Here is a 60,948-nt window from a genome sequence, read left to right as displayed (position 1 = left end):
GAAGATGAGATGGAGAGTGAAAATGATGTACTATAGCTAATTAACTCAATTAAAATGATCAGAATTTTAGTCCTGCCTGAGTAAGGGACGTCATATGATATTGAAAATGAAGGCTTCTAGTAAAACATCATCATCATTACTATGTGCCTATATGTATGACTGAGTATATGTGACCGTCCACCACGAATGAGCCGTAAATGTCCTCAATTGTATTCTGAATTACAGTGTAAAATGGGCATGAAGGTCATATTCATAGGTATTTCAATTTGGTGCTACGTGTATCTCATTAAATGAGGTACACGTAGCACCAAATTGAGGTACCTATGAATACGACCTTCATGCCCATTTTACACTGTAACTCAGAATACAATTGAGGACATTTACGGCTCATTCGTGGTGGACGGTCACATATACAAAATATTGTATGAACTCTTTATGCCTACTATGTCTGAGTCTACATAATATTGTATGAACTCTCTATACCAATTATGTCCGAGTCTACATAATATTGTATGAACTCTTTTCCAAATTAGACTCTTTACAAGCCAATGGGATTACGCCTCTACCTAATTTTGACTAGCCAATTTATGACAGCCAATATTTGACCTGCCTATTGTGTCTCACCAATATTGACTTTTATATTATCATTGCTGAAATTGGGCAATCTATTTCAGATTAACTAGGAGACTTGTCTCAGTATGGTAGGGATATCAACCAACCAACCAACCAACCAACCATCGCACTGCATTTTTTTTCGACTCCATCAGTGCTGGCAACTTTGGCTGTTGTCTTTACCCACTGGGAAGTACTTGTAAGATAATATAAATACAGTTCAAGTCATTTTAAGGTTTTTCTCACTTTACCAACCAATCATAGTGAGACACGTCACTACCAACCTCAAACGACAGGTAATATATACAGTATAAAACAATTTTGGCGACCATATTGGATGCCAAATTTAATTTTTTGGTTGGACCTCCAAACATGGGTGTAGATACTAAAATGTCAACTTTCAATAGATCATTATTGTGTTAAAAACTATCACCTAAATACTAGATTTCAGGCAGCCATTTTGGATTTATAGCTTATCTGATTAAAGCCTTAATGTACGATCTTTTTAAATTTTTAGATTTTTCTTTTTTTCTTCTAAAATGATAATATACAATCATTATGAAAGTTCCCAATACATTTGTACGCGAAAACATTGGGAATTTGCAAAGAAACAACATCATAATCTTCACCTCTATCACTCGAAACATCTCGCACTATTTGGATTAGGACAGCGAGTGCGGCTTCAGAGTTAGTCTCCTACGCGGCCAGTTTGGTTACGCTCCCTCCACATGTGGAGGGAGCGTAACCAAGCTAGTTTTGTACGAGACTACGGTTTGCGATCGTGGCCGACATAAAGTCATAATCTAAAAAATTATGACTTTATGTCGGACCAACAGAAAATCGTCCTGTTTTACTACAAATAGGACAAATTTGACAGCTTGCTCATAGATTTAAGTTAGAACATGTGTAAGTATTATAAAAATGCCAAAAAATCGGTTTTGAAAAAAATAAAGGTAAATTCTGAAAAAAGATCGTACATTATGACTTTAATCTGAAATATTTTTGTTAGTCAAAGAGGAATCATTGACCCCAAAACATGGGTGTAGACACCAAAATTGCAACTCATGGGTGACAAATAAGTAAATTATAAGGTTGGTTTTTTTTTTTTTTTTTTTGGACGTCATCTTGGATTTCTAGGTTATCTGGTCACTCTGCAATATTGGATGATCTTAGCATAGGGGCTGGTGAAATATGGCTATTGGTGACAGGTTATATTTCATTGCCAAACTGCAAAGGAACTCCAATGCCCTGGCTCCAATGTGGAAAGAATACAGGTCTTATCCCCTGAATACATATGTCTATCATAGGCAAAAAACACAACCAAATACATACCCGGGTGCTCGTTTCCTCTATGGATAGTGTGCATCATTCCTGACCAATTAGGAGTTGCTTGTTTGAAGTTGATTGAGAGCTCCCATAAGATATCAATATCCTTATTGATGGAAATATATTGAATAAATCATTTATTAATAAAATTAATGATTCCATTTTATTTGTTTTGTATTATTTTTTTAATTGTTTAATAAAACAGTTTTATAAAACATTAAAAATATAATGTATAGCTTCTGTTATTTTCAAAAACTTGCAATTTTGGCAAAATATATCAGAAATGGCAGCCATTTTGAAATTCAAGATGGATGCTTTAAAGTTTTAATGGTCTCAATGGATTTGTTGAACTCACAAACATAGGGATAGACACTAAAATTATAGCTCTATGACAAGAAATAAGTGATTTATAGCAATTTTAAGGGTATCGGCGGCCATTTTGGACGCCATCTTGGATTTCTAGGTTATCTGATTACTCTGCAATATTTTTTGTTGATCATAATAAAATCATTGACCCCCAAAACATAAGTTTAGACACCAAAATTCTAACTCTGTGGTGAAAAATAAATGAATTATAGTAAGTTTAAGATTTTTTGGCGGCCATTTTGGACGCCATTTTGGAAAACCACTTTCCGGTAGCCCGATTTTTTAGGACTTTTTTTCTGTTATTCCTGAGGTCCCATAATACCAAAATCAGTTAAAAAACCTTTTGTTGCAATTTTTTTGACGTAACCCCCCTTGTTTTCATATATTCCCCCGTCTACTTTGATGCCAATTTCATTTGCCAACAGGCTATTTGTTTCGAACAAAGAGGTTTATAAAGGAGGCTTTAGCTGTCGATGTACACTTCTTTATCACCATAACTTAGTAGATATCCTATGTTTTTTTGCTATTTGATGAGTGAAAAAATAAATGAATGAATGAATGAATGAATGAATGGGGTCAAAGGTCATTAAGGGGTCATTTCCGGTATAAAACGAAATACTTTTAAAATGCATCTTCTCCCACAAATTACGTAGGACAGTGACGCCACTTCCATTGTTATTACCCAGTGTCAATGTGGTGTACACAGATTTGGGGTCAAAGGGCATTAAGGGGTCACTTCCGGTATAAATCGAAATTTCTTCAAATTTTGTTATAAGCTAAGAAAAACAAACAAGAGTAACGGTATGTTCGCATATGAGTTGCAGTTACCCAATGTATATGTGGTATTTTTTTTATTTGGGGTCATTATGTACAAAGGTTTATAGCAAATATTAACTATTTTACAAGCAACCGTATAATACATGCTACTATTCTATAAAATATAAAAATGTAAAACAATAACAAACCAATGTTTCATCCCATTCAATTTGCGTTGCCAAAGGGTTGTAATCTTTTACACATTTTCTTAGAAATCTAAGTGGCAGCATGAATTGTTTCAAGTCGGCATATTATTATTATTATTATTATTATTATTAGTAGTAGTAGTAGTAGTATTATTATTATTATTATTATTATTATTATTATTAGTATTATTATTACTATTATTACTATTATTATTATTATTATTATTATTATTAGTATTATTATTATTATTATTATTATTATTATTATTATTAAAACATTTCTAAGGCGCTCTGCAAAGCACAAAGCGTCTTACAAGAAAACATAATACAAAATCAATCGCTCAAATATATACAGAGCAACAAATAAAGCAAAACCAAGCAGCAACACTAAGCTGGATATAGACGAGTCTTGACGATGCACTTGAACCCAGACACCGACTCTCTGACCTCAGTACTGAGCTCCTTCAATAGCTTGGGAGTACCCATGACCATGACAAATGAAGCATGAGTAGGAGATGAGGAACGAGGCCGAGATCTGAAACAAAACTCAACACAACTATCCAGCCGCTTAATTAAATCAATCAGGTAATCTGTAGCTAGGGGCATTTTTGCATTTGAAAATATACAAACTAATTTGGACTGATCCCGTTCATATCTGTAGAGCACCTCGCTCAGCTTTTAAATCTGGAGGCGCTGCAAGCGCATAAGATCTTTTGCACGTGTAACCATGGTAACAAGTAAACGAGAATTGGACATACTGCAGTTACTGTCCGTTTTCCTATACACAATAAGCTACAATACACAGTGCTCTCACCATTAACGCGTGACCTCTACAAATGATGTATGTTGGAAGAATGGACACTTGCCTAGTTAACATCACTGTGTGAAAAATAACCAGCCAATATTTTATTTATTCTCCAAAACTTCTAGCAAATATATTTCTCTAACATGACCTAAAATTACAGCTAGGTTAGATGTTCAGAAATGGTCGCACTTTTGTAAAATATGAGTGAGGGCAAGGCATAGCTAGCCAACTCCCCGTGTTATATGAAGATTTGACCGAAAATATTGGTATCGGACCGCTCACTTCTGAAGGATGCCACAAAAAAACGGTAAAAGCTACATTAAAACTATTCTACATAGGTTCTAGAAAATATAGTTTTGTAACATGTCCTAAATTTTTAGCTAATTTAGATGTTTGGAGAGGGTCGCATTTTTGTGTTTTAGGAAGGATATGTAAACGACAGATAACACCAAAAATATGAAGAAATTATTTCCAAACCGCTGGTTAACAAAAAGCAGGTCTTTGTCTCATTTCGTGAACAAAGATACACATACCATTGTTTCCTTTCGTTTCCTTTATAATCGGTTACCCAACTGAAGCTATAATACCAGCTTTATTGTGATGTCGCACATTGAAAACAGACACTTGTGCACAACCAGAGAAGATCTGATTTAATCAGTTGAGCTGCTTCAATTAGTGTTATCTTGGTTTAATAGCTTTTAATGGGGTTTAAGTCCTGCAAAGGTCGAGATGAATTCTACTGTAGACATGACTGCATCATGAGTAATTCAGACGAGATAGCACCAAACATTGGGATTGTGACAAGCCTCTTGTGATATAAAACGGCGAATACGTCATAGATTGCGTATGTGAAAATTAACGGCACTACATATTGAGTTTATGTGAACACATGTTTAGAAAAAAGTCAAGCATACTAACGAAATTTTTAACACCACCTTTTTTACAGATGATTTTGGATGAATTTCAACAGTAAAAGCGACACACTGAGGTTACCAATTCTTTTGATTTTATCTTATTACAACAGTACATAATTTCAACAGTACAGATGACAATGTTTTTAATGTTTAATTTCATCTTAACTCACCAAAACAACTAATGTTGATCATGTTCTATTTTATCATTAATGTATATACATGCTTACATGCAGGCAGTACAATGCGCTATGTGAAAGGGGGTCACAAATTATGAGTATATTGAGGAGGCCCTAAGCAAATATGCAATTATAAAATTTATATACATTTATTATACAATATTATGAATGTACAAAATATTAGTACATGGCTATTCGGGAGCAATAAAGAAAACAAAGGATAAGACGAATAAGAAAAAAGAAGAAAACCCCCATCCCTGCAGCCACTTTGTAGCTAGACATTTCTCCACCACTTCCTATGTTTAATATCGTAAAAATGATTTTATTTTAGTTCCTGAATATAATAGTTCCATTATCAGTGGCGTACCGTGGCCGCTCCTACCCCGGGGGGGCTGAAGAAATGTAAATTTTGCCGCCCCTTGCAGCAAAAGTCCGAAAAGGTTGACCCAATTTTTTTCCAGCCAGGACGGCTCTCGAAAAACTAAAAAGTTGGGTGGGTCGGGTGGTGGTTGGGGGGTGTAGGAGCTGAAATTTTTTTTAAACGTAAAATTTAACAGGTGTTACACCCCCCTAATTACCCAAACGGCGCCTTGCCGCCCACTAATTAAAGCAGCCGCCCTTTGCCGCCCATTAAGTCCCGCCCTTTTTTACTTTTGCTCATCTTTTTGCCGCCCCCTTTATCTTCCGCCGCCCCTTCTTTTTTGCCGCCCCCTGCTTTTACCCCGGGGGCTGGCGCCCCCAAAGCCCCCCAAAAAAAATACGCGCATGATTATAGCCATCTTAATTTGCAATATCTGCGTACAGTCCTTGGCAGACGACAAGTTTCAATTTTTTTTTTTAATTTAGAAAATTTCAGAAATGTAAATTTTTCTGACCATATTTGGAATCAGCATGAAAAACGCATTAAAATAAGTACAAACAAGCCTAATATTGGTTCAGTAGTTCTTAAGATAGCTCTTGATACTTTGAGGAAACACATAAACAGCTCCAAAATTTAAAACAAACATGAGACTTCCAAATAAAAATACGTTCGCAATTGGTGGCCTGGTCATTATCTGTTGCTGTGATTTGGGTTAGGGCGTGTCTTTCTCTCTATTTTTTAGTTTGTCCCTTACAGACCCCTTAGGGGTTAGTTAATAAATATTTTCATAATTAACAAAATAAGTTTAATTTGAATAGATTACAAAAAATATAATACATTCCATACCTTCTACTGTACATCACAATGGCTATTGCTACAGCGATTACAATGACTACAATTACAACTGCCACGACCACAATGATTGTTGAGAAAGATATATCTAAGAATAAAAATATAATCACAGATTTATACGAACATTAGGTTTATTACTTTGAAATGAAATGTTGAATTATTTATAGGTTATTTGCTGTGTATAACTTCTTGCGATTGAAATTATTTAAAAAATAATGCACACCTGAGATACTGAAATGTTGATGTATTTTAGACACATCAACACCTCAGTACAAGTTTACTAAAACTATCTAAAATACTAGTAAATATTAATGCATCTACATTCAAGGAAATTAATCTACCTTCGTGACGCGAACACGTTTAAAAACACTGTGGATAGCACGCGGATTGTGTGCGAATGCACTAATACACAGTCATTAAACTCACAGTATTTTTCTAACAGCTTGCTATTAAATTGGCTGGTATTTATAAGAGTGTATAAAACCTTAATGTACGACGGGTTAAGAAATGACACAGCTTTAAGACTGCCGCTAGCCGCTAATCTATAAAGGATAACATGCGAGTATTTAGGGGGGGGGGGCTTAAAGCTTGGGCGGCCAAAAAGAAGGGGCGGTGGAAGATAAAGGGGCGGCTTAAAGAATAACTAAAGAAAAAAGGGAGGGACTTAAGGGGAGGCAAAATTTACATTTTCTTTAGCCCCCCGGCATAGGAGCGGCCACGTACGGTACGCCACTGGATAAGGCCACTGAATGCCACTGAACATACTTGGCCAAATTATGCACACCGATAACAAGTTGGCTATATGCCATCATGACACATGAATTAGACTGCATGTTCCTGATTGAATTATTTCGTTTGTTAACTATTTAACTTAATTCAAATCACTACTCAATTCACCTTCTTGTTCAGAGGAGCATCTTGGATTTTCACCCAGCCACGATCCAGTATTTAAACAAACCAGTTGATCATCTCCGATATGGTGAAATCCTTTGCTACAATACACAGTGATGACATCCCCATATGCGTATAAATTCTTTGCAGGTGCAACGGTGCCCTCATCAGAATGGATGGTCATTATTGGAAGGCATCCTTCTAAAAATATTTTTTATAAAATGGTATGTATAATATTCCTAGCATAATTTAGTTTGAGCAATATCTATAATTAGCTACAAAATGCTATTTGTTTTTCCACAAACATAACAATCAATCAATCAATCAATCTTTATTTCATTCAAAATACAACAATACAATAACAGCAAAGCATACACATTTGAATGAGGAGATGCTCAGAAGGCCAAAAAGGCCTGAACAAAAAAAACCCTTATCCTAATAGCCTAAGTTTCATAATTTATCTAATAAAAAACAATTACATACATACAAACACCCCCACCACCCTCTTTCATACCATTCATATAGAACTAAGCAGAAAAATTATGAATAAAGAACATGCAGCATATAAGTGTAAGACAAATTAAGATTTCATAACAGATGCTCACGTATATCGCACAGAAAGCTGACAGTTTGTGAATATAGTATAAAGTGCTAAGAAATCAGTTAATTTTAAGCGAAGGGGAAAAATAAAAATAAGAAGTAAATCCAAACTAAGAGGTATCAAGTGTACATTTCCATAAGGTTTGTTTTAATTTTGGACCTAAAGAGTTTTACTGATGTAGCCGTTTTGGCGCAATTGTCAATCGAATGCCATTTTCTTGGCCCGGCAGTTCTTATTGCTTTGTTAGCAAACTCTGTTTTTGTTAGACAGATCTTGTAATCTTCAGCGTTTCTTGTGTGATACCTGTGGTGATTCCTCTGCTCAACAAAATAACTATTGAAGGCCTTTGGTAACTGATTGGTATTATACTTGTACATAAAAGTGCTTAATTCGCGATCATAAGTGTCATAAACATTAAGCAAATTGTAATTCTTGAAAATAACTTTATCGATATTCTTATTTGTCCTCACCTAAGCCGACTCCTGTATTTTAAGTATAAATCTAGGGAATGGTGTTGAATATGGCCGGTTTGTATGATAGTCATAAGTGTAATTTCTATGTAAAGCTGAAAATGTATTGGATTTGATTTATTTGTTTTATTTCAATTAATGCGATATTCACCCAGAGCTCCACCACTGCCTACTGCTTTCCCCCACATATAATGCATTCTAATGTATCAACCCCTGAAATAGGTAAGACAATTGGTTTTCGTGTCACGAGACACGTATTACATGTTGATAGCTCGTTAACCCTGGGGGGACACGGAAGTGCAAGGATGGAAGAAAGTTAATGTACGCTGTCCGATGGCGATATTATATAGACCAATGGACACTAACTCATAAACAGTGTGTTATTATACTTACCAATGTTATTTTTCGAAGTAATATCCATGTTTTCAGTCATATCCATGGTTGTTTGTATCAGTGGCTGTGTTGGAAGGAACCCTAAAAAATCAGAAAAATCCAAAATTTAATGTACGTAAAATGTAAATTAAATGAGTGCAAATCGTCTTCTTTCATCCTATTTCGCTCCACTGAAATCACATCTACGTACCCTCATTAAATGCAATTAGCATTATAGCATACAATAAATACCAAATAACAATAACTTTAACCTGTAGGTATGGCGCTAGTAGAAAACGCTGTTTTCTATGTTTAGACCCACGTTATACGCAGCTACATATCCATAGGATCCCCATTCAGAAAACCCGTAGACGATAACTAGGAAGGAAGCTGTAGGATGAGTCACTGAATGGAAACGAGTAGGGACGGCCATACGAAGAACGGTGACGTTTGTACGAAGAACGCAGAATGCACCATCAAATGTTTGTAGTACACTGATGTTGTCGATACTCAAAGGCAGGCCATCCAGGTAAAATGAATCAATGTTGTCGCATTCTGATGTTATTGAAATAAAGTTGAACTGCGGAAATCGCAGTAACCTTGCAACTGGAAATGTCACGTTATCATGGTTATGATAAAATGCTTGTATTGATGGAAGCACAACCATACATGAATCACCAACATTATCAGTTCCATACGCTTTAGCGTATTGACTAACCATTATAGGTTTGTCTGCCAGCACCGTTATCACTTCATCCGATCTCACTGAGTTACCTTCATAAAACTCTCCAGTTGACAAAGAAACGTTTACTCCCGATATAGTTACGTTGGTCACACCGGATGACGTGGCTATTACGCGGTATACAAATCCCGAAGTTCGTCCAAGGAATGAAGCGAGTATGTAGTGTTGTCCCAGTGTACTGATTGGAGGGATATTTTCCATTATATAATTAAAAGCAAGCTGAGAAGGATAATCGCTAGGTATTATGGCAGCCTGGTGCCCTGACATAACAGATACCGTCTTGTCAGCATTGATTAGCATACCAGTAACGTCCGTAATATTTGCTTGGTCAGCAACGAATTGATAGGATTCAAATTGTTTTAAACATATTTTGAATTCCGTCTGTTCCTTTAATGACACAATGGACACGGTTGTGTTGTCTTCAATTGCCGATACTGCAAATTCCGCATAGTGTATATTTAAAATATTTCCAGGATCCGGAGAATATCCCACTGCCACGTAGTTCTGTCCCAAGGCTGTTGTCGGAAGAACTAAAAAACCTCCAGCATTATAAAAAGCAGGCCATGCATCATAAAACCCGTGAATTGACACAAGTTCTTCTGCGTGTACAACAATAGTAATAGAATCCAAGTTAGAAAGTGTACCATTTACAAAAGTAGCTTGAGTACGATTAGAGAGATAACTTTTGAACCATCCAATACTGTATTTGCTAACTCCAAAATGTTTCAGTTTTGGAATCAGAATATTGTGATTTACAGTGTCAAATGCCTTTCTTAAGTCAATTAAAGCAATGCCAATTATATTACCATCATTAATAGCACCATACCAGTCTTCAGTTATGGAAGCAAGTGAAGTTGAGGTAGAATGTAGAGGTCAGTATATAAATTACAGATTCATGTAAAATGTCTTATTTTTGTCTTAAATACACGGCTTTTGGCTGAACCACTAGCAGGCTATGTTAGCACATCATATGCAAAGACAATTTACGATCGTCCGGATGAGCAAATAACTGAATGGGCCTTTAGCATGTTTAGAAGCTTATTATGGCAGGTTATCAAAGTTTTTCCCTGTCGGTGTGCCTAAAAACCAAACTAAATAAATAACTAATATCATTGGTCGTATACTTCGTATACAGTTTGTTAAGCGATGTTCAATGATTGGGAGCGATTGACCTACTATTAAGTGCAGTTGAACTAGGAATAAAGCAGCAATATAGTGCTCCCATGATGCATTGCATAAAATGGAGCTAAATCACGAATTAAGATAAGGATATTTCACTGCGAGAGCTAAATGTATACAATACATGCATAGTCGAGTGCGATTATTATCTTGACGAATGCACTTTAGCGAATTATCCGGCATTAAAATGTTTCGACTGCATCAGATATAACACATCTGGGGGGGGGGGGGGACACTCAACCTTACTTATTCGGGTAGGGGTGTGTGGTCCGGAGCGCCGAACGTTGGGAATTAAGAACTGATTTTGGGGCAAAATAGGGTTTGTTGAACTGAAATTTCAACATTTTTGTAGGCTATGGAGCTGAACAAATTCAATTTTTCCCAAATTGGAGCTCAAGAGCTAAAATTTGCAGAGGTCAATTCGATTGATCGCATTACATATGACGTTGAACCTACATTCAATGGGGTGTCATAATGTGCAAGATTAGATAGTGCGTCTATCATAAACTAAATTTACCCAAATATGTTTTAGTTTTAAAATTAGGATTTTTTTCCAAATGTAAGGATACTTTCTTGGCACAGTATATTATGCACTTGTTATTCCACTGCTTTGCAATTGGCAATGAGGGATCTATTTACATAGGTCATCTAGCTTTGTCAAACAGTATCGTCACGGTCTTTGAGTAAGACAGGTTCATAGATCCCATTATGTGTACAGGGATCTATGTACATAGGTCATCTAGCTTTGTCAAACAGTAGCGTCATGGTCTTTGAGTAAGACAGGTTCATAGATCCCATATATCTCTAAATATATATATATACTCTCTAAATGTAAAAGAGTGAAAACCCACTCAAAAAGGAGTGAAATTCCACTCTTTCAAGGAGTTAAACGCAGGACAACACATTTTAGAGTGAAAAAAAGAGTGGTCTCCAATTCACTCGAAAAAGAGTGAAACACCACTCTTTGCAAAGAGTGATAACGTTACCACTCTCTTGGAAAGAGTGGAACTTATTCACTCGTTTAAGAGTGGAATCATACACTCTTTCTAAAGAGTGGTTTTATTTGCAAACTACTCAAAACTAAAAATGACACTAACAAATCAATTAAAATGACACCAACAAATCAATTATTTCAAATTGCAGGCAATTTTATTTTACCAAATCCAATGTATTTACTTGTTTATTAAATGGTATATAAAAAAACGCAAACAGCGGAGCTGATGGCACTGGTTAACAATACAATAATCAATACACAATCAATATATACAAATTCATAGCAAACCATAGTATACCATCATCAGAATTGTATAACACCAATACATATTTTAAGGGGTAGGCCCCCAAAAAAAATTTAGCATGTTTTGTGCCTATCTCAAAATTTTCAAATGCATCCTGGAGCAAATTGTCTGAATATTGTCAAAAATGGCATTTAAATTTTAGTAGGCCAAGGGTTTCTTGCTTTATTGATGATAACTCAACAACCGGGTGGTCTACTGAAATTTAAATGCCATTTTTGAGTTTCTCAGACAATTTGCTTCTGCAGGATATATCACTTTTCAAAAAAGTGTTGATAATTTTATAATAGTGCACAAAACACGCAAAATTTTGGTTTGGGGTGGAGCTTCCTGCTTAATGAAATAGCTTACAGGACATTGTCTGCTCACAATTTCTGTCTGCTCACAATTTCTTACATTTCCCCATAATACACTATAATTCTTGCATCTATCAACAGTCCGCACACACTTATCCCAGTGTGACAATACCTTATCTATCACATATCTGGCAGTGATAATGTTTCAGGAGGAATGAAGTTACAGTTCTTACGAAAGTATTTGTTTTGCGGATCTATAGTTTTAAATCCTTCAAATGGATTTGAGACACTATCAAAATTCGACAAAACCCTGGACATCATCTGAATCTAAGTTTATATTATTAGGGTTATTGTTCTTCTGAAGTAAATCAGTGTATTCTCAATTACAATTCAATTACATTTTACTTCAGTGTTCGAATTAGCACACGTGTGCATGTAAATATTGGTTTGTGCATGTAACTTTCTACATTTTCTGGTATGTTTAAGCTTATTTCACAAAATTACTTACTGAAGTCCTGATACTGTAACACAAAAGTTAACTTGTACCATGTGTACGGCATGGACAATATTGACAGTTAATTCGACCCATTCCCCGCCCCAACATTACTACATATTTGGTTATTTGCCTAGCTATCACGGCTCATAAAAATGGTAAATTTCTTTGTGCAAAAGTATGTGCATGTGACATTTCTCTGGTGCATGTAGAGATTCTGAACTACATGCACAGGTGCATGCAAGATTTTTTTTCTAATTCGAACACTGTTTTACATGTACTAACTATACATAAAAAACATATATTCAACAATCATAAAAAATTCACACAAGTGGAGATTCATTAGTCATCAGCTTAACTTCTATAATTAATTTTTTAATTGTTCCATGGTCGAGGTACGCGCTGGTGATCGGCGATCGCGTAAAAGTGGTGAGGTCTCCTCCCCTTTTACACGCTGATGACCAATGGGTAAACCGTCTTGTTGTCAAGACCGTTGATCAGCCAATCAGCGTGATTGTTTATCACCTGTGTGTTTACACTCGTGTACGCGATACGCACAGCTCCGACCACGGAACAATTAAAAAATTAATTATAAGAATAGAAAAACACCAGTGTATTATTTAGAAGTTGAATTGAGGACCCTCAAATTGCACCTACCTCTCAAAAAATTCAATCTAGTCATATGATTTTCAGGTTGTCTGTAGCTTCTGCCCTCATCACTGCAACACTGCTTTGGGTTCATCCCCAAGTGGCATTGCTCGCAAAGTGAATTGAACTTGTAACTGTTTGCAATCTACCACTTTCAGAAAAACTACAGAGTACTTATTTTTTTAACCTAGTGTGTTGGGTGCCTCTGCAACGGTAGTAGCTAATGTGTATTTGCAGCTGCAATGAACCTAAAACCACCATTTGAGAGCCAAGGCATTACAAGACTCATGAAAGATCTTCAAATAACTAACAAATATTCCAAAACCATGCTACTTGCTTGAAAACATTTTCAGGCTTAAAATTCCAAACATTGATCACATTTTTTCCTTGCAAGGTACTAAATTGTGGTATGCATTTCAAAATCTACAGTATTTGCCAAGTTGTTCAGAGATTTGAGCCGCGTATCTCGCGTTAAGTCTGTAAACCAGGAAGTGAAAAACATTCGAGCTGATTGGTTGTGGCGTCCATGATAAAAGAAACCGTGTGTGAGCCAGCGTTGCGTAATGTAGGCTACGCTCTCGGTCGCCACACTGCGTGGCTGACCTCTGAACAATTTTGGCAAATACTTAACATTATTTTCAATAAGAAATTTTCAATAATATGGAGAATTCTCATGTAATTTTGACCTCACTCAAAAAATGGGAAAATTGTCCCATACTTCCCTTTCATGGGAAGGCAGTACAATACAAAACACATAGTAAACTTTGCACAGGCAATCAAAATACCTCGGCAGTCTTTCAACCGGGGATAAATGTACATCATGTGCTATCCACAATGAAGAACTCTGTAGAGATGTCATTTTCTATCAATTCTATCTATCTATTGAATTCTGTGTCAAATCGACCAAAACAGGTTACCTCTCAGATTTGGCTGCAATTGATTCATACATTATTTTGTTTATGGATGTAATGCACACATGCAAAGTATAACATTCCAAATCTTAGGTCGGTTCCTCAAATTTTGGGTACTCTCCATCTTTCAGCATGCACGATTTGTGTCATTGCATAATTTATCAAATGATCTGAACAGTATCTTATGAACAACCTATACAAAGCTGTAAATTGGTTCCCAGGGTGAGGTTTAGCCAAATACTCATGTATGAATTTTATAGAAATGAATTTCAGCCAAATCTGAGAAGTGACCCGTAAACCATCGGTTGATTTGATACAGAAGAAGCCACAATCAAGATACCTTGTAGAATCATAACAAGTACATCATCCCATGTCAAACAACCACAAAACCAGATCTAAGCTTCTTTTTGTTGAGGCTCTTGCATCATTTGGGAGTAGAGCTCCCTTACCGTAGGCCTAATGTTCTTGCTTACTCCGTAAACCAGCCCGTCAAAAAAATTGAAGAATGTGAGAACTGGTTTTGCAAAGTGCACGTTGAACACGTAATGTACTTTGTACAGGCGATCAAATGCCTCTACAGCATTTGTCCCTCCTGGAATTGATGTGTTGTCTACAATAATGAAATATTCAGTTGGGTTGCCATTTTCATCACCCAGTGCGAGAATGAAGGGCTGTGCATAGATCACATCTTTGGTTTTTGCAAAGGCTTCAACATCTGTCCCAGTCTGAAAAGATAAGATAAATACTTACATTAGGGCTTGAAAACAAGTAACAATCTGACCGCCATGGTCGGTTTGATATCATCATGTTATCAAGGTTCTCTTTATTTCACTTGAAGAGACAAGTTCCCCCAATTTTCTGTGACATTGTCCCATTAAACTTAACATACTTTTGTGGCTTAGGCCAAAAATTAAATGTCTCAGCCTCCGGCCGAATTAAAAAATTCAGCATTCCTTTTTTAGGTTTTTGAGTTTTAAAATCATTAAGAAAAATATTGTGAAAGTTGGCTGCGAAGCAGCCAGAATAAAAAGAGGCCTAATTCTACAATATAAAAAGAATTTCCGCAAAGTGCATAGCCTTTTTGGACTAAAATAAATACTTACAAAATTGCATAGCACTTAGGGTTTTGGACCCACGGAAGCTGAGACATATCTTTTTTTTTTTTTGGTTTTGGTTTTTTATTGCAAGAAAACAGCAACATGTCAGGGTTAAGATAATGAGTCCGCGTCAGCAGCTCCTTATTTGGTAAAATTCAGTTACTGCAATCAAAACTTACAAGCAAAGGAGTACTTTGTTAAGGGGGTACAACACCCCTGACCAATTTTGTGACTATTTATGCATTTTTCTCAAAATTTATAGCACCTTGATGACAAGTAAGATATGTATATTATAGGGGCCACGGCAAGGAATCCGATCTCTGCACTGGAAAATTAGTAACTCAAGACAAGTAGTTTTCTCGCATTTTGACTGCAACTCCACAACAGTTGTCTGTACTGAAATTTAATTGCAATTTTAGAGAACCTTGGAACATTTCTAATCAAATCCATATGACATTTTGTCCAAAGTTGCTTTGGCTTTTGAGAAAATGCAAAAGTCTTTAAAAATAAGGCCCAGGGGTGTCGTACCACCTTAAATGGCAAAAAATCAAACTCAAATCAGTTACACAAACTTACTTTCTCAAAAACGACATTTTCTTTTCAGGATTTTGATTTCCTGAGTGGCTAGAACCCTGAATCTCAAGATTACTTACTACTACCTGCCAGCAATGTGATGCTTGTCAACTCAGACTCAATAATGTCCATTTCATTTCCACAATGCCAGTACCGTGCTACATTTGAGACATCAATTTACCAGTTTTGCCCAGATTCACTCTCATTGCACTCAGTCTAATGCTCACGACTTTATTGTTCCTTGTGTCAAAGGCATTGCTTCTAACACCTTTTACAATGCCATCTGTGACTGGAACATATATCAATCAATTAATTGCATTCAAAGTATAGAGAGAGGTCTTCAAGAGAGCTGTTAAGAATTTTGCCATGAGAGAGAAACTGCCGCACACATTTGAACATGTGAAGACTTATTTCCATTGTTTTTCTTTGCTGCGCCATGCTCTGCAACCTTTTGTCAAAATGGACCCCATTGGAAATAAGTCTGAACATATATCTAGATTCAAGAGTAACTTACTTGTCTACGTTGCATTATGAATGAAAACACATCATATCCTTTGCTCTTAAACCCTTTGGCGGTCACTGTTGGAAGTTTCTTCAGGAGAAATTTAAACACATCCAGATCATCTGTAACAGCAAGATTTAGACCAATATTCAAGTCATTTTTTAGCCAAAATACTTTAAAGTTTGAAATATGAAATAAATTAATAATAATAATAAGGAATGATGCTCTTATACCTGCACACCTATCTTTCACCCTAACACTATTCCCAATGTAACAGTACTTTTGCATGAACTTTTTAAAAAAAAATTGTGTGAAAATTAATTACATTTTTTGCATACATTGTCAAGTTTGCTAGGGGGTCAAAAAAACAACAACAATACAATACATAAGAAGAGTAGGCTTCAATTTTGTCATATTTTTGACACTCAAATTGCCATAACTTTTGAGCCGCTACTCTGATCAAGCTCAGATTTCTGATTATTGTGGAGCTCAACAAGCTCTATAAAATATCTATATTTAAGCAAATTTATTAACTCTACAACGTTTGCTGTTAAAATGCATATGTTCAAATTTCATGTTTACTTACTGAACCTCGCAGCTTCCTCTGATAACTGTGTTAGCTTGGGTCTAAAGTAAGGGTTCCACTTCACCAACATTTTTGAACCACAACCGGGGTTCAACATGTCAAACTCAAAGTTAATCTGAAACATGAAAATTGAAAAGTGAATTAATTTAAAATACATCATGCTTATATTATCCGCTGATAAATTACTTTGGGCAAGAATAAACAAAGCAAAATCTCTGAAAATCAGGAAGTACCCTGAAAACTGGTACCTCTTTATCAATAATTTAAACCATAATACCTTAAGAACCTATGGAATGTATCAAGCCATGCTATGTATATGTCACATAGGAACATTTTTTTTTGGAAGGGGGGAACTTATGTTTGCACTCCTTCAGATGACGGTCATAACATGTTTAGGTTTAGAATCATGAACATGTAGTCCATCTAGATGGCCTGATTTTACTGCAAACCCGCCGGTCCTGACTGGTGAATTTCCAAACCTAATCCATGCCCAGTCTAACATCTGGGATTTTTCAGATCCCCAGATGGTCATATCATGAGTTTGTGCCTGGTTTCACATTACACTTGCCTTGATTTTTCAAGGCAAGGTTTGAGTGAAAGTCAATGGATTTCATGAGTCTATCTTGATGGACTATGAACAGGTAAACAGTATTTTGAATTCATAAAGTCGAATTCTAACCCTGCAGGAAAAAGCTTTAAAAAAACCCTACACACATGTTGATACTGTTTGTTTGTATTCATGAGACAGATCGGGATCTCCATTTAAATACTAACCAGGTCAGGACTGTCTCTGAATCTTGGCATTTCTGCAAGTTGGTTTGTGATAGAAGGTGCCTCCTTTACTAGTTTTGATCTGCGGTAGAAGAACGTGGCTTTCAAGTTCGCTTTAATTTGGGACGAATTCTCCCTCGTTGGAGGGTGGTATTTCAGCCACTCCATCTTGTGGAAGAAAAAAAAACACACATAAGATTACCTAACTTACAACATGAGAAATGCACACGACTTTATTTTTATCCACCTGTGTATTTTATCTGGATGTCCAAGGTGGATGGGCATTACAGTGGGTGATGCCACGCCCTTACATCTGTTATAATTACACAAAGCACTAAGCTCATGACTGCTATCTTATCTATGGGTAGCTGTGGTCACCTCTATACATTGATATCTAAATTAGTACCTGGTGCTTTGCTTCTTATGTCATCAAAGAATGTGTCCCTCTAAATGATAAATTTTTGATGTTTATGATTATAAAACTGACTTGGATATGCTGGAAAATAATGAAAGAAATGAAGTTTTTCTTCAAAAGATATCACAACACAAGAGCCAAGTTTGTGATCAAAAGTATGATATTGACTATGTTGAAGCTGAATAATTCAACCCCTTTTTAATTATTAACGTATGCTATGTTACATTTACAAGAGGTGCACTAAATCTTTTGAAGAGCTAAAATTGTCACAAAACTGTATAGCACCCACCTGCTCTAGTACCTCTGCTGAGCACTGTTCTGTTTCATTGTCATCTGTGTCATTTTTTGTTTTTTTCTTGAGTTGACTTGTATTGCTAGGACCTCCTGCACGTTTCGCACTCTGACGCATTGTTTTTAGTCTCCATTCTATAAAGCCTTCGCCCTCGCTAAAGAACAGCTCCTTCAAAGATAAGAAAATATCAGAAGTTGCAAATTTGTAAGATTTTTTATTTCTCTTGGTAAGTTCTGTGACAGGTTTTACTGAAGTGCCAATCATAGAATTGAAAATTACAGAATTTCCTTTATTCAGGGGTGTGGGTGAGCACAGAAGAAAATGGAAACCTCTGAACAAGATATTGGGAAAATATGAATTCTCTCACATGTAGTATGAGGTATCTTACAGATATAGTACGGAGCATATATGATGATCGGTATACCCAATGATCGTAAGTGAGGGTATGTCGTGAAACTAGTAGTAACGGTTGCCTTTTCCAGAGGTCTATACTTTGAATTTGTTTCTACGCTCACCTGTAATGGGTTTGAGCACTTTTAATTCCAAAGTTAGTCACCTCACCTGTAAAATAATACTTGTTATAGTACGGAGCATATCATATTTCCTCTTTTAAATCCCTCTCCCCTAAAAAACACCCCCTCTAAATTTGGCTACCAAAACCCTAATAAGCGCCCCACCCCCAATTCTACAAAGCACTCATATCCTTTATTGGCACCCACAAAACAACTTTTTGCTACCAAAATTGTAATAAACACCCTACACCGAAATAAAAAAATCACGCCCTGGTGCGATTAATATTAACAAAAACCGGTATATAGAAGAGGAAAACTGAACCTAAAACTGAAGGGAAATCTTTAATCACCATTGAACAAGTTAAAGAGGAACTCTCACACATATTTACCAAATGTGGCCTTCACTTAATACACAGCAACAGTCCCAGAGAAAGACCACAGAAAAGATGGACTAAAAGGCACCGACTCTGAACGGATGAGCATTGCAAAATACCATAACGCATGCGTACACACACCAGGTCACTGTCAACTTTCAAATATTTGGATTAACTTGTTAACCAGCCTATACAATGCTCCTATTTCATGATAGTTGAAGTAGCTTGTTGCTACATGTACGCATAATGGTTGATATGGCGAAGTTTATGAGTATGAACATCAATTTGATTTAGAATGTTTAAATCTCCCACAACCAATCAATATGACCTAATATGGTATTACCAGCTTTGTTATAACAGGAAACTACAAGAATTTTGAATCTTTATCAGGGTAAAATTATAGGCTATAGACCAATTGATGACCTGTGATGTTAATGCCCAGCATTTTCCCTGTCTTGCCCTGCAATATGACTGTGCATTGTAAGGGCCGTACTATTGAAACTAGCGCCATCCATGATGCAGGCTGGGAAATAAGTGGGGCCAGGGGCCGTTTAGCCCTGGTTCATTAAAATAGCCCTGGTTCCCTGTAAAACCCTGTGAACCAGGGGCTATTTTTTTACCAAGTAGCCCCTGGTCCGGCGCTTCTTATTTCCAAGCCTGATTGAGTGAGGTATCAAAAAGTACACAACAATTTTTTCCATCCATTGACTAGCCCCTGGTTCATTGAAAATAGCCCCTGGTTCCCTGTAAAACCCCGTGAACCAGGGGCTATTTTTTTACAAAGTAGCCCCTGGTCCGGCGCTTCTTATTTCCCAGCCTGCCATGATGACAATACAAGATTGTGAAGTTCAAGTTCCTGCCTTTGTTTATAAACACCATGGGTCAAATGGTCTATAGTACTAAGAATGTATGTTTGCATTTGGTTAATACCGGTACTCACATAGCCTTTACATCCAGGTGTACGATCTTTGAAACATGGAAATTCTGTCACCAACGCCTTTGCCATTGCCTCCTTTTCTTGAGTTCTGGGGTACCTAAAGAAATATACAAGTTAATTAGTACTAAGCCATTCTGTGGTTCAAGTTTCAATCACAAAGCCTCCATATTTCATACATCCCAGTCCTCCCTCCATTACTAAACTGTTCGCGTGCATAAATAGTTAGCCAATTTCATGGTGTTGAATTTTCATGCACAGAAATTTTTATAGGGTTTTGCTGATGTTTTGCCATTTGGGCTGTTACTTGCATTAGCAAAATGTTGATGCCACAAAAACTGTCTAGACTTTGGTAAATGCACAACATTTTGTCCAGATCTCTGGGAAAAATCACATATATTCACTATTATCCATCAATAAGGAAAATGTAGCACAGCCTAATTCACTTTTACTTATTACTTAGGTAAAGGTCCGTTCATTCTACACCGTAATTGCACCTCCACTGCAAAACACTTCAGTGCGTTGTCGCAATAAAGTTAAATTCATTTTAACTCGGGAGTTGCAGCAAAAAGTAATCAATATATCGGCACTAATACAACGCACCGCAACAAAATGCGGCATAGTATGAACAGAACTTTAACGTTCCTGAATTTTATTTTTTTCCCAATGGTCGCAGTTTATAATTTGGTCATAAAAATTATTACACATCCCAAAATTGAGGAAAAGCTACCAATTTTGATTCATCAGAGCATAGCATTTAATGTGTACACTTAACACCCATCTGATTTACTTCAAGTTGTTGCACTTTCTGACAAATTCATGATATTATCATTTGTTTACATGCATCACATTCCCATAAGCGTGTGAAATTGTGTTTAGCAAATTGTCAATGTGTGTAGCATTTTGGGATGTGATTGCTACATAATTTAGTGAGCAGATTTTGCCTATCAAATTCTGTAGCAGGGCATAATTTAGTGCGCGCATTTTGCTTAGCAAAAGTGCTATGCACAATTTTTACTACATAGCAGCTTCTGCTATGCGATACCAGCATAATTATGCCCTGAATATAACCTTTTTTTTCATTAAAGTCTTAATGCTAATTAATTGTTTCAATTGGCTAATATAAATGTTACAATCTGTGTACCCCATCATGGTAGGATGTTAGTGGAAAGCAAATCATGAGTAAATTGACTATCAACTTGATAAGTATTATGGATACTTACAGATCTCCAGCTTTCTCTGTCAAGTGCTTTGTAAGGATTTTTACCACAAGCTTTCTCAAGGAAACCAGTTCCTGTCCAGACACGTTCCTCCCTTCCAGCTGCTGAATTATATCTTTACCCTTTGGGTCCCCTTCATAATCACAGCAACTTGAAAACCCTGTAATTAAAAATAAGTAAATACAAAGGGTTGGGGATTTACATCAAGCCATCTTGATACACATAGAACCAACACCTACTTACATGCTGGTAAAATTTACAATGATCAGGGTTGTGACCAGATGGTCGGCACAAGCCAGTTCTCAAAAATCCCAACCAGCTCTGACAATGTTCAGACAATGGCCACCAGTACTTTTTTCAACTAGATGCCAAGTTATTACTAAGAAATTAGAAATATATGCAGAACTGGCAAAATTCTTTTTATTATTGTTTATTTACTATAAAATCCTTGAACACAAAATATGGGATTCCTATCATCCATAACATTGCTTGCATCATGAAACTACTACTTGCATGCACCCATTGCTGGAAGCACTGCGCTCCGTTCGCCTTACTCACTATGCTCACCTCCAAATTAACTGGCTTTAAATAGGGATAACCATCAAAATTTCATGTTGACCCTATTGCTACAAAAAGATTGTTTTCTGAGTAGAACTAATCAACAGAAGTATTTTGGTGGTTAAATGGTCAAAATCGGTCAAAAACTTTTCGAATTATGAATTATCAAAGTTTCCCATTCTGACCGGTCATTGGAAGTTTTGAAGGTCATGGACTCATTCACAACAATAGAGATTATCCTCATCATGCTCATGTGTATTCCTGTAGTATTCCTCATTCAAACCAAAGTAGCACTCAATACATTATGACTGAGTATCTTTGTTCAAACCAATTCAATGCTTGACCTCGGCGTTACCTGCATGACTATCGCGGGCTATTTTGAAACAGTTATGGTTGCACATTCAGGTACTTCTTTTGAAAGTCCTAAACAAGGTATAGCCAGCAGCAAGTTGTAGATGTTATAGGCCTAAATATAAGAAAACGTTTAGGGTTAAGATCAGGTGAACAATACATCGAATGAGCACGAAACTTCACATTTATGTTCAGAAAGGTGTCTTCTTAACATGATTTGAAAGGAATATAAAAATTCCAAAGGGAAGCTGGTGATTTAATTTGTAACTCGAGATCTACTTGTTCAATTTTTTAACCTTTTTACAGAGGGTATGATAGAGGTATTACTGGCAACTCTGCCAAATTACAGCTCAGTAGGCTACGTTTTTCACCTGATCTTACTGATTTGAATATTTTGTGCCATTCTTGAGCAGTGCTAAACTCAGCCACTGGCAATTAAGCGCACTGTGGCGATGGACCAATTTTGACTCGCACTTACAGAAAAACAAAATAAGTTATGTTGCTGTAATTTGCAAGATAGTTACAAAATATAATTGGCAGTAACTTCCCCAAATTTTACAGAAAAATATTGAAAAATCAAAGAATGAGATCAATTTAGAAATGTATGTGCAAGCAGTGCACAGTTGAGCTCCCTGCATGTCTATGGGAGTGTTCTAATCAAGTTGATGGTTCATTGGTCATCCCTACTTTAAAGTTAGCCTAGCCCTATAGTCACAACCCTGACAATGATGGATGCATAATGTATGGTATACAAATATTGACTGAGGGCACAGTATGGTTTTGAGATCACCTTGGGCCTATAATTTAACCATGACTCGAATTAAAAGTAGTCAATATTTGTTTTATATGTACCAAATTTAAAGATTCTAGTCATATTTTTGGTTGAAAGTACCGTTTCACAAATGCGTGCGACGTGCGTGATGATGGCTTTACGTGAAAAACGCAACACTCGCAGTAATATGCCCCGGGCATTGCAAAAAATATGCCCGGGGAATATTAAATTTGTCTTGCTTTCGACTTAGTTAGATTATGCCTGCGCTTTTAACCAATCAGATGCCAGGAATCTTTAAATGAGGTATATAAAACTGTATAGTTACTGTGGGGTATTGTACAAGTACCCGCACATGCACACATATCAGAGTCACACAGACTACTTGCCCTAAGTTCTAGCTTGTACAAATATTTTACCTGAGATGCTGTATTGTTGCCTGCTGTGTTGGAAATCTGGGAAAGTGCAGTTCCTCCTGCAGAAGCTTCTTGAGAACCATCTACTGCATGTGTGGATGATACTGCTTCAACTTTTCTCCCATCTATTGCAAGTGCTAGCTTTCTCCTCTCACCAAAATTTAGTCCAAACTCCTTCAAGTCGCTCTCATCTATGGAGTTGAGAACTTCTGTTGTATCCACACCATTAGCTGAAAATAAAAATTGATAAAGTTAAATATAAAACCTCACAGAATCTATACTGACCAATGGCAATGAATTATGTATTTAGCATAAAAATCCCACCTGAGTTACTATACTTATATTCATATTTGTTGTCACACATCAAATGTGACAAGGCTGTACCCATCCAATAACCTTTTTTCATAGTGGAAAACTTCCATGCTGTTATAAAGTGGACTACATTGTGTCCAAAAATGTTAATTTACACTGCACTTCAAGCAAAATTGAGTGCAGAAAGTTGTTTTGACAAAAATAAAGGTTCGATACCCAACCTGAAAACAATTTTTGTTTTATCACTCTCCTGAGTTTTCTAAGCTCATTAAGCTCAATTTACAATAATTGTGAGCTCCGAGTCCATAAACTGCTGTCCATAACATATCTAATTGAAAGAGAGCTTCAAGGAGTACACTAAGTTTGAGCTCCTCAGGTCTGACAGGGAAAGAAAAACAAAGCAGCAAAACTTAACATTTAGTTATTCTGATACTAGGCATCCATCACGCCTGAAAGAAAATGTAAAATTTCTTGGGAATGTGCGTGTGTATACAAACTTCCCCCTAAAATTTGTTTATTTGTATGCCTAAATTTTCCTTCTGAACACAAAAAGCTTCCTAGGAATGAGCTTCCCAAATTAAACATTTTTTTCCAGTAGGAGTGGGCTATACGGGGGCAAAAATGCTTTTTTGGTCGCTTTGCTCGGTTAACAGTTTTTTAAACAAATTGACCTATCTCAACATGAAATGACAAATTTTTTGAATATCACTCAAACAATAAAGTGTGCCGCTCCCTCAAGTGTTGCCATATGGTCATTTTCACAGTAAAGGGTGTAACTTTTTATTTTTAGGGTCAAAATTTCAAACCACTTAAATATGTTTCTGTTTACTGAAATCATGCATAGGAGCAACTTAAATTCCAGTAAAATAACGTTTCAAGGCTTAAACCTTTTGATTTCTAATAAAAAAATTGACATTTCCATAACATTTTGGTTAAAATCCAAGAAAAAATGTATTTTACATAAGCTCAGAAAATTATGACATGAAAGCTGGAATACATGTGAAATCCCATTCCAAAGTAAGTCAACAGATATAAGTTACATTTTATACCATGTTTTGCTATGTTTGTAATTGCAGTTTTTAAATTTTTTAACATAAAGTGTCATTAATTGGGTTCCTAAAATAATTTGAATGTCTAACTTCATGTACAAATACTACTTGATAAAAGGAACCTCCCAGCCAAGTTTCACAGAAATTGGAGTTATTTTTTAGAATTGGCAATTCAAGCGATTTGTGTTTCGGAGGCTTCAGTTAACAACACAGGTGATCATTTTTAAGTAAAATATTTGGCTAACTACTGCAAGTTGACATGAAAAAATAGGTAAAAAATATCACAATTACCAATTTTCATGCTTTGCTTCTAAGTATTGAATTTCAGTTGTGACAAAAATTAAATTATCACAGCAAGTCATGTTTTTTTGTTTCGGAGGCTTCATGTTAACAATGGCTAAACACTGCAGAAGTATTTTTTTGAAAACAACACTGTTGGGATCATCTAAGCTGTTATTTTCTTGTGTGTATTGAATCAATGATTCTATGCGGCAGATATTGTAGATTTATAGCATGTTAACTTTTTCACCCATTTGTTAAGTATGGTGTTTTTTGCATGTGAAGCCTCCGAAACAGGCTTTTTGGGTATCAGTATATTTTTCAAACATTAACCATAACATCAACAATTTTTTTAATTTATGACATTCTGCACATATCAAGTAACAATTACAATGCAGATATCAGTTTGAAACACCAATTTAGATATGCATAGATGATAATTAATCTTATTGTTGTTTCGGAGGCTTCATTTGTTTCGGAGGCTTCAATTGTTAACGGAAAGTTTGTATTGGGTCCCATTTTCAAACGGTGATATATATATCTCCACGATTTAAAAACAAGTGACTTGAGGATCTACTTTGCTACATTTTGATAAATAGATTGGATGAGCTCTTTTATTTATATTTGCCCAAGCTTGCTGAACAGTTTGTTTCGGAGGCTTCAAAAAAGTTAACGGAAAAATGGCTCCTTGAAGTCAAGATTTTATAAAAATTTTAAAAGCTTGCAAATCGACTGTGTTCTTTTTTATTCTTATTAAGTGTGCACAATGAAGTAGGTCAAGGAACCATGAGTTTTGGACAGTCAGGGGACATAAACAACTTAAATGTAAATATCACATGGTTGCAATGAGTAATATAATAATGCATGGAAAAAGTGAAATTTTCAAAATACACACTCGATCTTGTTGCGTGTGGACGCATAAATTAAGTTTGAGTTCCAATTTTGATTTTTGAGCAGACGTTGGACATTGAACAACTTATACGTGAAATAATATGCGGTTTCGATGCGTAATTATTGAACCCCAGTGCCACGTAAACTGCGAAAAAATTGAACGGCCAAAATTACAATTTGTTGAAAATACATGGAAAATTTGAAATTTTCAAAATATGCACTCGATTTTGTTGCGTGTGAATGCGTAATTGAACTTTACGGCAAAAACCTGAATACCCCCAATTAGATCTCCATGCTCGACCTTAATGGCAGCCAAGTCTAGGACCTCCAGTCTATGGACTCTATATATCTGTGGACACATCACTGTCTTTAGGCCTGTGAAACTCGATGTTGAGTTTCCGTCACTCTTTTTTTCAGCTCATAAGGGGGTGAGTCCCCCGGGTGACATAACGAGGAAATTTTTTCATTATTTATTATTTTCATTTCACATTATACCCTTCACTCAGCAGTATAATTATTGATTCTAATTTAGAAAGTCAATTAAAAACCGAGTGCTAAAGCTGCATTTATACTCGAAACGCATGTGTTTTTAAAGGCTTTGGCTGTTTCACCACAAACGACTAGCCACAGCTTAATTTACACTCAAACGAAGCCATTTGCGGAAGCCACCGGCAATAGAAACGCAATCGAAGTTGAAGATTTTTCAACTTGCCATGATGTTGCGTTTGCAATTTGCATGTTTGCTTGTGTTTTTATTTTGATCTATCAGCAAGCTCAAAATTAAACGCGCCTTACTGTTGCGTTTCAAAACTCATTACGTCACGAGTATAAATTCAGTTCTAGCACAGTTTTGACCAAAGTTTTGTGACTTGCAAAACTATCAGACAACAGTAAGCTTAATCACCTGAAAAAACGTCCAGAAATTCTGCAAAGTTCATCAACTCCACCAATTTTACATATTTCTCATCACACCATCATGATCATCACATCATGAGTCCTACTATACGCAGAATATTAAATTCTCGATCATGAGAGCAAACTTGGGTACGCACAGATATTTGCGTCGAGCGACTCGAGCGTACTACGCAAAGACCGGCGCTTATGGCGCAAACACAGCTTTTGAGAATTGACCAATCACACGGTCGTTGCTAGGCAAGGTCAAGGTCAAGGCGCGATCGTGTTATTCTATGAAAAGTACGCTGACGCAAAAGGTTCATCGTCTCATGATCGAGAATTTAATATTCTGCCTATTAGTCTACAAGGCTAAGTACTACAAGTCAGAATTCCAATTGAATGAACGCAGCTGTCAACAGCTGAACTCGATCCAACCACGATCGTATATCGCGTATTTCAAACTACAACGCGAGCGCACGACCTCAAACCAATCATGATAGCGTTGCCATGGTTGGATTCACTTTCGCGTCTCTCACGCACAGTCGCACACGCTGGCGTACATCGCGCAATGTACGCAAAAAAAAGTCACGCTTTGGGGATTGTCAGGCTATAGCTGCACATTCAATTGGAATTCTAGTACTAGAATTCATTTCAGACCATAAATTGCTCAAATTTATTCATGTTGCGATCCAGGAAATACCAGGTCCAGGCATCAAATATTCATTCATTTGCCAGAACAATATAATCAACATTGGGGGAAAGACAGAGCAGCCGCCATGGACCACTCTAACCTCCTGTAGCAGTAAATGGACGCCTGCGTCCGTAGCTACAGCCCCACAGATGTAGATGCAGATGTACTAGAACTACTACATGTATGCAGTCTGCAGACTGCAGTGCATGATGTAGTGCACGGCACGGGCCACGGCGGTAAGGCCGTATAAAATTAATGTTTTGGTTCTCGTCCAGAGTATTTTCATGAATTGATGAGGGAGGGAGGTGTTTGTTTTTTTTTTTTTTTTTTTCCAATGTAAAATTAGCATTGTCAGTAGTTTTCGGTCTTCTCCAACAGTGCTCGAGGAAACGATGAGGCCCTTTTTTTTTTTTTTTAATTTGAGATTTTGAGGGATAAACCCCTAGAGTACCACAAAAAAACTTGGAAGTGATGCTTGTTCTCTAATAAACTTATTTATATGTATGAAGATTTCATAAATTATTAAAAAATATAAAAAAATTAAAAAATATAAAAAAAAAAAAAAAATCTGACAAATCCCAGAAATTGAGGAGGGAGGGATGAGAACCAAAATATTAATTTTACACGGCCTAATGCAGTACGTAGCAGTGCATGCATGCATTCATTTCTGTGTTGAGCATGGCCGAACCAGTCCGTCAATTCATTGGCAATTTATGCAAAATAGCCAGGAAAAAAACAAATTTCAACTTCTTCATTCTCCCCGACTTATTTTTGAACAACTACTTCTATAAATATATGTCTTACCTTCAAAAATGTCCACAATTTTGTCTCCAAATCCTCTGCGCCGGAGAAATTGTTCAACATCATTCGTCGCCATTTTGCTGAAAAGGGTGAAACACGGTCGATCGCTTGACGCTTTCTGATTGGTTGCCTCGCTTTCAGTGCCGATAATTTCTATCACTCGGTCGCCGAGTGGGCGAAAATTCACTCGGGACTATGATATTGAGTGAGAAAATCGGACCACTCCATGAAGGAGTGAACCTATCCGAAGAAGAAATTGTTACATTATCACTCAAATAGGAGTGAAAAGCACTCAATTAGGAGTGAAAGTCAGTTCACTCTTAACAGAGAGTGAAAAATTCACTCTTTTACATTTACAGGGATCTATGTACATAGGTCATATTTGTCAAACAGTTGCGTCATGGGGCATTCGGTGAGAGCAAAATGAAAAAAAATATGGGGTCATTGGGTGAGAGCGTGATTTTTGGCATTCGGTGAGAGCAAAATGTAAAAAATATGGGGTCATTGGGTGAGAACATGCCCTTTTTAAATGGAATCTTTGGGTGAGAGCCAAAAAAAACACGAATTTCTCGTTCTAAATGGCTTCAAATTTCAATGCAACATAATACTGATGTATTGTTGATACTGATCACCTATAACAATGAAAAATGGTAAATAAAATAGCCTATTTCCCCACCTTTTTGTCACAAAAACAAATGTGAAAATGTCCATGTTTTTGTACACGGTGACAAATGAATAATCATACGAAAGTTCTTTTGTACATGAGTACCACCATATTTCAGCAATAACATATGAGGTTAGGCAATAACATATTCAAGCAAGAACCAGTATTATCAGAGATATAGGCAAATACCATTCTATACTGAACCACAACAGGAACCTTTATGAAATAAATAAAATACAAAATAAAATACAAAGCAAGTATTATGCACTTGTTGTTCCGCTCCTTTGCAAATCAATGCAATATTCTATTTCCTCCTCACAACATGGTGCAATTTTGCAATGATTTAAGTTCAGAAGTTACTCAACTGTATTATATGGTAATATCCCATTTCTAGGTGTATATTATCAAGGTATTGCTTTCTGCATTGATCATTGAACCATGCCTTTGGGAGTGAGACACCTAGCTCTGTAAAGCAGTAGCGTCATGGTCTTTGAGTAAGACAGGGTCATAGGGCCCAATATGAATACAGGGCTTTATGTACAGGGCTCATCTATTTTACTATTGACCAAAATGGTCCCATACCATTGGCAAAGTTCATTAACCCCACTTAACAATCATAGCTCAGAATGTGACCCTCAGTTAATATGGAGTATGAGTTTATATACCCAACACATCCAAAGATTACAATTCAATCTGGGTATTCCCACTAAATGGTTCACAAAGAACAAGTACAAGCAAACAAGAATTTCCCTACTATATTTTGTCCACGATGACAAACAATTGACATCCCGGATTGGCATTAAACAGCTTCTGTATAAAACCAGAACTATATCATTGTGAGATTGAAAATGAGTACATTAGAGACCAACGGTATTTGCTATTGGTCCTACACATGTCATATCAGATACTACTGCTGTTCTATCTACACCTAGATGGTACAGCCTGTCTCAAAAAATTGTACAAGTGGAAAGCGCCATCTTTGGCAATTAGAAAATACTGCTAATGCTAAGGGAACTGTCCTATAGCTTTAAAATACCGTTTATTTCATTCATTTTCGTTTCGGCAATCCAGAGATCTGCTTCACTAAACGCAAATGTATGAAAACCCTCAGTAAAATTTCAAACGTATACGATACGCAATATTTCGTTGACATGATTTTAATTTTACAACAGAGTGAGCAATATTTGTTTGTCTTTTAACATACCTTTTTAACTTGTCTTTCAATATGTTTCAAGTGAAAAAAAAGACCCATCAACTTGTATCATGATAAAACAGTAGAAACAGTCAAAACAATTTTGTGTTGATGTATAATCGATGCATTCTTTTGATTTCACGAAGGAACTCTTGATAAACTTGATGCTATCATTGATTTACATGTACAGCCCTCTTCCCTAATAAAAGAGGCACAATTGTGATTTTACCCTTTTGTTGTTAACTAAACATATCTCGAGATTAAAACAAGCAAATTGAACAGAACAAACGGCATTGAACAGTATTTCTAATTGCCAAAGAGGGCGCCTTTCACTTGCACATTTTTTTTCAGGTGGCGGCGGATGCGATATCGCCATTTTTGACGTCGCCATAGTATTAACATATAATCATGAAATCTTCACAAACAATTCTAAATTTGTTATGTGGTGTCAAAGCAAAATGATCTTACTCTAAAACCGTTGGGGTACGACAGTGTACCCCACTGTAAGTATGTTGTTTTTCAATTTATAACTGCTAACCGTCTATTTTGAATTGCTGTCAGCCTAGTTTTATTTTCGTCAGCCTCGAACGACATGTGTCGCGTGTCCTATACCGCTTGTTTGTTTTTTTGAGACAGGCTGTACATCAAAGACTAATGTTGTTAGGTAGATGTCATGTATATTACATAATAATTCATGATTCTTGCAACATCATTGCTGTGACAAAATTGCTTCATTGTATTCAAGCTGACACTTAAGTTAAACTTGGGACAAACTCCGCTTCAACATTAATATTCCTAATTATAGTATGTTAGTTGATTCATTTTGGCAGTGGCGCTATTCCATTTGAGACAAACTTCGGTTCAGCATTTATCTAATACAGCGTGTCCCAAAAGTAACTTAACATTGTGAATTGGTCATATCTCAAATACCAAATGGAGAACATATTCACATAGATTGATCTTTTAGAATTTTTCTGATACCAAAAACAGCATTATTGGTGACCCATTGACCTTACTGTGCGACTGTACATATGTGTGTATCAAACCAACAAAAGCAAGCTCATAATGTTCTTTGTTCAAGCACATAAATGATGTGCTTCACTGAACATAAGAGTTGGTTCACTCGCTGCACACGCTACATTTAGGTATGAACATTCATGGATTACATTGCTTAGCGCAAGCGTGACTGCTGTTTTAGATTATAATTAGGATATATTGACAATATTAAACTTCACTTTAAAACAGTTGAAGTGAAGATGAATTTCCTATAGATCAACGGATTCAGATCGTATGGTTCTTTGCCGAGACAAAGTCGGACAAACTTACTCAAGACACTCCTTTGACCCTGGTGAGGTCAAGGTGTTGGACAGCGATTCCAGGTGGTTTCAGCAAGGGGTTAAGGAAGCAGTGTACATCGCAGCCTCCGAACCGGACCTCAATAAAGATCAGTGTCGCCACCCCCTACCAGCCGCCTACAAGAGGCTACTCGGGTCAAGTGGTTTGGGTTCATTGCCCAGATCACGTGTCCCGAGTAGCGGTACGTCTTCCAGTACTACGCCAACTCAGTGCTGAAGAAGTGACCTCGGATGAGGCACGAAAATTCCACTCGTAAGTGAAATTTTACTATTGCTTGTGTGAATCAGTTTTAAATTGTTCTACATTATCACTCAAGCAAAGTTTAAAGAACATTTTAATGTAAATTATGCACTACCCAGCCGAAAAGCAACTAGTGCAGAAATTCCTATCAACTGGATCTGTTCATGATCTACCTCGGGCACGTGGAAGAACAGGATAATCGGCTACAAACATCGATGTCATATGAAGAGTAGTGGCGAAAAGCCCAAGGCGATCAGTACGTCGACTTTCAATGGAGAACAACGTACCGCGTACAACTGTTCATCGAATCCTCAGAAAAGATCTTAAGCAGTTTCCATATAAAATCAGATAAAACAGAAAATGAAGATTATGCATTGAAAACAAATAAAAAAACCAATCAAACAAACACAGCAAAATTTAACAAAACAGATTTTAAATGATAACATGTTGTATCGTATTATCAGATCTCAAATGACGAGACTTATTTTGCGTTTATAAAAGTGGGTTTTACGGTACGGTAGACATCCATTAATTTCATGCCACAGGGTCATGACCACATAGGCATGTTTGGTATCATAACATTTCTAAAAGAATTATCTACATACTGTGCAATTTTTTGCAATTTGTAGTTAAACAGTTTGCACTGTGGCGCCGTTGCACTTGGACAAATCCCAGTTCACTATACACTATAAATATTACTTATTATTAATATAGCGCCTTTTTCGCGATCTTAGAGATTTCAAAGCGCTGTAATGTGGTTCTGGACATATATAGTAAAACACAGACTGGAAAAAGAAAGTGTGTTGAAAGTATACAACAAAGAAACAGGTTTCAACTTGACTAGTGAAGATGTGGTGAAACTTCTGGATTTTATTCTGACCACCACCTATTTCTCCTTCAGAGGAAAAATTAACCGTCAGTCTGTTGTTTTGAACCAGGAGGATGGGAAGTCCAGTATCACCGATTGCGGCTAATATCTTTATGGAGGCACTGGAACAACAAGCTATTGCTACGGCTCCCATGGAGTGTAAGCCAAAATTGTGGTTAAGATATGTCGATGACATCCTCGAGGTTGTGAAGAGAAACACTGTCCAACAGCTAACGGACCACATCAACAAAATCAACAAAACTGACTCCATAAAGTTCACCTATGAAGAAGAGGCAGAATGAACCATCCCTTTTCTGGATACCCTCATAGTCAGAAAGGAAGACGGTACGGTTAAGCTTCTCGTTTACCGTAAGCCAACTCATACTGACCAGTATCTGAGTTTCCAACCCCACCAACCCCTGCACATAAGAACTTTGTTTGACAGGAAAGAACGCATTATAACGGAAGAGGAAGATAAGATCATAGAAAAAGAGAAAGTCCAGGCAGCACTCAAAGTGTGTGGTTATCCTGATTGGACATTTAAACAGGTGAAAGACCAGATGCAGGCAGTCAAACCTAAGAAATCCACCAAGAGCACAGAAGAACAGACAAAGAGCAAAGGTATGGTGGTCTTGCCATATGTCAAAGGTGTCAGTGAAAGAGTGTCTAGAGTCATGAAATCCTACAACATCTCTACTGCTATGCGGCCACACAGCACCCTTAGGAAACAACTGGTGCACCCAAAGGATAAACGCGATCCGCTTAATACAACTCAAGCCATTTACAACATTCCTTGCTTGAATTGTGATCTCTCATACGTGGGAGAGACAGGGAGGAAATTTGGGACGCGACTGGATGAGCACCGCGCGGAAGCAAAAAAGGAACTTAAAAAAACCCAGTCACCAGAGCAAGCAGGAAAGAATCACTCACAACCATGCATAAATCGGCCGTCACAGTCCATGTCGCAGAGTGGAACCACGTCATCGGTTGGGGGGGGGGGGAGGCAGTGGTAATAGGCACGGAGCAAGATAGGTATAAACGTTGGGTCAAGGAGGCTATAGAGATCAGGAAGAGAAGGGGCGCCATCATGAACAGAGATGAAGGTCAATACCAACTTTCTCACATTTTTGATGAACTGGGAAAAATCAACTGGCAAAACCAAGTCAATCATCAATAAATCAATAGGTGATTGGATGACCAGTTCACAGTAGCAGTCTTCATTCAGTGTTGATCAAGATAACAGAGTTGGTTATCGAAATGTACACGATAACAGTACGACGGCAACTTCGTGACCTCTTTTGTTCGACAGAAAATTTATACGGGTTGGTGAACACGAGTTATGTAACAAAATGTTGAAATTTTAGCCGGCAAACACGTTTTATCAAAATAGCTCCAGAAATGGAAGACACGGGTCGTATATTGCTCCATTTATGTACCCTGACCACAGATAAGATATCAAACATTTGTGTAAAGCAACAAATAACTTTAATTAAGTTTAATTAAATGGAAAATAAAGAAGCTTGAACATGTCCAAAGTAGGTCGGAAAATGAGAAAAAATTGCATGTCACGAATACAAAAATGTTCATATCATCAAGCAAGAAAAAGCGCCGGAATAAAAAATGGGTGTCATGTTAGAGAATAACTAAAGTTAGCTTGCCTGAAAATTTTATGAATTTTGGTTGGGGTATATTTTTAGTCGTATATTTAACATGTTGAAATGTTTATCTTTGTGCGTGACTACTGTCACGCGATATATTGTACGGCCGATGTTTTTCCTGCAAAGAAACTTTCATTGCCAATAATTGCCCATTGTTGGTTATTTACCTTGAAAATAATACTCCTAACGTTCAAACAATTTTTAAGTCAGCATAAAGGTTTGTGTTACATTATTTGGACGGTGTTAATTCATTCCAGAAATAAAATACACGACTGAGCCACTGAGTGGGAATAACATTGCTATTATTACCGTATCTATCAAATCACTGGTATGGCTAGCCTTAGTGGTAAATACCGGGGGTCAATATTTGGAAGTTCGATCTTGGTTCGAACCCCGCTAGCACCTCTTTTTGATTTTTGATTTTATTTTAACTCCTTTTTTTAAATCCTAGTTTTCATATTTTTATTAAAGCCACAATATACGATGTCGGGCAAATTTGAAGTTTTATTATTCCAAAAATTATAACAATATTTATAATATTAATAAATAACTGTCAGGAAGGTTTTCACATTACATTTGAAGCAGAAGTAGCGAGATAAAATGAAAGAAAACACCTAATATCTTGACCGCTTTACTGTGGTGTTCTATGGGGGATGAAATAAGACATCAAAGTTAGTTGCTCTATCTAGAAAACGAACTTGGCTGATTCCAATTAGGTGTAATCATGGTAATCCGAGGTGTAAGTTGGACATTGTGTAAAAATGACAAATATGCCAAAATATTAGGTTTGAAATTCGTGCATCTCGTGATTTAATATACTATGCATAAAAGCTCATAAAATATGTTGTCGATAGGGGAGGGGTCTAGTCCAATAAAAAAATTGTGAAAATCTGTGTTGACGTTCCTTTATTTGATAAGCCTATAATATAATCTTGAACTTTTAAATATTACTTAAGTTTGACATGCTTTATTTGAAATTATTTCATATTGAAAGCTTCTGAACTTAAATGCAATTTTTAAAAAAGATATCAAATCGAATGTAGGATTAGGCCTAAATATGAAACACTTAGCAACAAGAAATTAATCATGAAAAAAGTGGGCCTTCAAGCTGACATTCATTAGGCCTTTATTATTAAAGACAAAAGGGAGAGAAAAAAAGAAAGAAAAACGAACTGAAAAATTCTGAGAATAACATGGGAATCGAACTCTCAACCTTCCGCACTGCAGACCTTCGCTCTGTCCACTAAGCCACCGCATCTTGTTCTTGCAAAGGGTATTATTTTGCTATCTTATTTCTCGTTCAACATGTTCAAGTATCTCATTCAACAACAATCTTTTCAAAACTGCTTGTATTTCAGTTAAATGAGATGATACTACCTTCTTTGACGACTACAATATTTTGTTACACAATAGAGTATTTTACATTAATAAAATATATAACAATAGACGTTTTTAATTGCTATATTGATCAATATAACATGTATAATAGACAGCGCCGGCTGGGATCCATTTCGTGAAGCATCGTGACACTTGCAACGTGCCCTAACGACACGAGGACTCAAAGAACGCAACTTTTCAACCTACGACTAGGTTGTTCCACCGCTCATTTTCGCTGATACAAGCTCAGGTTAATTAATGTTTATCATAACAGAAAAGCATTAGACCGGCGTTTCCCCAAAGCTGTAGATATAACCATTTTAGTGATCGTGACATGCATTTTCTCTCATTTTTTAGGCTACTTCGCGCACCAAAAGCATTCATTTTTTCCACAATAATTCAACTTTCACACGTTATTCTTTGCCGTATACTCATGTTTCATATCTTATCTATGGGCTCAATATGGAAATAAATGGAGAAACGACTCGTGTATTCCATTTTTTGATGTTTTCTGAAAAACCGTATTTGCAACCTGATTTTATTTTATCAGGAGACGAGGACCCAATGTCATGAACAGAGACGAGGGGGCCCACTACCTTAGTCACGTGTATAATCCTCTCCTGGCTGTAAATACACCCTCTACAGTCGGGATACGTCCTACCGGAAGTAAGGATCTTCCAACATCATTCTGATGATGCCTATCGACCATGATAGGCGAAACCGTCAAGTGAATAAATATTTTGGTTTTGTGCAAAAGAAAACTATTTTACTTAACGTTGTCATGTTTACCTTCTTCGTTATCAGTAGAACATCTTGGAATTTCTCCCAGCCAGGATCCAGTATTTAAACAAACCAGTTGGTCATCTCCAATATGGTGTAATCCTTTCCTACAGAACACGGTGATGACATCCCCATATTCGTATAAATTCTTTGCAGGCGCAATAGTACCCTCGTCAGAATAGATGCTCATTATTGGAAGACATCCTGATGAAAATATATATTAATTTGCTATAAATGAAATGTGTTGTTTTGATATAATTTCGATAACTAGAAAATTAACTTATTAAAACAGAGCCGTCACCTGAGCTGACTTTCGTACTTGAGGTATCAGTTATCGAGCGACCTGAGGTCTATATGATTCGTTTCTACTATTACCAATTTGGACTTTTCCCAATTATCCATATTGCTTTCTAATACAATAACCGAAATGAATTAGTAGGAAACTTTGTTTTCGTGTCAAGAGACAGGCACCAGCTGGTACATCTTTGCGATCAGAGACAAGGAACTTCGTGAAAGCAAGGAAGTAAAATTCGAAACCATTCTCTACAGTCTTGATCAAATTCCTGAAAAGGCAACGGCATCAACTGAAGAAATCTAGCCACATCTTATTATCTTATTTATCAATTCAATACTGACTAAAAATGAACAAATACACTGTCTCATCGTAATACATAAAATCACATGTACGTGCCCTTTATCAATAACCATTAGCATACAATAAATAGCAAATAACAATAACGTAATACCTGAAGGCATAACGTTGCTAGCAGTCGAGGTATCTCCACTGGCTTCCATGTTTGGACCTATGTTGTACCCATCTACATATCCATATCCATATAAAATAGCGAATCCGTAGACCATAACTAGGAAGGAAGCTGACGGATGAGTCACTGAATGGAAACCAGTAGTGATTGACGTACGGAGAACGCAGAATGCACCATCAGAAGTTTGTAATATACGTTCGTTATTGATCAAAGGCATGCCGTCCAGGTAAAATGAGTTAATGTTTCCACATTCTGATGTTATTGAAATAAAGTATCGTGGATTTTCTGATAGGGTTAATGCTGCAACTGGAAATGTCACGTTGTAAGAAAAGGCTTGTGTTGATGGCAGCAACACCATAAATGTATCGCCAAGAAAATCAGCCCAATGCCACATAGCGTATTGACAAACTATGATAGGTTTGTCTGACAAAACCGTTATCAAGTCCTCTGATGTCATAGTGTTACCTTCATAAAACTCTCCAGTTAACAGGGACACGTTTACTCCCGACATAGTTACATGTGTTGTACCGGATGACGTGGCTACTACGCGGTATACAAATCCCGAAGTTCTTCCAAGGAAGGGAGCGAGTATGTAGTGTTGTCCCAGTGTGCTGACTGGAGGGATATTTTCCATCATATAATCATCAGTAGGAGAAGGCTGGTTGGGTACTACGGCACCCTGGTGCCCTGACATGACCGATATTGTCTTGTCTGCATTGATTAACATACCAGTAACGTCATTAATATCTGTGCTGGTGTGTGTGATGTCAGCAACGAATTGATACGATTCATACTGCTTTAAAGATATCGTGAATTTAGTCTGTCTTTTGAACACCAGTGAAACGGTTGTGCTGTCTTCAATTGCTGATACTGCAAATACCGAATAGCCATGATAGTTATTTTCGAACGTCGAAAATCCTACTGCCACATAGTTCTTTCCCAATGCTGTAGTCGGAAGAACTAAAAAACCATCAGCAGAATAATGCGCCAAATTCGGCCTCCCGGGAACTTTATAATACCCGTGAATTGACACAGGTTCTCCTGCTTGTATAACAACGGTCTTATTTGTTATAATGTGCGATAACGTTAGAGCAGCTTCTTCAGGAAGATCGATTCTAGTACCCCGATCTCGGGCTACATTGGCAAGAGATCTAAATCCAATTTCGGGAACTGACACCGACACCGTTACTGGGTCTTTCACATGAGTTGAGATGAACACGCTGGGAATACCTCCGTTCGGACTGTAAGGGATGGCGAATATAAATTGTGTCCCTAAAGCACCATTATTTCCATGAACACCTTTAAATGAGAAAGAAGTAATGGATCAGTGATTTATTAAAGGTGTGAAAGCCTTATTCCTCTACTTTACCCCATCAGTAATGGAATCTTGATATCAGAAGAAATTTCATTTTTGCTCGTAACGTCAGCAAAATTCAGTCATGAGTTATAATTACATTTCTTTTGGATGAACAAAAATGCTGTAACCTCAAACCCCATGATGATATACCACCTCATTATCCTGTGGGCCATGCATGATACACGTTTTTGCTTCTTATATCCAAACTACTGCAGCAATTTAACTGAAAACTTAGAATCATAAGCATTTTACTATACACCATATGAATAAAAATATAATACCCACCTTTAGATATTACCTTATGAATATAGCTTATATTGAACACAAAGATTGAACTCTCATATTAACCTACAGTCTTAAATCTGAACTATTAAATGCAACTGTGGGCTGCTGGTTCTAATTATGACTTTCTTTAAGGATATACAGGGGTGGACATAACTTAATTCTTTTGCTGCCTGTACACCAACACGGAAGTGAAGGTTTAAAAGTATTTAGTAATGAAATTAGGGATATATTATATGATTTGGAAAAAGTTGCTTTAATAAAGTAAATTTTTCAAACTTACCTGTTGTGCTGTATGTAACGAAAACAAACATAAACAGCAGAGACGTCATTTTGGACACAGTTTCTTTCCATATAGTCATGACAGCGTGTATATAGTAAACATGGTAAATGCTAATAATAAATATATGACTTGTGCGAATCGTTTAAACACCAGCTAGTTAGACTTGCTTATCAAGACATAAAGGTACACTGTATTAATAATACAATACTTCCTTATCCAATCATATGCTGAAGACACTCAGATTGGTAATTAGTACAATATATTCAATAACAGTTTAATAACCATGCAATTACAAGACACTTTAAAAGTGTAATTAGCTAAATTAAGGGGTAGAGAATCATACATTGTAGGCTTTTTAATTTTTTACCCGACGTTGCCGCTGAGAAGAAAAACAAATAATAAATAATTGTACCATTGTTTGTAGACAGTTTTTTAAGCCATGGTCATTGGTTGGGAACGATTGACCTGCTATTGTGTGAAGTTGAATCGAGAATATAGCAGAAATATAGTATTCCCATGATGCCAGATCACCTATTGATGTTGCTATTGTTTGCTTTATATGGTAATTATTGGTCGACATTGAGCTAGAGCAGTCATGGACCTTGCTATCGTTTGCTTTATATGGTAGTTTTTGTTCAACATTGAGCTATCAGTCATTTTTTATGGTCGTTATTGTTAATAAAACATCAACAAGGTCAGTAACACATCGTTACATATCTCAAACTTCAAAGTAATTGTCATAATTTAGCAAGACTACAGACAATGAGCTACTATCAATGGCTCAGAAATAATGCATGACGGGAAGACCCGATTCTCTGTTGTGGACCAGGAGCATGAAAAGAATATTAAAGAAGGGAGCAAATTCTTTACGGCAACGTAATTTGTATGGTTTTTATATATATACTGCGCCAAAAAGTATCCTTACACTTGGAAAAAATCCAAATAAATATATATATTAAAACTAAACCATATTTGGGTAATTTTTTGTTGTTGATAGATGTTCATTAATCCTGCACATTATGACACCCCATTAACCAATATGACTTCACGAAGTAAAGTTACAAGCATTTGATTGGACGAAGGTCCAGTTTAAAACTAACAAACTGGCCTATACAAACTGGGCGTTTTTAGACTTTAAATGCTAATTTTGGGCTTTCCTAAATTTACAATTTTGCGTCTTTTCTGGAGCATAATTCGAAGTTGTATCCACTTATCTTTTTAATCCTTTTAAAGTACATTTGCATATATAAACCTGTATAGGGAAATAATAATTATATTTCGGATGATTCGTCTTGAACATTCCATTGCATTAGTCTATGGTAGGCTAATAAAATGCAATATTTTATTTTCTCGTAGCAAAACTCTGCCTGATATTTATGACTTTAAGGGTAGACTAGGTAATGTTGGTCGACTAGGTATTGTTGGTATAGATATAATATACATGTATATATACAGGGCTTTTTGTGCAGGGGTCATCTAGCTTTGTCAAACAGTGCAGTGGCGTCATGGTCTTTGAGTAAGACAGGGTCATTGAGCATGTTTATAGTGAATATACCGCATTTTGAGTGTACCGTATACGATAATCCTTGTATATATACCGATACCCTTGCTGTTTATAGTGAGACACAGTTACCGCACAAATTATATACCAACTAACATTATCGTACATTTGCAATGACCCCGAGGTCACACGGGGAATGTGTAAATATTGTGGCGCGAGCTATAAAGAGCCCATTCAACAACATGATCATGGCGGTGAACATGTAGCTTCTGTTTTGATAACTCTTGGAGTGAGAATCGTTCCGAATGTCCTGCGCGCATCCTACGCATCATTAAAAAGCTCCTACTTCCGGTAATACCGCACACAATTTATACTGGTGTGTTTATAGTGGGAATATCTTGCCACAATATCCTTCGGTTTAGAAGGATATCGATGTACCGTACATACATATACTGCTAGTGTTTATAGTGGGCAAGTATCCGGATAATCTCTAACAGGGTAGAAATTGTACCGCAATGTACCGCACATCTGCTCCCACTATAAACACGCTCATAGAGCCCAATATGAATAAAGGGCTATATGTACAGGGGTCATCTATGAGCGTGTTTATAGTGAATGTACCGCATTTTGAGTATACCGTATACGATAATCCTTGTATATATACCGATACCCTTGCTGTTTATAGTGAGACACAGTTACCGCACAAATTATATACCAACTAACATTATCGTACATTTGCAATGACCCCAAGGTCACATGGGGAATGTGTAAATATTGTGGCGCGAGCTATAAACAGCCCATTCAACAATATGATCATGGCGGTGAACATGTAGCTTCTGTTTTGATAACTCTTGGGTGTGATAATCGTTCCGAATGTCCTGCGCGCATCCTACGCACCATGAAAAAGCTTCTACTTCCGGTAATACCGCACACAATTTATACTGGTGTGTTTATAGTGGGAATATCTCGCCACAATATCCTTCGATTTAGAAGGATATCGATATACCGTACATACATATACTGCTAGTGTTTATAGTGGGCAAGTATCCGGATAATTTCTAACCGGGTGGAAATTGTACCGCAATGTACCGCACATCTGCTCCCACTATAAACACGCTCTATGAGCGTGTTTATAGTGAATATACTGGATTTTGAGTATACCGTACACGATAATCCTTGTATATATACCGATACCCTTGCTGTTTATAGTGAGACACAGTTACCGCACAAATTATATACCGACTAACATTATCGTACATTTGCAATGACCCCGAGGTCACACGGGGAATGTGTAAATATTGTGGCGCGCGCTATAAACAGCCCATTCAACAATATGATCATGGCGGTGAACATGTAGCTTCTGTTTTGATAACTCTCGGGGTGAGAATCGTTCCGAATGTCCTGCGCGCATCCTACTCATCATGAAGAAGGTCCTACTTCCGGTAATACCGCACACAATTTATACTGGTGTGTTTATAGTGGGAATATCTCGCCACAATATCCTTCGGTTGAGAAGGATATCGATGTACCGTACATACATATACTGCTAGTGTTTATAGTGGGCAAGTATCCGGATAATCTCTAACCGGGTAGAAATTGTACCGCAATGTACCGCACATCTGCTCCCACTATAAACACGCTCTATGAGCCAAAATAGTCTCATAACAATGGCAAAGTTCATTAACCTCCATTTAACAATCATAGCTCAGGAGTTGACCCTAAGTTGGGCAGTATGAGTTTCAAAGATCATTTAGATGAATGAACAAACCTATGAGGGTTAAAGAATCGTGTCCTGTATGCCCGCCTGTATGAGATGCTAGTATTGCTGCTTCTGATGAATACGAATACAACACAATACTGATGTATTGTTGGTGTTGGTACTGATCCTGACAGATGAGCCCATGAGCATGTATGGGATCCTAGTATTGCTGCTTCTGATGAATACCAATACAACACAATACTGATGTATTGTTGATGCTTGCAAATAGTACATGTAGCTTTGACGAATGCCTTGTTATATACCTAAAATTTAATAAGGGTATTCACATTTAATGGTTCTCCATGAACAAGTACAAGCAAACGAGAATTTCCCTACTATATTTTGTCCACAATGGCAAACAATTGGCATTAAAAAGTTTCTATTCTGTATAAAACCAGAAACAAATCATTGTGAGATTGAAAATGAGAACAACATTAGAGACTACACATGATGTCATATCAGATACTACTGCTGTTATATCTACACCTAGATGTTACAGCCTGTCTCAAAAAATTGTGCAAGTGGAAAGCGCCATCTTTGGCAATTAGAAAATACTGTTCATGCTTACATCAACGTCACGGGGACTGTCCTAGCTTTAAAGTAACGTTTATTTTATTCATTTTGGTTTCGGCAATCCAGAGATCTGCTTCACTAAACACAAATGTATGAAAACCCTTTTGTGTGGTCAATTCGTAATTTGTCATTTTTAAAATTGCACGAATTTCCAAAAAAAACGGTTCCTATGCTCACGATGATTAAACTTTTGATATGAAATTTGGTATCAACCTTCGAAGGAAAGTGTATAGAAAATTATTATAAATTATTTTGTCATAAACTCATCAGACTCTGATTAAATGGGGATGGAACTATTGGTGACTTTTTAATTTGGCTGTGTTTACTATAGCTAATATATTTTGTCTTTTCAGCTTTTTACCCACGATATCTCAATTTCCAGTTTTGTAATACCAGAACTTACGAACTCAATATCTTAGGAATGTCCGATTTCACTGCTTTCGATATATTATAGGTCTACCACGTCACAAATACACTGCCTGTTTGAGTTAACTTACATGTACATTTTATTTTAAAATAACTTGATATTAATTCGCAATGTATAGTTTAAGGGGGTACTACACCCCTGGCCAATTTTGTGCACACTTTTGCATTTTTCTCAAAAATTATAGCGCATTGGTGACAAGTAAGATATGTATATTATAGGGCAAGGACTACAACTACTGCACTGAAAATTCAGCAACTCAAGGCAAGTAGTTATTGATTTATTGATCAAATACTGGTTTTCCTCATTTTTGACTGTAACTCCACAACTGTTGTCTGTGCTGAAATAAAATTTAAAGTTTTAAAATTCACCAATGCGCTATAATTTTTGAGAAAAATGCAAAAATAGGCACAAAATTGGGCAGGGGTGTAGTACCCCCTTAAGCCTACTATAGGCCTATTATAATAGATAGTGGCCAGCACATTTATAAAGGACTGATACACTCACTACAATCTTCACTCTTAAATTGTGTTTTTCTGAATGTGATGATCATGTTGATTGCTAGTCGGAAACTCCTGCGAAGCTATGGGCATGGCATCTTACCTACTCCATTCTATAAGTATAACAGTCTGCTAGTGCCTTGTGTGTTTTCTCTTCAATCATTTTGTTGAATGTAATTTTATGAATCAAATAAAAAAGATAAAAAGTGACTTCACATAAGTTATGTGTCATTTTATTTATAATAAAGAAGTTATTAAATTAATAAAGTGAGACAATTTATTTATCTATAAGTGCATGTCAAATAGGGTAGCCTACATTGTTCAATACTATAGGCCTATTATATGCCCATATTATAGCTAGGCCCTAAAAACTTTATTTTGCATCGGATTTTTCCTGTTGAAAAGACAAAACTGATGTTTATGATAGCAACCATTTCATCAATAACATTTTGAGTCATTTTTATCCATAAAACGACACAGGATATGATAGATAACTACTTTCACATCAATATGGTCCATATGATCACAGGTTGTTGTGTGATATGATGAAGATTTTGATTCTATAGATCTGTTATCAACATGATATCACGCTGTGTTTAACTTTTCTTATTTCTCACAAACTTGAAATTGCTTACCGAAGCTCAGTGGTCAAGGAGTAAGGACCCCCGGTCAAGGACACTGATATGACATCATAGGTGATGGATGTAATTTTCTTCTGCTGACCATATGATGCTGTATATTAACTATTATTGTTACATTTAGGCCTATACCTAGAACTTTTAAAGTCATAATTAGTTCAAACGTAACTTTGGTAATACTCACTTGTTTTCATTCGTTGAAACGGCAAAACATACTTACTTTTCCTTACAAATCGAACAACAATAATTTTAAAACATTTCACCTCAAAAAGTAAAATAAAATAATTCTTATCAATACCAATAAAGTTAATCTCTTGAGCATACAAACCCAATCTCAGTGATACCAGCCCCGCGTATGGACTGGCGAAAAGTCCCACCTCGGCTCACTTTTTGAATCTTGGTCCCATTTATAAAACGTACTGATTTCCTGGGACTGATTTAAACTTTATCATATTATCAACTTAAAACATTTCCAGATGTGTTGTATCTTTAATGTGCCGATGCGATATTAACCCTAACCCTCCTGTATACTACAAAATACTACTTGATATATGCGCTGTTGGTGCGTGCATCCCACATGGTGTGATGACGCAATCGCCCTAGGTGATATATAGGCACGGTTTCGCTGGCCAGCGAAGCCCAAGACCCGTGGCAAAGTGTCGCCGACCGAGTGCTTGGCATGCGAGGGGTCTCGGGGTCAAATCCTACCCAGACCATACAACTTCTTTCTTTCTTTTCTCTCTTTATTCTTTCCTTCTTTCCCTTCCCGTCGCCAAAAAGCCCTTAGGCGGTTAGGGTTCATTTGTAAGACCAGAAGGGTTATAATCTTGCTCTTGCATGGTAAGCCAACATCCTATATATGTTTTGTTTTATAATATTAATTTCATGATTAATGATTGAATTAAATGAATAACAAGTAGGCATGCAATGCCAGTGATGCTATTATTAAAACTTTATAACTTATTGGAAACGCTGTACTTTGTTAGAAAATAAAATAAAAATGCCGATTTTGCTGTTGATGTTCAAAATGGGACCAAGTTTCAAAAAGTGAGCCGAGGTGGGGCTTTTTAAACTTGCTGCTTTCTTTACGTTGTGAACATTTTTTGGTAGATTTCCTTTCTTTTTTATGAATGTAGCCGAGTAGCTCCAAGCTTGAAAAGTCATCCGGTTACGAAGTAAAAATAGAAGTTTGAATAATATTATCCTTGATTTATGACAATAAAAAATGCGAGTATATGTAGCTAGACCTATAACTAAAATGTACGTGGTTCTTTGTAGCCCTGGGACAATCTAGTTGGACATCCAAATTTCGCCGTTTGTGGTTCTTTGTAGCCCTTCAGGCAATCTAGTTGGATATCTCTATTGAGCGGCGGTTGTTGGCGGTCTTTTGCGGTTCGTGGTAATCCTTTATTCTTCAAGCCCTGCCCTCTATCGGGGTTAATTTATAGTTTAAGCTTGTTGGATATCCATATTTCACGGTGTATGGTTCTTTGTAGCCCTGCAGGCAATCTAGTTGGATATCTCTATTGAGCGGCGGTTGTTGGAGGTCTTTCGCGGTTCGTGGTTATAATTTCCCTTATTCTTCAAGCCTTGCCCTCTATCGAGGGCTAATTTATAGTTAAAACTTGTTGGACATCCATATTTCGCGGTGTGTGGTTCTTTATAGCCTTGCGGGGCAACCTAGTTGGATATCCAAATTTCGCGCTTTGTGGTTCTTTGTAGACCTGCGGGGCAATCTAGTTGGATATTTCTATTGAGAGGCAGTTGTTGTCGTTTTTTCACGGTTTGTGGTTTTAATTTGTAGGATATCCATATTTCAAGATTTGTGGTTCCTGAGTCCTGCGGGGCAATCTAGTTGGATATCCAAATTTCGCGGTTTGTGGTTGTTTGTAGCCCTGCAGGGCAATCTAGTTGGATATCCCAATTGAGCGGCGGTTGTCGGCGGTCTTTTGAGATTTGTGGTTTTAATTTCCCTTTAATTTCGGGCCGCCCCCTCCTCTACATCCCGAGGATGCTTTTCAATAATTTAAATTATACGGTGTCAAAAATTACTATTCCTTAGTATGATAATTTATCTTACCATGTTGACTTATAGTTTTGGTTAAGTCAACTTGACGTGACAAAATATCCTGCCATGTAGACATTAATTTGTTGCTAAGTTGACTTGGCATGATAATTTATTTCGCGAAGACGACATCCATTTTTGGTATGTATGATAATTTCTTTTGCCATTTACCATGTTGATTTACATTGTTTGTTCAGTTGTCTTGGCGAGATATTTTATATCGTCATGTTGACATGATGGTGATAATAAGTCGACATGGTAAGATAATTATCTTGTCAAGTCGTGTCATTTAGACGCTTCCGTACTATATATGCTTGCTTGATAAAAGGTTACTGGAATCACAATAAACGTTACGAGTTGAAGTGGGTATTATGTGGGAAAGAAAAGTCTTGTTCACACAGTCGGACTTAAATTACGTCGGTAATAGTATCGGATATAAGTGGCAGTGTGAATGAGCGTCGGATATAAAACAAATTACTATATCCGACGTAATGTGCTTTAAATCCGACAATTTAAAGCCGAATATAACCAGGGTTACGAGCTGTTAAGACCGATCGAAACGTTACGTCCGGTAATAGTAATTACGTGTGGACATGCAGCACTATTGGGCTGTCGGATATAACTGTGAGTATATCACTCGCACAAAATTTTAAGCAGAGTAATTTACTGCGTGATATCATCATGGCTGCAGCTGCAAATATTAATATAAATAAACGCAATAGAGGGGTCAATTGGAATGACAAGGAAACATTGGCTATCCTCAAAATTGGGAGAGACACGGAAGGTATTTCTGGGATAAAAAAAAGCTTTGGGAGGAGATAGCCACGCTATTACATGACAAGGGGGGATTCCCCATACGGTCGGGGGAGCAGATACATGCTAAGATAAAGGCACTGAAAACTCTCCATCGCACCCTCCATGACCGGGTGAAAAGTTCAGGCGCAGGAGCAATTGACCATCCTTATTGGGATGACCTACATTAGTTTCTAGGGGGGTAGCAAATGTAAATCCTCCAGAGGGTTGGGGGGGCAGTATGGCCCTGGATGTAGATGGAGATGAAACTTATTAAGCCATAATCATGATAACAGAAAGGCATGCAACTGGATTTTATAAGATGATTGGGGGGGGGGGGTCCCAAATATACGGAAAGAAAAATAGGGGATGTCATAAAATATTTTTGATGACCAGCATGACTACAGATAGTTTGTTTATTTTATTCAAAAAGACTGATGCCTGTTTGGGGGAGGGGTGCAAACGGTGGGGGTCATAAAATCTTGGCTACCGAAATAGGGGAGGTCGCAATTTTATTGAAGCCGACTTTTTGTAAATTTGGGACCCCCAAGAAAAAAATAGCATGATGATGGGAGTCATTTTTTAAATTGTTGTCATTTTTTCAAAGATGTCCACCATGTAGGGCCTAAATGTATAAAATGCGATATAGAGCTAAGTCTACTGTAAAATGAAACTACTTTGTCAAACTAAAATAATAATAATAATAACAATAATAATAATAATAATAATAATAATAATAATAATAATAATAATAATAATAATAATAATAATAATAATAATAGAACCTACATAAATACAAAATTGGTCTGAATTTTGGAACTTTTGAATTTGGATTTTTCTTACATGACATACCTACCGCATTGTCTGTAAATTTTTTGTAAAGAGGGGCGTGTATTGAAAGTGAATTTTCAGTGAAAAATTTTCTGATGATGGTCATGTAGAAAGGAGGGATTTATGATCGGTAATAGGCTTATCGGACATAACACGTCGGACATACGCTGGCGAAGTTACGTAATTTATCGGATTAATTACCATAGCAATAGGGGAAAACAATTTTGAACATATAGATTGAATACAATACTGGTCTTTTCAAAGATACTAATCTTACATGTGCAAGTAATCAGCATGATTCACCTATTGCTATGGTAGTTAATCCGATTATTACGTAACTTCGCCAGCGTATAGCACTATTGCCGACAAATGTGGACGCGCTAAGGGATTATCGGAAATATTTAATTCGATCGGACATAAGCCTAGATAAAATATTACCGGTAATAAGTGCATGTGTGAACACAGCTAAAATAAACTTTATTGTTAATTTCTTTTAGTCGTGTTCACACAGTCGGACTTAAATCACTTATTACCGGTCTTAAATTACGTCGGTAATAGTATCGGATATAAGTGGCAGTGTGAATTAGCGTCGGATATAACTATATCCGACGTAATGTGCTTTAAATCCGACAATTTGTTCACACAGTCGGACTTAAATTACGTCGGTAATAGTATCGGATATAAGTGGCAGTGTGAATGAGCGTCGGATATTAAAAAATTACTATATCCGACGTAATGTGCTTTAAATCCGAAAATTTAAGGCTGAAGATGACCAGGGTTAAGAGCTGTTAAGACCGATCGAAACGTTACGTCCGGTAATAGTAATTACGTGTGGACATGCAGCACTATTGGGCTGTCGGATATAACTGTGAGTATATCACTCGCGCAAAATTTTAAGCAGAGTCATAGGCGTAGATCCCGGGGGATGGGGGGGGGGATAAATCCCCCCAATATTTTGCCAGGGGGATGGTCCCTACAATCACCCCCCCCAATGTTGACGCCTGATAATGGGTTTCTGACCAAATTAACCTCATATTTGCCCATTTTTTGCCCCAAAAGTGCAAATTTTCGCGTGCTTCGCGCGCATTTATTCTACTTTTACACCATTATTTCATCAGTTTGGCTTCAAAATAGCAAATTTTTTCGCGCGCTTCGCGCACAATTGAACCAAAAGCTTATTCTGTCGCCAAAAGGTGCTGGATTGACTATACTTGAAATTTTTTTTCCAACTCCATCCCCCCCCAATGTCAAAAAGAAATCTACGCCACTGCGCAGAGTAATTTACTGCCGCGTGATGTCATCATGGCTGCAGCTGCAAATATTAATATAAGTAAACGCAATAGAGGGGTCAATTGGAATGACAAGGGAACATTGGCTATCCTCAAAATTTGGAGAGACACGGAAAGTATTTCTGGGATAAAAAAAAAGCTTTGGGAGGAGATAGCCACGCTATTACATGACAAGGGGGGGATTCCCCATACGGTCGGGGGAGCAGATACATGCTAAGATAAAGGCACTGAAAACTCTCCATCGCACCCTCCATGATCGGGTAAAAAGATCAGGCGCAGGAGCAATTGACCATCCTTATTGGGATGACCTACACGAGTTTCTAGGGGTGGGGGGGGGGGGGAAAATGTAAACCCTCCGGAGGGCTCAGTGGGGGGGGCAGTATGGCCCTGGATGTAGATGAAGATGACATTTATTAAGCCATAAGCATGATAACAGAAAGGCAACGTAATTGGATTGTATAAGATGATTAGGGGGGTCCCAAATATACGGAAAGAAAAATAGGGGGTGTCATAAAATATTATTGATGACCAAAATGTAGGGAGTCACAACACAACATGACTACAGACAGTGTGTTTATTTTATTCCAAAAGACTGATGCCTGTTTGGGTGTAAACGGTGGGGGGGGGTCATAAAATCTTTGCTGACGAAATAGGGGAGGTCGCAATTTTATTGAAGCCGACTTTTTGTAAATATATATATTGGCTCAAGCAGAATATGATAGATGGCGCTCTCACTACGGTGCTCTAGCCCAGGTAGCCAAAGCCTTGTTGAAAGGCTACTATTGCTATGGTAGTTAATCCGATTATTACGTAACTTCGACAGCGTACAGCGCTATTGCCGACAAATGTGGACGCGCTAAGGGATTAGCGGAAATATTTAATTCGATCGGACATAAGCCTAGATAAAATATTACCGGTAATAAGTGCATGTGTGAACACAGCTTTTGTTGAATGCATTTGAGTAGTCCGCCATATTTACGGGATGATACGTCACATGCAAGGCCTCTATTATCATGCGAATTTCCCCGTGGTAGGACAAAAATATATTTAAATGAGAATAACAATGAGTAACGTCGTATTGCATACCCTATATTGCTACCTGATCTAGTTTCTTGCATTATTCAGATTTCTTTTGATCCTTGATGATGTTGTATCACACTGTGGTGTGTTTTTTAAATAGGCCCTTAACACAATAAATAATAAATTTCCCTGAGAATCAAACAACTTGCTTTAATAAAAAAAATAATATCACAATAGCACTGGATGTTTAAAATTATGTTATCCTTGATTAATGACAATAAATTGTTTAATAAAACATTGAAAAATATCAGTTGGTCACCGGGTTTCGAACTCGGGTAAGCGTATCTGGAGTTTAGCGCCCTAACCATTAGGCCACGGGACTCTGCTGTAAATTACTGTATCAAAATACATTATTTATTATATGAATGGATGCGTCGTCCGATAAGAACAAAAGAATTGTGAAAAACTTGATTTTTTGGCGAATGGGGCTCAGCATGGTTTTAGATACATTTTGTACCCAGCGAAAAATATCATAGAACAATGGATCTGAATTTTGAAGTGTTTTAATGTTAGCTGTAAATATAGTCTCGCGGGAGCATCTGTTTAGTCTTCTTTATCAGTCGTTTATTTTTAAAACTTGCTGGTCACGGCTACCGTGTGACTCTAATGCAATGGATAGTGAAAAGTAGGCCTGGAGGAAGAGAGGAAGAGAAGGAAACGAAGCAAAAGAAGTAAAGAGAAAGAAATTAAAAGAAATAAATAAAGAGAAAGTAAGAAATAAATGATGGGAAGGAGCGAGTGAGAGAGAATGAGAAAGAAAGATGAAGAACAGAGAAAGGAAACAGAGAAATGAAAAGAAAGGAATAATTTTGGAACCATGATTATATAAACACCCGGGTATAAACACAGAACAACACAAGTCAGCCATTTGATGAAGACAAACCCTTTATGTATTACCTAATAAAACGCCCAGTCAGGTACCTTGCGTACCTGCCTAATACAAGTCACCCACTGTCAACTGGACGTTGATTGTACATTCTTAAACACTTGAGAACGTTCCTGCAATCTTATTGGTTCTTACCCAGCTTTACCCGTGTGATATGACACGATATCACACGGGTCAGCGCGTGTGCGTCAACGCGATACGGGTACTCGCTATTTGGACCAATCGGAGGCGCACAGCAACAACGAGACTGATCGATTTTAAGCCCTAGGTAATTCCTTGCAAAATGTAGATTTAGTTTGATTAAAATTTGTATGATATTTTTATTTGAATTGAAGTGTTTAAGAATGAGAATAAAGGTATTGTTTTTAGCCGCTGTCGTGCATCTATCGTCTCATATAACACGGGCGACCTCATTATTTTTGGCGTAAAACAACTCGGCTTCGCCTCGTTGTTTTACTTAAAATAATGATGTCGCCCGTGTTATATGAGACGATAGATGCACTCCAGGGGCTAAAAACAATACCTTTATTCTCTAAATCTTATGGATATTGATTGCATCAATTTCCAATATATCAGCGCTCAATTCGGACATTTCGCTGGCGTAGTGCACGTTAGAATATGATCGTTGCTAGGTCAACTGGCTCACGCTTTCTTTGTTACGAACCACTGATCGAAATGATCACAACACAAAGCCTATGAACCAGTCACCATGAACGTGCACTACGGCAGCGAATGGACGAATAGAAGCATGGAGTCCGTTGGTTCTAGCCACCATTATGGCTCTGTCACACTACGACGGACTGGGTTAACGAACATCACCGTATACAAAAATATTTTATCCGGTGGAAAATCACCAGTCCGGCAGGAGATTCGGTGGGATTTGGGGTCCGATTCTCGTTCGTCTCTCTATGCGCTGTGGCCGCTAATAATCCTGCAGGCGTCTTATATACGATCGTTCAACGTCCGACAAATGACCGGATTTGGGGGTCCGATTCTTATTCGTCTCTCTATGCGTTGTGGCCGCTAATAATCCTGCAGGCGTCTTATATCCGATCGTTCAACGTCCGACAAATGACCAGATTTGGGCTCCGATTCCCATTCGTCTCTCTATGCGTTGTGGCCGCTAATAATCCTGCAGGCGTCTTATATCCGATCGTTCAACGTCCGATAAATGACCGGCGAATCCGTCCCATGTGGCACCAGCAGGGACGTCGACCCTATCAGAAAAGTGGGGGAAGAGAGTGTGTTTGAGAGGGATTGAGGCCCCTCAGAGGCAGTGGCTTTGCAAGCACTTTTTCAGAGGGTGGACAAAGTGGGGAAAGACAACTTTTAAGGGGAAAACTTTGACGAAAATGGTCAAAAATGGGCTAAAAAGTACAAAAAGGGCTACAAATCGTACATATCAGGGCAACCAGCGTCCGGGGGGCAATAGAGGTGAGAAACCTTTGGACAATGAAGGCCAAATTGAAACATAATAAAACCAAAAGGCATAAATAACCAAGAAAAAAATAAGTAATTGCAAGTAAAGCAAAAGAAGTCCCATTCGGCATCCATTTTACCCACAAATTAATGACGTCACTATTAACAAAATCCTTTGCCCATAAACCCACCGGTAAAGCCCATTCCATAAATAAAGTTATTTTATAAAGTTATCATTGAGGAATGTTTGATATTCATGCATGGTATGTGTACTCCTTTTCAATCTTTTAAGTAGCAAAACCTTCTCCGTGGACAGAGTGAAAAACGGGTACATTTCGCATATCTTCAAAAAGTTGTGAGCCGATTGATATAATTGTGTTGGTTTATCAAAGCTAACGACTCAAGGTTTTGTTACATACCAAATTATATTTGATCAACTTTTCAGAAATAGGAGAAAAAAGGGCGCAATGAGGGGCCTCTTTTTTTCCTCTTCTCTTCTCTCTTCAATTTTCTCACTTTCTTTTCTTTTTTTCTCTCCTTTCCCCTTTTTTCTACTTGTCAGTCACTACTAAAAGTACTGGGGAATTTGATATTGCGTCCCACACCCTTCAGAAAGTGCCCCCTCCCCCCATGTTTGATGCACATGTTCGCCATAGGCCTACATCCGGCACAAGCACCTGCGAAACCTCCCAAACACCTGCGGTATATAAACGAAAGAATAACGAACAAACCCAGGTAATATATACAGGACAGTACGAACACACATCGGACAACTTCCGAACATGTGTATCCGGCACACTCCGTTTCAAGTTTAATGCATGCACAAAACTTGAAACGGACTGTCGACGGACTAAAAAAACATCACCTAACACGAAACGCATTTGGTGGATAATAGCAGGACATAATTATGAAGAACATAAAACGAACATTGACGAACACTAACGGATTTGCTAAAATACCATCCGTTTCTTGTACGGAAGACCGATCCGGTGTAGTGTGACACTAGACGGACTGGGTCAACGTACATCACCGAATACAAAAATATGAACAGGAACGTATTTGCAACGAACACGGGCCGAGTGCAACGAACAAAGAACGAAAGGAGAGCGAACAAACTCCGGCAATATGCAGCACCATACGAACACACATCGGATAAATACCGAACATGTGTATTCGGTACATTCCGTTTCAAGTTTTGTGCATGCACAAAACTTGCCGACAGACTTAACGAACATCACCTAACACGAAACGCATTTGGCGGATGATAGCAGGACATAAAAAGAACATAAAACGATCATTGACGAACAACAACGGATTTACTAAAATACCATCCGTTTCTTGTACGGAAGACCTATTCGGTGTAGTGTGACAGGCGCTTTAGACTTCAACGCGAGTATGATAATGAAATGTTGAAAACAGATCCACGAAGGATTCCGTACGATCAATAGATAGAAAATAAATCTACTAGTATGTAATCCTGTGTAACATCATTATATTAACATTTAAACACACAACGACAAATGTTCCTGTGTTGTATTTGTATTCAATGATATACTGCGTATTTTGGCCTCTGCCAAACAAGCAACCACTGGAGGCGCATCGCATTGTGAATCGATCGAAATATAAAATTATGTACAAAATTTATATATAACATTTCAAAACGTGTCCACTTGGAAGCAATAAAAAAACATAGGAAGATAAGAAGAAAAAACCCAACCCAGAATGTAGCTGAGGTAAATCTCCCTCAGCTCTATTATTTTCATATCGTCAAAATGAATTTCAGTTCCTGAATGGTCATATACTAGCTAGCTGCTGACGCTACATTAGAGCAACCATAATTTAATCAGTGCACCTCCATGTAGTTTGGTACATCTCTGTCAGCTCCTGGACTTTCATAACTCATATTGTCAAAGGAGATGTGATATCGGGTATTGTCGTATGGTTGCTGCACTGGATTGTGTGAATCTTGCGCTATGGTTGATATGTGAGTGGAGTAGGAAGCTGTGCCTGGGTCTGGTGTATTTTTTCTAAAATTAATAAGAAAATAAAAACAAACAAACCAATAAATAAATAAATAAATAAATAAATAAATAAATAAATAAATAAATAAATAAATAAATAAATAAATAAATAAATAAATAAATAAATAAATAAATAAATAAATAAATAAATAAATAAATAAATAAATAAATAAATAAATAAATAATAATTAATTAATTAATTAATTAATTAATTAATTAATATATAAATAAATAAATAAATAAATAAATAAATGGACAATTCCTGAAATAGGAGAGCGCAGAAACTTAATTAAACTAATTTCTTGCCGCCTTAAGGGATCTGGAATGAGCGTTTTAAGCGTTTCGACAGTATTTTTTTGTGGGACATGAGAGCACATCAGACATATCGAATTGCATTATGAATACGAAGAATGTCTTTCTGATATCAAATAAATTTCATTTTTTGAAATTCACGATATAATACAAATTTGATGATAAGTTATTAAAATTTGATATTTTTCACATTTTTGATATATAACAGTCCTCGAAGTAACTTTTATAAATCTAATGATATATTCTTAAAGTGTATGTAGCTGGGAGGAAAAGCCGATGATCAATTGAAAATTTTGACCTTTCATATTGAAGATATGGATTTTTTTCTCCCAAAAGACCTAATTTTTTTGGTGTTAAAGGTCAAAATTTTCAATTGATCGTCGGCTTTTCATCCCACCTACATACACTTTAAGTATTAATCATCAGATTTATAAAGTTTGCTTCGAGTACTGTTAAATATCACAAATATCAATTTTTAATCATTTGCCATAAAATGCGTGTTACTTTGCGAATACCATCCTTGAATTTACTTAAAGAACACAAACGGATTTGGTTGAGTTTTGCACCTTGTTATAGAATACACTTCACGGTTTTGAATCTTTAAGGAAGTTTAAATTTTACTGCCGATATTTTAAATTATGCTCCCCTCCACAAGGCCTGTTTCTATTGAGATATCCTTTATAGTTTTGATTTGCATACCTTTTACTGTATTATCGCAATTGATATTGCAGCAATTGTCCCAATGACTGACACCGTCACGGCAACTGCAGCAACTACAATGATGGTTGAAGTGCTTAACGAAGAATCATCTATGAACGGTAATACAGTGTGGGCCAAAAACAACTTTACCCAATTTCAGAGGGTGCCTACTCGATTTGTAGAAGAGCTATTCATGATATTGTTACAAATTCTAAATGTATATCTTTCTAAAAGTATGTGATGAAGAAATGAAAGCCAAAGAAGCTACAATAACAAAATGGTGCTAGTTTTACGTCCGAGGGTCAAAAATCACTTTGTCCACACGTAATTCAATGGAGTGGTGTGTGTGCCCGCTTGTTAAGAGTAAGGGATATGTGTTAGGCATACGTCGTACATGTAATTGGTAAACACGTTTGGCTTGTCTTTGAAAAGTGATAATTGTTGTTTACATGCATGAAAGAAATACAATCGATTTTAATCCCCGCTTACTTGTCATGTACTCGAACTTCACTCCTGTCATTGACCAACAATTGGCATAAAAATTACACAATTACAAAGGTTTCATCTGGCGCAATTTTTGAAGTCTAAATAGGCCTTCGTTCATTTTGAGACTGCGTGGCTTATTTCTAAATAGGTTTGCAAGGTGTCAAGATAAGAGAGGACTTTAATGGCAGAGGTTAAGAACAGAACAGGAAGCTTTTTGGAAGTGCAGCGTCAATTTCGGATTCATTTCCCGAACGTAAGAGTCCCGCCGAAACCTACACACGAACAACTTTCACAACCTCAAAGTGTGATGAATAGATGCAAAGCACGGAGCGGACGTCCAAATACTGGCCGTTCAGCTGCAAATATTGCATCGGTTCAAAGGGAACTTGCAGCTAACGGTTACCCCAGAGTCAGTTGTTGACGCAACAATTTGGCCCGGAATTTGCCAAACATACCACGAACACAATAAATGCAATAACTTCGAACTTTCTTGTATAGATAACAGTTCGTAATGACAAAAAATGAGGTCTGAGATTACAATTGTTTTGCGCATATTGAAGGGAATTGTTTTTATTTCCTTGCAGCATGAAAGCTGCATATCATGACGAAATATCGTAGCTTGTCATTTAAATTGTTTATGTTTGATTTATTTGATTATGTTATATAAAATTTCTGAACAAATCTGTGCGTATACTGAGTGGTTCTCATTCTCTATCGAACTCGCTATAGCAAGTGATGCGACGCGACAGCCAGTAGGCCTTCGCGTGGACAAAGTTAATTTTGACCTTTTGATTTAAAACTAGCGTCACGTTTTTATTTTAATACATTTTTGAATAGTTTTTTCACCAAATACTCTTAAGAAGACGTTTTTCAAGAATATGTGAAAACAATTAGAAGCAGACTTTTCAATTTTGAGATATGAACCTTTTAAATTGGGTAAAGTTGTTTTTGGCCCACACTGTACAGTGATCAAAAACATTAGCTTTATAAATAATATTGTAACATTAGAATGGTACTTGACATTTGAATCAGGAAAGAGAGTCTGCAAAAGGGAGGACAAAGAGCACAGCTGCTACAGTTGTTCCACTCTGTAGTACGAAGTGACAACGCGCGCGTATACAGCGCGTTAACTGTGTCTAGTGCTGCGTCTCTGCTTCAGGTATGCGTGCCTTCAAAGTCGGCACAATGTGTGCGTCCGCGTCGGTACTTTGTACTTCAGAGTAGACTGACTGTAGGGTTCACGAGATTATGTCTGGGATGAGGTTAGTGGGAGAAGAGGAGTTGAAAAACCTGTAGATATAGCCAATATTTTTTCTAGCTTTCTTGCAGATATGCTCAATTTGGAGGCTCTAGGATGAATTGCTTCTACATGTATTTGTGCGTGTAATTAAAATACCATAAAAACTGCTTTCAATATGTTGAAAGTATTATTTAAGAAGAAAGATGCGCTGCTCAATCTGTGTGAAACCTATTCTGTTGTCTCCCTTTTGTATATACTGATATTCGTATTTTATTGAATTGACGTCAAAGCGTAATAATACAACTTGGGTAGAGTCATCCCATGTGGCCAATGGCGAATGAAGGGGGGAGTGGGTAGAAATTAACCCATATTGCTATGTGCGTCATCTAATAATTAAACTTGAATCTGGATCAGGGTGAAGACTCACAGTCGCGCCGTTGAACATAATCGAGCAAACATGTTGGCAACATGTGCCCTGATTCGCCACTGCAACATGTGCCCTGATTCGCCACTTGAATTTTGTACTATTAACGTTGTCATGTTTACCTTCTTCGTTATCAGTAGAACATCTTGGAATTTCTCCCAGCCAGGATCCAGTATTTAAGCAAACTAGTTGGTCATCTCCAATATGGTGCAATCCTTTCCTACAGAACACGGTGATGACATCCCCATATTCGTATAAATTCTTTGCAGGCGCAATAGTACCCTCGTCAGAATAGATGGTCATTATTGGAAGACATCCTGATGAAAATATATATTAATTTGCTATAAATGAAATGTGTTGTTTTGATATAATTTCGATAACTAGAAAATTAACTTATTAAAACAGAGCCGTCACCTGAGCTGACTCTCGTACTTGAGGTATCAGTTATCGAGCGACCTGAGGTCTATATGATTCGTTTCTACTATTACCAATTTGGACTTTTCCCAATTATCCATATTGCTTTCTAATACAATAACCGAAATGAATTAGTAGGAAACTTTGTTTTCGTGTCAAGAGACAGGCACCAGCTGGTACATCTTTACGATCAGAGACAAGGAACTTCGTGAAAGCAAGGAAGTAAAATTCGAAACCATACTCTACAGTCTTTATCAAATTCCTGAAAAGGCAACGGCATACTGAAGAAATCTAGCCACATCTTATTATCTTATTTATCAATTCAATACTGACTAAAAATGAACAAATACACTGTCTCATCGTAATACATAAAATCACATGTACGTGCCCTTTATCAATAGCCATTAGCATATAGCAAATAACAATCACGTAATACCTGAAGGCATAACGTTGCTAGCAGTCGAGGTATCTCCACTGGCTTCCATGTTTGGACCTATGTTGTACCCAGCTACATATCCATATCCATATAAAATAGCGAATCCGTAGACCATAACTAGGAAGGAAGCTGACGGATGAGTCACTGAATGGAAAGCAGTAGTGATTGACGTACGGAGAACGCAGAATATACCATCAGATGTTTGCAATATACGTTCGTTATTGATCAAAGGCATGCCGTCCAGGTAAAATGATTCAATGTTGCTACATTCTGATGTAATTGAAATAAAGTACTGCGGATTTTCTGATAGGGTTAAAACTGGAAATGTCACGTTGTAAGAAAATGCTTGTATTGATGGAAGCACCACCATGAATGGATCGCCAACGTTATCAGTACGATACTCCTTAGCGTATTGGCAAACCATTATAGGTTTGTCTGCCAGCACCGTTATCACTTCATCCGATCTCACCGAGTTACCTTCATAAAACTCTCCAGTTGACAGAGAAACGTTTACTCACGATATAGTTACGTTGGTCACACCGGATGACGTGGCTACTACGCGGTATACAAATCCTGAGGTTCGTCCAAGGAAAGAAGCCAGTAAACATATTCCCATGATGCAGTGCACGACATTGGGTTAGATCACTCATGGACAAAGCTGTTGTTTGTTTTATATGGTAGACATTGTTCATAAAACACCAAGAGGGTCAGTAAAGTATTGTATCTCAAATCTCAGAGTATTTATAATTGTCCTAAATTATTAAGATTCTGAAATAATGCATGACGGTATGACCTGATTCTCTGGTGGGGATTGGCAATGTATTACTTGACAAAAGATGACATTCATATTCTTAATGTCATCTAAAATGTCTTCTTCATGATCAAGTGCTAGAACATTCCGGATTCAACCAGTACACTGAACTAAAATGTTCAGTGATCATGTAAAGTATAATAAAGAAGGAAGAGAATTCTTCATGGCAACGTGATTTGATTACAGCGCTTTGAATCCTCGAAGATCTGAAAAAGGCGCTACATAAATCCGAAATTTATTATTATTATTTATTGTGTATATAAACGTACACGGTTGAAATAGTCATTTCCTTTTATATTGAGGGGAAAAGTCGGTGAAAATCGCATATTTGTAGATTTTTTAGCCGAAAATCAATTTTGCCCATACTTTTGTACATAGCCAGAATTTCCTAAATTTGCATGGACGCCCTCACATTATAACGTCATAGCGACATTATGTGGAGAAGGTTTGTACTTATTTTGTGGTATCACTGGATAGAGTTGCTGTGATTAGGCTGTAACTCGGAAGTATGAAACTGCAAAGGTCATCCGAGGTCAAAGGTCAGATCAAATTTAAAGTTATTCCGATCGAGCTGTAACTTGCAGAAAATGATCCCTGACACTTCAGGAGTATGAAACCACAAAGGTCGCCCGAGGTCAAAGGTCAGGTCAAATTTGAAGTTGCTCTGATCGGGCTGTAACTTGCTGTAAATGATCCCTGACACTTGGGGAGTATGCAACCATAAAGGTCATCCGAGGTCACAGGTCAGGAAAGGTCAAATGAGGTCTGTGTTAAAATAGGCCCGATTGGGCTTAAATGTGAATGTGATGCAAATTATCCTTGATTTGAGAGAGTATGAGTTAGTCAACCCGAGTTTACCCGCAGTCAAAGGTCAAATGAGGTAAATCAGAAGTTACCGCCTGATATTTGTGGCTCGTGAGCCACAGTACCTCTAGTTTCATCTTGTCTTTCACCCTGAAATTTCTAAT

The 60,948-nt window shown here is 37.1% G+C and overlaps 5 protein-coding genes and 1 long non-coding RNA gene across 6 annotated transcripts; all 6 read right to left on the bottom strand.

The window, feature by feature from the left end:
* Positions 1-6,367: 6,367 nt before the first annotated feature.
* LOC140163900 (uncharacterized) lies at positions 6,368-8,812 on the bottom strand. The gene is made up of 3 exons (XR_011860427.1): positions 8,730-8,812; positions 7,272-7,466; positions 6,368-6,462 (listed from the first exon to the last, which is right to left on the bottom strand). It is a non-coding gene; the product is annotated as an uncharacterized lncRNA (long non-coding RNA).
* Positions 8,813-8,994: 182 nt separating this feature from the next.
* On the bottom strand, positions 8,995-12,780 carry LOC140164512 (uncharacterized). The gene is made up of 2 exons (XM_072187807.1): positions 12,729-12,780; positions 8,995-10,049 (listed from the first exon to the last, which is right to left on the bottom strand). The coding sequence occupies exons 1-2, from the start codon at positions 12,778-12,780 to the stop codon at positions 8,995-8,997; spliced, it is 1,107 nt and encodes a 368-aa protein (XP_072043908.1).
* A 972-nt stretch (positions 12,781-13,752) lies between these two features.
* LOC140164508 (uncharacterized) lies at positions 13,753-22,071 on the bottom strand. The gene is made up of 8 exons (XM_072187803.1): positions 22,062-22,071; positions 21,552-21,708; positions 20,335-20,428; positions 18,506-18,676; positions 17,805-17,969; positions 17,031-17,145; positions 16,457-16,566; positions 13,753-14,997 (listed from the first exon to the last, which is right to left on the bottom strand). Exons 1-8 carry the CDS (start codon positions 22,069-22,071, stop codon positions 14,668-14,670), a joined length of 1,152 nt encoding a protein of 383 aa, XP_072043904.1. The 3' UTR covers positions 13,753-14,667.
* A 1,239-nt stretch (positions 22,072-23,310) lies between these two features.
* Positions 23,311-28,814, bottom strand: LOC140164240 (uncharacterized). The gene is made up of 2 exons (XM_072187500.1): positions 28,563-28,814; positions 23,311-23,872 (listed from the first exon to the last, which is right to left on the bottom strand). Exons 1-2 carry the CDS (start codon positions 28,633-28,635, stop codon positions 23,499-23,501), a joined length of 447 nt encoding a protein of 148 aa, XP_072043601.1. The 5' UTR covers positions 28,636-28,814; the 3' UTR covers positions 23,311-23,498.
* A 7,866-nt stretch (positions 28,815-36,680) lies between these two features.
* On the bottom strand, positions 36,681-39,429 carry LOC140164497 (uncharacterized). Its single transcript, XM_072187787.1, has 3 exons — positions 39,381-39,429; positions 37,441-38,757; positions 36,681-36,898 (listed from the first exon to the last, which is right to left on the bottom strand). The coding sequence occupies exons 1-3, from the start codon at positions 39,427-39,429 to the stop codon at positions 36,681-36,683; spliced, it is 1,584 nt and encodes a 527-aa protein (XP_072043888.1).
* A 15,551-nt stretch (positions 39,430-54,980) lies between these two features.
* LOC140164493 (uncharacterized) lies at positions 54,981-59,752 on the bottom strand. The gene is made up of 4 exons (XM_072187786.1): positions 59,170-59,752; positions 58,442-58,636; positions 56,177-56,279; positions 54,981-55,164 (listed from the first exon to the last, which is right to left on the bottom strand). Exons 1-4 carry the CDS (start codon positions 59,591-59,593, stop codon positions 54,981-54,983), a joined length of 906 nt encoding a protein of 301 aa, XP_072043887.1. The 5' UTR covers positions 59,594-59,752.
* Positions 59,753-60,948: the final 1,196 nt, after the last annotated feature.

The sequence above is a fragment of the Amphiura filiformis genome, chromosome 11 (assembly GCF_039555335.1).
Source record: "Amphiura filiformis chromosome 11, Afil_fr2py, whole genome shotgun sequence".
In the NCBI taxonomy this organism is placed as follows: domain Eukaryota; kingdom Metazoa; phylum Echinodermata; class Ophiuroidea; order Amphilepidida; family Amphiuridae; genus Amphiura; species Amphiura filiformis.
This window is presented reverse-complemented; position numbering and strand designations above follow the sequence as displayed.

Excerpts from the sequence above, each read along its gene's own strand:
- LOC140164240 (XM_072187500.1), bottom strand. The coding sequence starts at position 28,635 with ATGGCGACGAATGATGTTGAACAATTTCTCCGGCGCAGAGGATTTGGA. Across the intron at positions 23,873-28,562 it reads AATTGTGGACATTTTTGAAG|CTAATGGTGTGGATACAACA; the intron begins GTAAGACATATA and ends TTTTATTTTCAG.
- LOC140164497 (XM_072187787.1), bottom strand. The coding sequence starts at position 39,429 with ATGACGTCTCTGCTGTTTATGTTTGTTTTCGTTACATACAGCACAACA. Across the intron at positions 38,758-39,380 it reads CGTTACATACAGCACAACAG|GTGTTCATGGAAATAATGGT; the intron begins GTAAGTTTGAAA and ends TCTCATTTAAAG. Across the intron at positions 36,899-37,440 it reads TAGCAACGTTATGCCTTCAG|GATGTCTTCCAATAATGAGC; the intron begins GTATTACGTTAT and ends TATTTTCATCAG.
- LOC140164512 (XM_072187807.1), bottom strand. The coding sequence starts at position 12,780 with ATGCCGTACACATGGTACAAGTTAACTTTTGTGTTACAGTATCAGGAC. Across the intron at positions 10,050-12,728 it reads GTTACAGTATCAGGACTTCA|AAGAACTTGTGTCAATTCAC; the intron begins GTAAGTAATTTT and ends TTGTACACGCAG.
- LOC140164493 (XM_072187786.1), bottom strand. The coding sequence starts at position 59,593 with ATGGTTTGCCAATACGCTAAGGAGTATCGTACTGATAACGTTGGCGAT. Across the intron at positions 58,637-59,169 it reads TAGCAACGTTATGCCTTCAG|GATGTCTTCCAATAATGACC; the intron begins GTATTACGTGAT and ends TATTTTCATCAG. Across the intron at positions 55,165-56,176 it reads ATATCAATTGCGATAATACA|AAAAAATACACCAGACCCAG; the intron begins GTAAAAGGTATG and ends TATTAATTTTAG.
- LOC140164508 (XM_072187803.1), bottom strand. Across the intron at positions 18,677-20,334 it reads CACCTGGATGTAAAGGCTAT|GAGCTGTTCTTTAGCGAGGG; the intron begins GTGAGTACCGGT and ends TTATCTTTGAAG. Across the intron at positions 14,998-16,456 it reads TCATAATGCAACGTAGACAA|ACTGGGACAGATGTTGAAGC; the intron begins GTAAGTTACTCT and ends TTATCTTTTCAG.